General features: G+C 43.7%; 2 protein-coding genes across 3 annotated transcripts; both read right to left on the bottom strand.

Annotated features, from left to right (window-relative positions):
* Positions 1-44,756: 44,756 nt before the first annotated feature.
* Positions 44,757-47,792, bottom strand: LOC124651675 (putative disease resistance protein RGA1). Of its 2 annotated transcripts, none has more exons than XM_047190722.1 (5): positions 47,494-47,792; positions 46,128-47,240; positions 45,904-45,983; positions 44,952-45,810; positions 44,757-44,868 (listed from the first exon to the last, which is right to left on the bottom strand). In XM_047190722.1, the coding sequence occupies exons 1-3, from the start codon at positions 47,773-47,775 to the stop codon at positions 45,969-45,971; spliced, it is 1,410 nt and encodes a 469-aa protein (XP_047046678.1). In that variant the 5' UTR covers positions 47,776-47,792; the 3' UTR covers positions 44,757-44,868; positions 44,952-45,810; positions 45,904-45,968. The 2 variants fall into 2 exon arrangements, with proteins under 2 accessions (XP_047046678.1, XP_047046679.1); XM_047190723.1 differs by having other exon boundaries at positions 44,758-44,868; positions 44,947-45,810.
* Positions 47,793-61,258: 13,466 nt separating this feature from the next.
* Positions 61,259-66,793, bottom strand: LOC124651674 (disease resistance protein RGA2-like). The gene is made up of 5 exons (XM_047190721.1): positions 66,698-66,793; positions 66,201-66,543; positions 64,834-65,946; positions 61,732-63,681; positions 61,259-61,622 (listed from the first exon to the last, which is right to left on the bottom strand). The coding sequence occupies exons 2-5, from the start codon at positions 66,480-66,482 to the stop codon at positions 61,596-61,598; spliced, it is 3,372 nt and encodes a 1,123-aa protein (XP_047046677.1). The 5' UTR covers positions 66,483-66,543; positions 66,698-66,793; the 3' UTR covers positions 61,259-61,595.
* Positions 66,794-72,089: the final 5,296 nt, after the last annotated feature.

Raw genomic sequence — 72,089 nt, 5'->3', positions numbered from 1 at the left:
TGGAGCCTGAATACATCGATGATGAAGAGAGGCTATATTCGATGTTGTGCGGAATTTACGGCGGCCATGTCGGGCTAAAACCGAGATGAGTGTGACAATGAGGCTTTTGTGATTGATGATGAGGAGGTTGAGGACGAAGACCTTCCAGCTATTGAATGGGACCCTGCAAACTCTCAGATGGAAGAAGGTACCATCTTTGCATCCATGAGTGAGTGTAGAAATGCACTTGTGACATACTGCATCGAGGCGGAGCGTACATTTGAAGTTGACAAGAGCGACGAGTACGTTACGAGTGCACTTGTCCGATCGAAGATTGTCCATGGAGGATGCACGTGTCTAAAATGCGAAATAGCACGAATGTTCAAGTCAAAGTGAACCCTTTTAGGCACACATGCCTGGAATCAACCCCGAGGAAGGAAACAATCGGTAGAGCCAAGTCAAGATGGGTGGCTGAAGAAGTAAAACGGTGGGTGACGAGAAGACCATCAAGTGGGTACAAAGGAGTTGCGGAAGAAGCTCAAAGAAAAGTTCAAGATAGAGGTACCATACATGAGGGTTTTCAATGGAAAACAACATGCTATGGATTCTATTTATGGTAATTGGCGGGAAAGTTTTAAGCTTGTTGTATTCATTTAAGGGTGAAGTGGAGAAGACCAGCCCGGGTAGTATTGTAGATATTGATCACCACACCGTGGAGTACACGTTGAGGGGAATGACAATGACCAAAGAGTGCTTTAGAAGGGTTTTTGTACGCTTTGAGGCTTGTCGCCGGGGTTTTTGGAAGGTCTGCAGGCCCTATTTGGCTATTGATGCTACTTTTCTCACGGGGAGGTTTAAAGGACGGTTAGTAGCAGCTTGTGCAGTTGATGGACACAATTTTGTATTTCCAGTTGCTTATGGCGTGATAGAGGCGAGTCCGAGGAGAGGCTGGACTTGGTTTTTGCGAGAATCTGCGCCGGGCTATTGCACATCCCAATGGGTTGGTAATTCATACAGATGCTTGCAAGGGTTTAGAAGTAGCCGTGGACAATGTGTTCCCTGGAGTAGAGCATAGGGAATGCATGCGTCACCTTGCTGCAAATTTTGGGAAGAAATTCAAAGGAAAGGTGTATGCCGACAATTTATGGCCAGCATCTTTGACTTGCGAGTGTGAAGAAGCACAACTATCACATGAGGCAGTTATACAAAAATGACAAAGTGAAGGAATATTTGGAAACACACCACTCCAAGTTATGGGCCAGAAGCCAATTCAGTGAAGTGAGCAAAGTTGACTATGTGCATAATAATCTTGTAGAGTCTTTCAACTCAACGATCCGAAAACTAAAGGGTCTTTATTTGGCGGATTTGCTTGACAAGATAAGGGTAGAATACGTGCATAAATTTCTTGTTCGAGCAGGAATAGCCGAGGCAAAATTCATGGGACACATTATAATCCCTTCCGTGATGAATGAATTGAAGCGAGAAAACAAGAGGCTTGGAAATGGACATGACTCGTTGCTCGGCTACGACGGCAGAGGTATCATTTTTGGATAAAGAGAAGAGGGAATGGAGATATCCAGTGGATTTAGAAGCTAGAACTTGCGGTTGTAGGCAATGGCGAGATAAGCTGGGTTGCCATGCATTCATGCCTTGTTTTTCATCACTACTCTGTCGAGTCAAGCGGGTAACATACAATAGTATGTGCATGATTACTACTCTGTTGCAAAGTTCAAAGCCACATATGCACATGCCTTACCCGCTTTGGAGGGAAAACAACAATGGGATCCAGTGGACCCTGGTTTTAAGCTTTGCCCTCCGAGTTCGAAGAGAGCAGCAGGCTAGACCGAGGAAAAGTAGAATAAGACCTCGCGAGCGAAGGAGCTGGACTTGGACCGAGGAGACGTAAGTGCACAAGGTGTGGTGGGTCCGGTCATTTCGCTAAGCATCTTGTGATAACGCAGTAGATCCGAGCGTTCGGAGAGTGTTTTGATGTTTCAAATGATGAGCAAAATGATGATCAAAATGAGGATGCAGTGGAGGCTACAAGTGATGATCCAAGTGATGATCCAATTGATGATCCAATTGATGAGCCACAAAATGATCAAATTGATGATCCAATTGATGAGCCACAAAATGATCAAATTGATGATCCAATTGATGATCCGATTGATGAGCCACAAAATTATCAAAATGATGATCCAATTGATAATGGAAATGATGATCCAATTGATAATGGAAATGATGATCCAATTGATGATCCAATTGAGGAGAAAATTGAGGCTCCAAATGTTGGTGTCCAACCTTCTGTGGTTGTGAGTTCTACTTGGTATGTAAATCTTTCCAATACTAGTGTACATTTATCACTTGACACAATCTTACCACCCTTTGTTTTGTACAGCTCTGTTGTAGGTTCGAACAAAGTTGTGGCGGTGAGCTCGAGGTAGTTAAGGTGCCGACAACCAAGAGGAGAAGAAAAGAAGCAATGAGCACAAGGATCACCAGGAGCAAAGTAGTGGCAAGAAGCGCGAGGACCAAGAAGAAGCCGCAACGCTTTGTAGATGAATGAGTGGGAACCAACTAAAGTTCATGAATAATGTTGTATTTGTGTTTGAATGCTGTTGGAATGATTAGAGTACATGTTTGAACTATGTTTGAATGATGTTGGAGTGATGAGATTACATGTTTTGAGGAACTCATGTCAAAATGTGCTAAAAAAGAGCTCCAAAGGTAGGGTAAATGGCCTCATTTCTAAGCAAGTTTTTTTTAATCTTGTCTAAATTGGCCAAATAAGTTCACTACACATCTATTCCATGTAAGAAGAGTATGTGAGAAGGTTTTCCATTTTTTTTGATTTTTTTGAATTTTTTATGCTCATTTCAAATTTAGTCAAACCTAACTTTGACCATCATTTTATCAAGTTTGAAACATGGAATTGTAAAACTAAGCATGGATCCTTGTTATTCACTCCAAAATGAAGCTTTGGTGAGGTTTTTGAAACTTTTCATGTTCCAAACCCTAAACCTCTTGTCTTCACCCTCGAACTTGTACCCCAGTGTTCGAGATATCACATTAGACACATGGTTTTTTTGTTGAACAGCATGTAGACCATGTTTATCAACTAGAATGGGTAGTATATGACATAAGAAGTCTATGTGAGAAGGTTTTCCATTTTTTTGATTTTTTTTGAATTTTTTATGCTCATTTCAAATTTAGTCAAACCTAACTTTGACCATCATTTTATCAAGTTTGAAACATGGAATTGTAAAACTAAGCATGGATCCTTGTTATTCACTCCAAAATGAAGCTTTGGTGAGGTTTTTGAAACTTTTCATGTTCCAAACCCTAAACCTCTTGTCTTCACCCTCGAACTTGTACCCCCAGTGTTCGAGATATCACATTAGACACATGGTTTTTTTGTTGAACAGCATGTAGACCATGTTTATCAACTAGAATGGGTAGTATATGACATAAGAAGTCTATGTGAGAAGGTTTTCCATTTTTTTGATTTTTTTTTGAATTTTTTATGCTCATTTCAAATTTAGTCAAACCTAACTTTGACCATCATTTTATCAAGTTTGAAACATGGAATTGTAAAACTAAGCATGGATCCTTGTTATTCACTCCAAAATGAAGCTTTGGTGAGGTTTTCGAAACTTTTCATGTTCCAAACCCTAAACCTCTTGTCTTCACCCTCGAACTTGTACCCCGAGTGTTCGAGATATCACATTAGACACATGGTTTTTTTGTTGAACAGCATGTAGACCATGTTTATCAACTAGAATGGGTAGTATATGACATAAGAAGTCTATGTGAGAAGGTTTTCCATTTTTTTGATTTTTTTGAATTTTTTATGCTCATTTCAAATTTAGTCAAACCTAACTTTGACCATCATTTTATCAAGTTTGAAACATGGAATTGTAAAACTAAGCATGGATCCTTGTTATTCACTCCAAAATGAAGCTTTGGTGAGGTTTTTGAAACTTTTCATGTTCCAAACCCTAAACCTCTTGTCTTCACCCTCGAACTTGTACCCAGGTGTTCGAGATATCACATTAGACACATGGTTTTTTTGTTGAACAGCATGTAGACCATGTTTATCAACTAGAATGGGTAGTATATGACATAAGAAGTCTATGTGAGAAGGTTTTCCATTTTTTTGATTTTTTTGAATTTTTTATGCTCATTTCAAATTTAGTCAAACCTAACTTTGACCATCATTTTATCAAGTTTGAAACATGGAATTGTAAAACTAAGCATGGATCCTTGTTATTCACTCCAAAATGAAGCTTTGGTGAGGTTTTTGAAACTTTTCATGTTCCAAACCCTAAACCTCTTGTCTTCACCCTCGAACTTGTACCCCAGTGTTCGAGATATCACATTAGACACATGGTTTTTTTGTTGAACAGCATGTAGACCATGTTTATCAACTAGAATGGGTAGTATATGACATAAGAAGTCTATGTGAGAAGGTTTTCCATTTTTTTGATTTTTTTTTGAATTTTTTATGCTCATTTCAAATTTAGTCAAACCTAACTTTGACCATCATTTTATCAAGTTTGAAACATGGAATTGTAAAACTAAGCATGGATCCTTGTTATTCACTCCAAAATGAAGCTTTGGTGAGGTTTTCGAAACTTTTCATGTTCCAAACCCTAAACCTCTTGTCTTCACCCTCGAACTTGTACCCAGGTGTTCGAGATATCACATTAGACACATGGTTTTTTTGTTAAACAGCATGTAGACCATGTTTATCAACTAGAATGGGTAGTATATGACATAAGAAGTCTATGTGAGAAGGTTTTCCATTTTTTTGATTTTTTTTTGAATTTTTTATGCTCATTTCAAATTTAGTCAAACCTAACTTTGACCATCAGTTTATCAAGTTTGAAACATGGAATTGTAAAACTAAGCATGGATCCTTGTTATTCACTCCAAAATGAAGCTTTGGTGAGGTTTTTGAAACTTTTCATGTTCCAAACCCTAAACCTCTTGTCTTCACCCTCGAACTTGTACCCCAGTGTTCGAGATATCACATTAGACACATGGTTTTTTTGTTGAACAGCATGTAGACCATGTTTATCAACTAGAATGGGTAGTATATGACATAAGAAGTCTATGTGAGAAGGTTTTCCATTTTTTTGATTTTTTTGAATTTTTTATGCTCATTTCAAATTTAGTCAAACCTAACTTTGACCATCATTTTATCAAGTTTGAAACATGGAATTGTAAAACTAAGCATGGATCCTTGTTATTCACTCCAAAATGAAGCTTTGGTGAGGTTTTTGAAACTTTTCATGTTCCAAACCCTAAACCTCTTGTCTTCACCCTCGAACTTGTACCCCAGTGTTCGAGATATCACATTAGACACATGGTTTTTTTTGTTGAACAGCATGTAGACCATGTTTATCAACTAGAATGGGTAGTATATGACATAAGAAGTCTATGTGAGAAGGTTTTCCATTTTTTTGATTTTTTTGAATTTTTTATGCTCATTTCAAATTTAGTCAAACCTAACTTTGACCATCATTTTATCAAGTTTGAAACATGGAATTGTAAAACTAAGCATGGATCCTTGTTATTCACTCCAAAATGAAGCTTTGGTGAGGTTTTTGAAACTTTTCATGTTCCAAACCCTAAACCTCTTGTCTTCACCCTCGAACTTGTACCCCAGTGTTCGAGATATCACATTAGACACATGGTTTTTTTGTTGAACAGCATGTAGACCATGTTTATCAAATAGAATGGGTAGTATATGACATAAGAAGTCTATGTGAGAAGGTTTTCCATTTTTTTGATTTTTTTTTGAATTTTTATGCTCATTTCAAATTTAGTCAAACCTAACTTTGACCATCATTTTATCAAGTTTGAAACATGGAATTGTAAAACTAAGCATGGATCCTTGTTATTCACTCCAAAATGAAGCTTTGGTGAGGTTTTCGAAACTTTTCATGTTCCAAACCCTAAACCTCTTGTCTTCACCCTCGAACTTGTACCCCAGTGTTCGAGATATCACATTAGACACATGGTTTTTTTGTTGAACAGCATGTAGACCATGTTTATCAACTAGAATGGGTAGTATATGACATAAGAAGTCTATGTGAGAAGGTTTTTGATACGTCTCCGACGTATCGATAATTTCTTATGTTCCATGCCACATTATTGATGTTATCTACATGTTTTATGCACACTTTATGTCATATTCGTGCATTTTCTGGAACTAACCTATTAACAAGATGCCGAAGTGCCAGTTGCTGTTTTCTGCTGTTTTTGGTTTCAGAAATCCTAGTAAGGAAATATTCTCGGAATTGGACGAAATCAACGCCCAGGGGCCTATTTTTCCACGAAGCTTCCAGAAGTCCGAAGACGAGACGAAGAGGGGCCACGCGGCAGCCAGAGCATAGGGCGGCGCGGCCCCTGCCCTGGCCGTGCGGCCCTATGGTCTGGGCCCCTCGCGCCGCCTCTTGACCTACCCTTCCGCCTACTTAAAGCCTCCGTGACGAAACCCCCAGTACCGAGAGCCACGATACGGAAAACCTTCCAGAGACGCCGCCAACGCCGATCCCATCTCGGGGATCCAGGAGATCGCCTCCGGCCCCCTGCCGGAGAGGGGAATCATCTCCCGGAGGACTCTACGCCGCCATGGTCGCCTCCGGTGTGATGTGTGAGTAGTCTACCCCTGGACTATGGGTCCATAGCAGTAGCTAGATGGTTGTCTTCTCCCCATTGTGCTATCATTGTCGGATCTTGTGAGCTGCCTAACATGATCAAGATCATCTATCTGTAATTCTATATGTTGTGTTTGTTGGGATCCGATGAATAGAGAATACTTGTTATGTTGATTATCAAAGTTATATCTATGTGTTGTTTATGATCTTGCATGCTCTCCATTACTAGTAGATGCTCTGGCCAAGTAGATGCTTGTAACTCCAAGAGGGAGTATTTATGCTCGATAGTGGGTTCATGCTCGCATTGACACACGGGACGATGACGAAAAGTTCTAAGGTTGTGTTGTGCTTGTTGCCACTAGGGATAAAACATTGATGCTATGTCTAAGGATGTAGTTGTTGATTACATTACGCACCATACTTAATGCAATTGTCTGTTGCTTTGCAACTTAATACTGGAGGGGGTTCGGATGATAACCTCGAAGGTGGACTTTTTAGGCATAGATGCGGTTGGATGGCGGTCTATGTACTTTGTCGTAATGCCCAATTAAATCTCACTATACTCATCATGATATGTATGTGCATGGTCATGCCCTCTTTATTTGTCAATTGCCCAACTCGTAATTTGTTCACCCAACATGCTGTTTGTCTTATGGGAGAGACACCTCTAGTGAATTGTGGACCCCGGTCCAATTCTCTTTACTCGAAATACAATCTACTGCAATACTTGTTCTACTGTTTTCTCGCAAACAATCATCTTCCACACAATACGGTTAATCCTTTGTTACAGCAAGCCGGTGAGATTGACAACCTCACTGTTTCGTTGGGGCAAAGTACTTTGGTTGTGTTGTGCAGGTTCCACGTTGGCGCTGGAATCCCTGGTGTTGCGCCGCACTACATTCTGCCGCCATCAACCTTCAACGTGCTTCTTGACTCCTACTGGTTCGATAAACCTTGGTTTCTTACTGAGGGAAACTTGCTGCTGTACGCATCACACCTTCCACTTGGGGTTCCCAACGAGCGTGTGCTTTACGCGTCATCAAGCTAAATTTCCGGCGCCGTTGCCGGGGAGATCAAGACACGCCGCAAGGGGAGTCTCCACTTCTCAATCTCTTTACTTTGTTTTTGTCTTGCTTAGTTTTATTTACTACTTTGTTTGCTGCACTAAATCAAAATACAAAAAAATTAGTTGCTAGTTTTACTTTATTTGCTATCTTGTTTGCTATATCAAAAACACAAAAAAAATTAGTTACTTGCATTTACTTTATCTAGTTTGTTTTATTTACTGTTGCTAAAATGGCCAACGCTGAAAATACTAAGTTGTGTGACTTCACAACCACAAATAATAATGATTTCTTATGCACACCTATTGCTCCACCTGCTACTACAACGAGAATTCTTTGAAATTAAACCTCGCTTTACTCGAATCTTGTTATGCGAGAGCAATTTTCTCAGTGTTAGTTTGATGATGCTGCTGCCCATCTTAATAATTTTGTTGAACTATGTGAAATGCAAAAATATAAAGATGTAGATGGTGATATTATTAAACTAAAATTGTTCCCTTTCTCATTAAGAGGAAGAGCTAAAGATTGGTTGCTATCTTTGCCTAAGAATAGTATTGATTCATGGACTAAATGCAAGGATGCTTTTATTGGTAGATATTATCCCCTCGCTAAAATTATATCTTTGAGGAGTAGCATAATGAATTTTAAACAATTAGATACTGAACATGTTGCTCAAGCTTGGGAAAGAATGAAATCTTTGGTTAAAAATTTCCCAACCCATGGACTCGACTACTTGGATGATCATCCAAACCTTCTATGCAGGACTAAATTTTTCTTCACGGAATTTATTGGATTCAGCTGCTTGGAGGTACCTTTATGTCCATCACTCTTGGTGAAGCAACAAAGCTTCTTGATAATATGATGATCAACTACTCTGAATGGCACACGGAAAGAGCTCCACAAGGTAAGAAGGTAAATTCTGTCGAAGAAACCTCTTCCTTGAGTGATAAGATTGATGCTATTATGTCTATGCTTGTGAATGGTAGGACTAATGTTAATTCTAATAATGTTCCGTTAGCGTCATTAGTTGCTCAAAAAGAATATGTTGATGTGGATTTCATTAAAAATAACAATCACAATGATTCTAGGCCATACCCTGCTAATGGTAATTCTTATGGTAGATATGTTTCACCTAATGAAGAAAAGATGCTAGAAATTGAAAGATCCACCAAGAGCTTTATGCAATAACAATATGAGCAAAATAAATTGTTTACTAAAACTATGAATGAACAATCTACCTTGTTGAAGAATATAGGGAATCAACTTGAAAATCTGAATAGGGAGATCTCGGGGTGCAAACTAAACTTGCTAATGCTGAAACCCGAATCTCATACATGTCTGCATCACAATCCTCTTTAATTAATAAAATGGCTGCTAAACCTGAGGATTTAGATGATAAAATTACTACTACAGCAAATGCCATTCAAGTTAGAATTAATGAGAATATAAGACTAACGGCTGAACTGCGTGCTAGGTGGGATAGAGAAGAAAATGAAAAACTAGCTAAAGAGAAGAATGTAGTTAAAGTTTGGACTATTACCACCACTTGTAATGCTAATGCTACACATGTTGCTGCACCTCCTACTAATACTAATAAAAGAATTGGTGTTAGCAATGTTTCCACTTCTAATGCAAAGCGCGAGAAACTGCTCGAAATCGCTAAAGCTGCTGAAACCGCTCGTGATAAAGTCTGCTGAAATTTTTTCCAACATTGGGGATGATGATCCCATTGCTTTAGATTATAATGGTTTGAATTTTGATGATTGCCACATCTCTGAAGTTATAAAGTTCTTGCAAAAACTTGCTAAAAGTCCTAATGCTAGTGCTATAAATTTGGCTTTCACACATCATATTACAAATGCTCTCATAAAAGCTAGAGAAGAGAAACTAGAGCGTGAAGCCTCTATTCCTAAAAAGCTAGAGGATGGTTGGGAGCCCATCATTAAGATGAAGGTTAAATATTTTGATTGTAATGCTTTATGTGATCTTGGTGCAAGTATTTCGTTATGCCTAAGAAAATTTATAATATGCCCGACTTGCCACCGCTGAAAAATTGTTATTTGGATGTTAATCTTGCTGATCATTCTACAAAGAAACCTTTGGGTAAAGTTGATAATGTTCGCATTACCGTTAACAATAATCTTGTTCCCGTTGATTTTGTTGTCTTGGATATTGAATGCAATGCATCTTGTCCCATTATATTGGGAAGACCTTTTCTTCGAACTCGTTGGTGCTATCATTGATATGAAGGAAGGTAATATAAAATATCAATTTCCTCTCAAGAAAGGTATGGAACACTTTCCTAGAAAGAGAATGAAGTACCCTTTTGATTCTATTATGAGAACAAATCATGATGTTGACACTTCGTCTCTTGATAATACTTGATACACACTTTCCGCGCCTAGGCGAAAGGCGTTAAAGAAAAGCGCTTATGGGAGACAACCCATGTTTTTACCTACAGTACTTTGTTTTTATTTTGTGTCTTGGAAGTTGTTTACTACTGTAGCAACCTCTCCTTATCTTAGTTTTGTGTTTTGTTGTGCCAAGTTAAGCCGTTGATAGAAAAGTAAGTACTAGATTTGGATTACTGCGCAGTTCCAGATTTCTTTGCTGTCACGAATCTGGGTCCACCTCCCTGTAGGTAGCTCAGAAAATTAAGCCAATTTACATGCATGATCCTCAGATATGTACGCAATTTTCATTGAATTTGAGCATTTTCATTTGAGCAAGTATGGTGCCATTTTAAAATTCGTCAATACGAACTGTTCTGTTTTGACAGATTCTGCCTTTTATTTCGCATTGCCTCTTTTGCTATGTTGGATGAATTTCTTTGATCCACTAATGTCCAGTAGCATTATGCAATGTCCAGAAGTGTTAAGAATGATTGTGTCACCTCTGAATATGTTAATTTATATTGTGCACTAACCCTCTAATGAGTTGTTTCGAGTTTGGTGTGGAGGAAGTTTTCAAGGATCAAGAGAGGAGTATGATGCAACATGATTAAGGAGAGTGAAAGCTCTAAGCTTGGGGATGCCCCGGTGGTTCACCCCTGCATATATTAAGAAGACTCAAGCGTCTAAGCTTGGGTATGCCCAAGGCATCCCCTTCTTCATCAACAACATTATCAGGTTCCTCCCCTGAAACTATATTTTTATTCCATCACATCTTATGTGCTTTTTCTTGGAGCGTCGGTTTGTTTTTGTTTTTTGATTTGTTTGAATAAAATGGATCCTAGCATTCACTTTATGGGAGAGAGACACGCTCCGCTGTAGCATATGGACAAGTATGTCCTTGGTTTCTACTCATAGTATTCATGGCGAAGTTTCTCCTTCGTTAAATTGTTATATGGTTGGAATTGGAAAATGATACATGTAGTAATTGCTATTAATGTCTTGGGTAATGTGATACTTGGCAATTGTTGTGCTCATGTTTAAGCTCTTGCATCATATGCTTTGCACCCATTAATGAAGAAATACATAGAGCATGCTAAAATTTGGTTTGCATATTTGGTTTCTCTAAGGTCTAGATAATTTCTAGTATTGAGTTTGAACAACAAGGAAGACGGTGTAGAGTCTTATAATGTTTTCAATATGTCTTTTATGTGAGTTTTGCTGCACCGGTTCATCCTTGTGTTTGTTTCAAATAAGCCTTGCTAGCCTAAACCTTGTATCGAGAGGGAATACTTCTCATGCATCCAAAATACTTGAGCCAACCACTATGCCATTTGTGTCCACCATACCTACCTACTACATGGTATTTTCCGCCATTCTAAAGTAAATTGCTTGAGTGCTACCTTTAAAATTCCATCATTCACCTTTGCAATATATAGCTCATGGGACAAATAGCTTAAAAACTATTGTGGTATTGAATATGTAATTCTGCACTTTATCTCTTATTAAGTTGCTTGTTGTGCGATAACCATGTTTACTGGGGACGCCTTCAACTTTTCATTGTTGAATTTCATGTGAGTTGCTATGCATGTTCGTCTTGTCTGAAGTAAGGGCGATCTACACTGAGTTGAATGGTTTGAGCATGCATATTGTTAGAGAAGAACATTGGGCCGCTAACTAAAGCCATGATCCATGGTGGAAGTTTCAGTTTTGGACAAACATCCTCAAATCTCTAATGAGAAAAGAATTAATTGTTGTTGAATGCTTAAGCATTAAAAGAGGAGTCCATTATCTGTTGTCTATGTTGTCCCGGTATGGATGTCTAAGTTGAGAATAATCAAAAGCGAGAAATCCAAATGCGAGCTTTCTCCTTAGACCTTTGTACGAGGCGGCATAGAGGTACCCCTTTGTGATACTTGGTGAAAGCATATGTATTGCGGTGATAATCCGGTAGTCCAAGCTAATTAGGACAAGGTGCGGGCACTATTAGTACACTATGCATGAGGCTTGCAACTTATAAGATATAATTTACATGATGCATATGCTTTATTACTACCGTTGACAAAATTGTTTCATGTTTTCAAAATCAAAGCTCTAGCACAAATATAGCAATCGATGCTTTTCCTCTATGGAGGACCTTTCTTTTACTTTCAAAGTTGAGTCAGTTCACCTATTTCTCTCCACCTCAAGATGCAAACACTTGTGTGAACTGTGCATTGATTCCTACATACTTGCTTATTGCACTTATTATATTACTCTATGTTGACAATATCCATGAGATATACATGTTACAAGTTGAAAGCAACCGCTGAAACTTAATCTTCTTTTGTGTTGCTTCAATGCCTTTACTTTGAATTATTGCTTTATGAGCTAACTCTTATGCAAGACTTATTGATGCTTGTCTTGAAGTGCTATTCATGAAAAGTCTTTGCTTTATGATTCACTTGTTTACTCATGTCATATACATTGTTTTGATCGCTGCATTCACTACATATGCTTTACAAATAGTATGATCAAGATTATGATGGCATGTCACTCCGTAAATTATCCGTGTTATCGTTTTTACCTGCTCGGGACGAGCAGAACTAAGCTTGGGGATGCTGATACGTCTCCGACGTATCGATAATTTCTTATGTTCCATGCCACATTATTGATGTTATCTACATGTTTTATGCACACTTTATGTCATATTGTTATCACCAGATTTTGGCTAAATCAGGAGGTGGGCCGCGATCGAGATGGGCTTGGGAGATTACATATGGAAGAAGTATGAAGCGGCCTGGCACGGAGAATTTGGGCTAGTTAGCCCGTGTATCTTAATATAATAGATTGTATACCGGTTTAGAAGTTAGATTTTATCTCGTGCACGGTTTGGTGCACGCCCACATTAGAAAGTCCCCTGGACTATAAATATGTACCTAGGGTTTATGGAATAAACAACAACTCACGTTCAACCCCAAAAACAAACCAATCTCGGCGCATCGCCAACTCCTTCGTCTCGAGGGTTTCTATCGGGTAGCGACATGCTGCCTAGATCGCATCTTGCGATCTAGGCAGCACAAGCCCCACGTTGTTCATGCGTTGCTCGTATCGAAGCGCTTTTGATGGCGAGCAACGTAGTTATCATTAGATGTGTTAGGGTTAGCATTGTTCTTCGTTTAAGCATGCTTACGTAGTGCAACCCTTGCATATCTAGCCGTCCTCACGCCTATCCCAGGTGTGGGGGCGGCACCCCGCTTGATCATTATTTAGTAGATCTGATCCGTTACGATTGCTCCTTGTTCTACAAGGATTAGTTTAATATCTCGCAATAGTTTGGCCTTACAAAGGGGGGAGGATCCTGTGGCACGTAGGGTGGCGTTCGCAAGTCCTAAACGGGATGTTCCTAGGATCAACTTCATGTTGGTTTTCACGGCCTTGTTTAGGATCGGCTTACGAGCACCGTGCGTGGCCATCCGGCCCAACCTCGGAGTAGGATGATCCGATTATGTGGTGAAAACCCTAAATCGTCGTAGATCTCATTAGCTTCATCTTGATCAAGCAGGATCACCAAGTATTCGTACACCCCGTACGGATCATGGGTGGATCGGCTCTTTGAGCCGATTCACGGATAACCCGAGAGCCGATCGAGGCTCGTATTTAACGTTTACATGTATGCCCTGCAGGAAACTAAGCGAGGCAATCTCATCACCTTCCTGACCAGGTATAGGTCAGGTGGCACGCCCTTGCACTTCGCAACGCCGCGTGTGACCAGAAGAGCATTGCGCGCCGTCGCTCGGAGGGGTCTCAGCCAGCCGCAGCTCTAGGCTCCCCCGGCTCTACGAGTGTTGACAAGGCCGCCGCCCGCCGGTGGGTTTTGGCAGTCAACACATTCTCGGCACGCCCGGTGGGACAATCGTCTACATCAACCACATCGCCATCTACATCCGAGATGGCGGACGGCACGCCAGTCACCTACGAGGATCCGCCCGACGACCTCAAGAAGCAATACAATGAGATCAAGGCTACCCTCGAAGCCGACCTCATCGGCTCTTTTCGGAGAACCCGTTCGGTGGCATCGGATGGAAGGGGTTCTCACCGGAAGGTGCACTCGATGGGATAGACCTTTCTTCCCCGTCGGAGGAACGCACCGTGGGTCCGCGGCAGGAGATCAACTACCCGGTGGCTCACTCGCTACACCGCCACTCGAGAACTTGGTTAACGTGCCGGAGCGTGTCGCTCCGCGCGTGATCCAGGAGATCATGAGCCACCGGTACTCGCCGTCGGGACCAGCTCTCGGGACGCATCAAGGAGAATTGCCATTCCGGTCCCGTCCACCGCTGCCATTTGCGTTGGCAGCACTCGCCGAAGTGCCGACTACACCGGCATTCCTCGTCTACGAATTGGTGGCGACCCCGGTGACTACCAGTTCTTAATGGAGGCGCCTAAGGAGATCCCTCATGGGTACGCATGCATGTATGTGCCGGATTGTGGTGACCGGGCACTCACAAACCAGGCCACAACATCGGGGACTCCGGCGAAGACAGGAGGAACGTCGGCGACGGAGCGGACGTGGCTAACTAAATACGCCACACCGACGAAACTCCCGAGCCCAGCTCCCGCAGCCGGCTCGGAGCTGGAAAAGCAAACGTGGCAGGCCAAGTACGCCACCCCGGCGAATCTTCGCAGTGCAACTCCTACGGCCAGCACGGCGGATCGGATCGGTACCATACTGAGAGACCAGTTCGGCATGATGCCGAAAAGAAGGGCGGTCGGCTATTCCAAGCCGTACCCTGACGATTACGAGATGATCCCGCTGCCACCAAAATATCGGCTCCCCGACTTCTCCAAATTCAGTGGATCAGATGGCTCCAGCTCCATCGAGCACGTCAGCCGATATTTGGCTCAACTAGGACCGGCTTCGGTGTCGGATCGGCTGCGCGTGAGGCTCTTTTCACGAGTCCCTCACGGGATCGGCTTTTGGATGGTACACCTCTCTACCAGCGAACTCCATCCGAGCCTTGGAAGCAATTGGAAGAACAGTTCCATATGCAATACCATTCGAAGCTTCCGAGTCCGGCATTGCCGATCTAGCACAATTACGTCGAAGCGCGGGGAAACGGTGACAGAATACATCCAGCGCTTCAGGAATCTTAGGAACCGATGTTATTCGGTTCGTATAACCGAAAAGGAAGCGACCGAGTTGGCAGTAGCAGGCCTTGCAACACAGCTCAAGGACATGGCCTCCCAAGCGGATTATCCCTCACCGGCGCACATGGTTCAAAAACTATCGGCATATGAACAGCGCCACCCCGACCTCGTACCAAGACAAGTTCAAGCGTGCAGTAGTCATGGTCGATACGGAGGAGGATGAAGTGCCTGCGGGAGGCCAAGAGATAGCAAGTGGCTGAGTGGACTCAGGGAGGAACCCCGTGGCCTCGCAAATGGGTAAAGCCACCAGTGGCCGCCTGTGGGATTTGATTTTGACGTGACCAAGACCGAACAAATCTTCGACCTCCTGCTCAAGGAGAAACAGTTGACGGTTCCCGAAGGTCTCAAGTTCCCCACGGCGAAAGAGCTAAACGGAAAGCCGTACCGCAAATTCCACAACTCGCTTTCCCATGCCACCAACGACCGCCGGTGTGGCGTCAAGCACATCCAAGCGGCGATAGAGAAGGGGCGGCTAATTTTCAACCGAGTACGCCATGAAGGTCGACACCCAACCCTTCCCCGCCGTTAACATGGTAGGAATCACCTACCCCGAAGGTTGCCAGCCAGGCCCCTCGTTCAGCATCAACATGGTAGGGCCCGGAAACCACTCGGCAAAGATGGAGATGAGGGCAGCTGCTCTCACAGCAAGGATACAGATGAGGCCGCCCCATGCGATCGGCTCCGTCATGATGGCAAGCGCTACGTCACAGAGGGAGAGGTGAAGAATATAAGATATCAGCGACCCCTCTCTGATCACCTCCTCAACAAATATGTTAATCAGTATGGTCAACGCCGGCGACCCTATTACAGTGATAGAGGAAATCGTTTGGCTAGAGAAGCCAGAAGATATCGTCGGCAAGATCACGATGAGGAGGAGCATGAGCGCTATGCCACGGAAGCATCAAGGGAGCAAGACGACAACGCCGAGCATTGGGACTGCCCCTTCTTCGTACACTCGCCGGGATTCAGGAATGAGCCGATTGCCCACAATCGGCAATTGCCCGAATGCAATCGAAAAAGAAGGAGGCAGCCAACGTGTCCGTGTTCGAGCGCTTAGGGCCTCTCCCACCACAAAGCAAATGCGCCGAGTCACCTCGTTGGGCAGATCTTGAAGATTCGAAGACGAGGGAGAAGTGGAAGAAGACAGTACCACCGGCCAAGGTGGTGCCCCGACGGACTCGGCCGTTCCCGTAAGCGCGGTGGTTCAGCGATTGCGCGGCCCGGAGGAAGCCGAAAGGTTGTACCTGCATACGCTAAGAAAGGCACGGCCCGATCTGGCTGCAAAGGTTCAGCGAACCCTGGATGAAGAGGGTCGTCCACGGAAAATGGAGTGGCGCCCTAAACGAGAGGAAAGCCGATGATGAGACATCGGCTGGCACAAACATGGTACTCGTCTTGCCGACAGAGCGTAGCGCTCCACGACTCTACGGAGCACACAAGGTGGACGACGGCAGGCGCATCAAGTCGAGGTTGGGTTGGTTTCATCCAGCTCGACCAAGTAGCAAGACCAAACCAATGGGCAAACCAGGAGAGGCTGATCCTTGTGATCGGCCCCAAAAAATTTACGAAGGGAACTTACAAAACCTTCAACGAACAAGCAACGTGGAGGCCGATTCCAGCAATCGGCCAAAATTGTCCTCACCTACTTCTCTCGCTCGGGTTCAACATGTTATCCAACGAGCCGATACCATCAATTCTCTTGACAGAATCGGCTCTGGGGGCACCCATGTATATAAAGCACGAGGGTGTGCAACGAACCATTTCATCTTCTGTTGATGGGTATTGGAACATGGGGGGCCGATATACAAGTCGGCCGGAAAACTAAAAAAAAAAAAATTCGAAAAATTTCAGGCATAGCCGATGCAGCAGGCATCGACTTAAGAGCAGAGGGGGTAGTTCCCTCCAAGAGTCTGGAGAGCGTCAGAAACACGAAAACATTCTCACCGGAAGGTGCTTCAGCCTGCCGAAGATGATGAGCTGATCTGATCAGCAAGGCGCAAGGTTTGGACTAAAGAAGCTCGGGGGAGAGCGGCTCGTCCTGGAATTCCCTCATTCTAAAAAAGCCGATTTGTTCTAAATCAGTTGATACGGCGTTGTGAGTTAGAAACCAAGGATGATTGACGTAATCAGCTCGTCTGCTATTCTTACCTTGAAGGCCCGGGGGCAGCTCACTTTGAAGGTCTCTCGCTCCGGGAGCCGATCTCGTTGGGATCGGCCGAACTCTGCACCGCAATTTACCCGAAGAACGGTGCCTATGTTGCAAAATTATCATAGCTTGCTCGGATCGGCTGTATGGACCCTCAACGGAAGGGAGGTAATCGGCCGGTGGCCCCGCGGGGTAATTCTCTTGGACAGGGTTGGGCTCGCCCCGAAATCTCAATGGTGATGATCCATCCTTTACCCTCGCCGTGGCTAAGGCTCGGGGGGCAGCTCGCCCTCGAGGTCTAACCAACTCTGTCAAGGTGGGCCCGCTCTTCGTATCGGCTCGTTCAAAAGACGGTGTTTATTGTAGAGGGAAGCTGTCGGAGCTGAACGAGCAGAATTCGGAGAGAATAAGGAAGAGGAGACCTGACATTATTTCGAGAGGTTTGCCGCTAGGTCCAACATGTCATCTTGAATGAGATCTCGTGGATTCGCGCGAATAAGGCTTGGACTTGTGTGGCAAGGAGTTTGGGTCTAGATGGATCTATCTCAAAATCTAGTGTGGGAGGCCGGCGCGATGCCATCGGCTTGTTGGGCATGGTCTAGTGTAGCAATCGGCGGAATCGGGAGGGAAGACAATCGGCTAAATTATCATAAATGGAATCGGCAAAATCGAGTTGGAGAATTTCTTCATTGATGAGCCAGATTTCTTACGAGAGAAGAGCTGATTGCCCTCAAAAGAGAAGACCAGGGGGATACATTGCCCCGTCTGCTACTGCTAGTCCTATGCTAAGACCCTATCTAGGGGCCGCTGCTGCCCTCGTCGTCGTCGTCGCCACCGCCGGTGCTACTCCCCGCCGGCTCGTCGTCGCTGCTCCGGCCGGCCGCCGATAGGACCCTCGTCGTCTTCGTCCTCTTCGTCGGCGTCGTCGTCACCGTCGACGTCGCTGAAGTTCCCGGGCCGAAGGTGGCGGCGTTTGGCCGGCGGCTCGTCGGAGGAGCTATCTTCATCCTCCTCCTCCTCTCCCTCTTCCTTCACCTCCTCGGAGGTGGTGAAGTCCGCCCAAGAGAGACGGTCGTCTTCGCTTTCCTCCACTACTTCCTCGTCGCCAAGGAAGCGGAGGTCGCTCTCCCCATCGGTTTGGGATTTGTCATTCTCGGACCAGACGGAGGAGTCATGGTCCTCTTTGTCCCACTTCGTCGGGGCAAGGATGTCATACGCCGCTTGTGTACCCCACGAGGGCGTCGACTCTCGGATGGGAGAAGACACGTGGGAAGGATCCGACGAAGAAGAAGAGGAAGAGGAAGAGGACATGGTTGCGGGGAGGGTTTTTTGGAGCACTACTCGCGGAAGGGGTAAAGAAGAGAACTGTTCGTTGTGGCTAAATAAAAGGAGGTGGGGGTTTTAATTTCCGAGCAGTTCTCGAGGACATGGTGCCAAAACCGTCAAATCGTGCGGAGAAGTTGGGAAGGCAAGTCGTCATGATAAGGCGTGCTGCGACAGCTTCCGCTCCGCTGTGACATGACCCCTCCGAGGAAAAAACGAGTGGTTTTGAAATTATCATTATCAAAACCAGGGGGGCATGTGTTATCACCGGATTTTGGCTAAATCAGGGAGGTGGGCCGCGATCGAGATGGGCTTGGGAGATTACATATGGAAGAAGTATGAAGCGGCCTGGCACGGAGAATTTGGGCTAGTTAGCCCGTGTATCTTAATATAATAGATTGTATACCGGTTTAGAAGTTAGATTTTATCTCGTGCACGGTTTGGTGCACGCCCACATTAGAAAGTCCCCTGGACTATAAATATGTACCTAGGGTTTATGGAATAAACAACAACTCACGTTCAACCCCAAAAACAAACCAATCTCGGCGCATCGCCAACTCCTTCGTCTCGAGGGTTTCTATCGGGTAAGCGACATGCTGCCTAGATCGCATCTTGCGATCTAGGCAAGCACAAGCCCCACGTTGTTCATGCGTTGCTCGTATCGAAGCGCTTTTGATGGCGAGCAACGTAGTTATCATTAGATGTGTTAGGGTTAGCATTGTTCTTCGTTTAAGCATGCTTACGTAGTGCAACCCTTGCATATCTAGCCGTCCTCACGCCTATCCCGGTGTGGGGGCGGCACCCCGCTTGATCATTATTTAGTAGATCTGATCCGTTACGATTGCTCCTTGTTCTACAAGGATTAGTTTAATATCTCGCAATAGTTTGGCCTTACAAAGGGGGAGGATCCGTGGCACGTAGGGTGGCGTTCGCAAGTCCTAAACGGGATGTTCCTAGGATCAACTTCATGTTGGTTTTCTGGCCTTGTTTAGGATCGGCTTACGAGCACCGTGCGTGGCCATCCGGCCCAACTCGGAGTAGGATGATCCGATTATGTGGTGAAAACCCTAAATCGTCGTAGATCTCATTAGCTTCATCTTGATCAAGCAGGATCACCAAGTATTCGTACACCCCGTACGGATCATGGGTGGATCGGCTCTTTGAGCCGATTCACAGGATAACCTGAGAGCCGATCGAGGCTCGTATTTAACGTTTACATGTATGCCCTGCAGGAAACTAAGCGAGGCAATCTCATCACCTTCCCGACCAGGTATAGGTCAGGTGGCACGCCCTTGCACTTCGCAACGCCGCGTGTGACCAGAAGAGCATTGCGGGCCGTCGCTCGGAGGGGTCTCAGCCAGCCGCAGCTCTAGGCTCCCCCCGGCTCTACAGTGTTGACAAGGCCGCTGCCCGCCGGTGGGTTTTGGCAGTCAACACATATTCGTGCATTTTCTGGAACTAACCTATTAACAAGATGCCGAAGTGCCAGTTGCTGTTTTCTGCTGTTTTTGGTTTCAGAAATCCTAGTAAGGAAATATTCTCGGAATTGGACGAAATCAAAGCCCAGGGGCCTATTTTTCCACGAAGCTTCCAGAAGACCGAAGACGAAACGAAGAGGGGCCACGGGGTGGCCAAACCCTAGGGCAGCGCGGCCCCACCCCTGGCCGCGCCGGCCTATGGTTTGGGCCCCCCGTGCCGCCTCTTGACTTGCCCTTCCGCCTACTTAAAGCCTCCGTGACGAAACCCCCGCATCCGAGAGCCACGATACGGAAAACCTTCCAGAGACGCCGCCAACGCCGATCCCATCTCGAGGGATCCAGGAGATCGCCTCCGGCACCCTGCCGGAGAGGGGAATCATCTCCCGGAGGACTCTACACCGCCATGGTCGCCTCCGGAGTGATGAGTGAGTAGTCTACCCCTGGACTATGGGTCCATAGCAGTAGCTAGATGGTTGTCTTCTCCCCATTGTGCTATCATTGTCGGATCTTGTGAGCTGCCTAACATGATCAAGATCATCTATCTGTAATTCTATATGTTGCGTTTGTTGGGATCCGATGAATAGAGAATACTTGTTATGTTGATTATCAAAGTTATATCTATGTGTTGTTTATGATCTTGCATGCTCTCCGTTACTAGTAGATGCTCTGGCCAAGTAGATGCTTGTAACTCCAAGAGGGAGTATTTATGCTCGATAGTGGGTTCATGCCTGCATTGACACCTGGGACGGTGACAAAAAGTTCTAAGGTTGTGTTGTGCTGTTGCCACTAGGGATAAAACATTGATGCTATGTCTAAGGATGTAGTTGTTGATTACATTACGCACCATACTTAATGCAATTGTCTGTTGCTTTGCAACTTAATACTGGAGGGGTTCGGATGATAACCTCGAAGGTGGACTTTTAGGCATAGATGCGGTTGGATGGCGGTCTATGTACTTTGTCGTAATGCCCAATTAAATCTCACTATACTCATCATGATATGTATGTGCATGGTCATGCCCTCTTTATTTGTCAATTGCCCAACTGTAATTTGTTCACCCAACATGCTGTTTGTCTTATGGGAGAGACACCTCTAGTGAACTGTGGACCCCGGTCCAATTCTCTTTACCGAAATACAATCTCATCGCAATACTTGTTCTACTCGTTTTTCGCAAACAATCATCTTCCACACAATACGGTTAATCCTTTGTTACAGCAAGCCGTTGAGATTGACAACCTCACTGTTTCGTTGGGGCAAAGTACTTTGGTTGTGTTGTGCAGGTTCCACGTTGGCGCTGGAATCCCTGGTGTTGCGCCGCACTACATTCCGCCGCCATCAACCTTCAACGTGCTTCTTGACTCCTACTGGTTTGATAAACCTTGGTTTCTTACTGAGGGAAACTTGCTGCTGTACGCATCACACCTTCCACTTGGGGTTCCCAACGAGCGTGTGCTTTACGCGTCATCAGTTTTCCATTTTTTTGATTTTTTTTGAATTTTTTATGCTCATTTCAAATTTAGTCAAACCTAACTTTGACCATCATTTTATCAAGTTTGAAACATGGAATTGTAAAACTAAGCATGGATCCTTGTTATTCACTCCAAAATGAAGCTTTGGTGAGGTTTTTGAAACTTTTCATGTTCCAAACCCTAAACCTCTTGTCTTCGCCCTCGAACTTGTACCCCAGTGTTCGAGATATCACATTAGACACATGGTTTTTTTGTTGAACAGCATGTAGACCATGTTTATCAACTAGAATGGGTAGTATATGACATAAGAAGTCTATGTGAGAAGGTTTTCCATTTTTTTGATTTTTTTTTGAATTTTTTATGCTCATTTCAAATTTAGTCAAACCTAACTTTGACCATCATTTTATCAAGTTTGAAACATGGAATTGTAAAACTAAGCATGGATCCTTGTTATTCACTCCAAAATGAAGCTTTGGTGAGGTTTTTGAAACTTTTCATGTTCCAAACCCTAAACCTCTTGTCTTCACCCTCGAACTTGTACCCCAGTGTTCGAGATATCACATTAGACACATGGTTTTTTTGTTGAACAGCATGTAGACCATGTTTATCAACTAGAATGGGTAGTATATGACATAAGAAGTCTATGTGAGAAGGTTTTCCATTTTTTTGATTTTTTTGAATTTTTTATGCTCATTTCAAATTTAGTCAAACCTAACTTTGACCATCATTTTATCAAGTTTGAAACATGGAATTGTAAAACTAAGCATGGATCCTTGTTATTCACTCCAAAATTTAGCTTTGGTGAGGTTTTTGAAACTTTTCATGTTCAAACCCTAAACCTCTTGTCTTCACCCTCGAACTTGTACCCCAGTGTTCGAGATATCACATTAGACACATGGTTTTTTTGTTGAACAGCATGTAGACCATGTTTATCAACTAGAATGGGTAGTATATGACATAAGAAGTCTATGTGAGAAGGTTTTCCATTTTTTTGATTTTTTTTTGAATTTTTTATGCTCATTTCAAATTTAGTCAAACCTAACTTTGACCATCATTTTATCAAGTTTGAAACATGGAATTGTAAAACTAAGCATGGATCCTTGTTATTCACTCCAAAATGAAGCTTTGGTGAGGTTTTTGAAACTTTTCATGTTCCAAACCCTAAACCTCTTGTCTTCACCCTCGAACTTGTACCCCAGTGTTCGAGATATCACATTAGACACATGGTTTTTTTGTTGAACAGCATGTAGACCATGTTTATCAACTAGAATGGGTAGTATATGACATAAGAAGTTTATGTGAGAAGGTTTTCCATTTTTTTGATTTTTTTGAATTTTTTATGCTCATTTCAAATTTAGTCAAACCTAACTTTGACCATCATTTTATCAAGTTTGAAACATGGAATTGTAAAACTAAGCATGGATCCTTGTTATTCACTCCAAAATGAAGCTTTGGTGAGGTTTTTGAAACTTTTCATGTTCCAAACCCTAAACCTCTTGTCTTCACCCTCGAACTTGTACCCGAGTGTTCGAGATATCACATTAGACACATGGTTTTTTTGTTGAACAGCATGTAGACCATGTTTATCAACTAGAATGGGTAGTATATGACATAAGAAGTCTATGTGAGAAGGTTTTCCATTTTTTTGATTTTTTTGAATTTTTTATGCTCATTTCAAATTTAGTCAAACCTAACTTTGACCATCATTTTATCAAGTTTGAAACATGGAATTGTAAAACTAAGCATGGATCCTTGTTATTCACTCCAAAATGAAGCTTTGGTGAGGTTTTTGAAACTTTTCATGTTCCAAACCCTAAACCTCTTGTCTTCACCCTCGAACTTGTACCCGAGTGTTCGAGATATCACATTAGACACATGGTTTTTTTGTTGAACAGCATGTAGACCATGTTTATCAACTAGAATGGGTAGTATATGACATAAGAAGTCTATGTGAGAAGGTTTTCCATTTTTTTGATTTTTTTGAATTTTTTATGCTCATTTCAAATTTAGTCAAACCTAACTTTGACAATCATTTTATCAAGTTTGAAACATGGAATTGTAAAACTAAGCATGGATCCTTGTTATTCACTCCAAAATGAAGCTTTGGTGAGGTTTTTGAAACTTTTCATGTTCCAAACCCTAAACCTCTTGTCTTCACCCTCGAACTTGTACCCCGAGTGTTCGAGATATCACATTAGACACATGGTTTTTTTGTTGAACAACATGTAGACCATGTTTATCAACTAGAATGGGTAGTATATGACATAAGAAGTCTATGTGAGAAGGTTTTCCATTTTTTGATTTTTTTTGAATTTTTTATGCTCATTTCAAATTTAGTCAAACCTAACTTTGACCATCATTTTATCAAGTTTGAAACATGGAATTGTAAAAATAAGCATGGATCCTTGTTATTCACTCCAAAATGAAGCTTTGGTGAGGTTTTTGAAACTTTTCATGTTCCAAACCCTAAACCTCTTGTCTTCACCCTCGAACTTGTACCCCAGGTGTTCGAGATATCACATTAGACACATGGTTTTTTTGTTGAACAGCATGTAGACCATGTTTATCAACTAGAATGGGTAGTATATGACATAAGAAGTCTATGTGAGAAGGTTTTCCATTTTTTTGATTTTTTTTTGAATTTTTTATGCTCATTTCAAATTTAGTCAAACCTAACTTTGACCATCATTTTATCAAGTTTGAAACATGGAATTGTAAAACTAAGCATGGATCCTTGTTATTCACTCCAAAATGAAGCTTTGGTGAGGTTTTTGAAACTTTTCATGTTCCAAACCCTAAACCTCTTGTCTTCACCCTCGAACTTGTACCCCAGGTGTTCGAGATATCACATTAGACACATGGTTTTTTTGTTGAACAGCATGTAGACCATGTTTATCAACTAGAATGGGTAGTATATGACATAAGAAGTCTATGTGAGAAGGTTTTCCATTTTTTTGATTTTTTTTGAATTTTTAATGCTCATTTCAAATTTAGTCAAACCTAACTTTGACCATCATTTTATCAAGTTTGAAACATGGAATTGTAAAACTAAGCATGGATCCTTGTTATTCACTCCAAAATGAAGCTTTGGTGAGGTTTTTGAAACTTTTCATGTTCCAAACCCTAAACCTCTTGTCTTCACCCTCGAACTTGTACCCAGGTGTTCGAGATATCACATTAGACACATGGTTTTTTTTGTTGAACAGCATGTAGACCATGTTTATCAACTAGAATGGGTAGTATATGACATAAGAAGTCTATGTGAGAAGGTTTTCCATTTTTTTGATTTTTTTGAATTTTTTATGCTCATTTCAAATTTAGTCAAAGCCTAACTTTGACCCAGCTAACCCTGTTCTTCTAGAAGGAAACCGGACCGATCCGTGGGTTGCTCTGTTTTGCATTGTGGACCGTTCACTGCGGTAACGCCAGCCGTCCGATCTAGCCTTCTAGAACGTTTCGGGGCCGATCCGTGGACACCCTCATTCTTCAACATGATTGGTTCCTTTCTCTTTTCTGCGGTGGGCTATAAAAACACTGAAATCTCCGTTGGTCCGTTGGGCCGTCCCGCGTGTCTAGGCCTGCGATGCATGCGCCATGCAGGCGCCACGCCAACAACCCTTTCCACGTACTCGCCGACGCCTTTTAATGCATCGACACAGCGTCTCAGCGTTGCCATCGTCTCAGCTCTCGCAGCGATGCAACCGCATCAGTTTTGCCATCGTCTCAGGCCGTCCCATCGTCGATCGCGTCAAAACCAATAATTATTTTTGGAAGACGGCTAGACACGCGTTAATTCATGGGTCTCTTTATGAGCCAACCTCTTTATAAGGGGCCTCTCTTCCTCTCCCACACACCAACCGAGCGAGCCTCTCTTCCTCTCCATCTCCAAAGCACCACGCACTCAAGCGAGCCTCTCTGCCTCTCCGAAGATGCAGTACACGGGACCGACCTTCCGCCGTCCGCGCACCAGGCCGGAGCTACTCTATCCGGCGGACGTCCTCGTCGACAACACGCTCCGTGTGTGGGCAAAGTCGAGGTGGAGGACCGAGATCGAGCTCACTCGAGAGTTCCTCGACGAGGGCTTCTCCCACCTCCCACCGGGCTCGCCCGTCATGTACTACGTCAATGAGTCTCGTGAAGGCGTCGCTCTCAAGCTGCTCACGGTCACCTTCGCCAACCGATTTGATGCGTACGCCCTCCTCCGTGAGGTCTTCTGGTGCGGCTGCGAGTCAATCTTCTTCACCACCTACAACGTCTTCACCGATTGCGATGCCATCTTCTTCTCCGGGAAACCTATGCACTGCCTCCCGTACTACAAGTGAAGACGCTGGTGAAGACGGTGGTGCGGCGCGAGTGCTTGCGGCAGGTGGTGCGGCCAAGATGTGTTCTCGTCAAGCTCGTCATGTTTTTTTAGCTTTACGTTTTCATTTTCTATGTGGTTCCGTGTCGAGTCGTGTCAAGTCGTGTGTCACTGAACTTATCTATCTAGGGTACCCATCTATCTATCTATCTATCTAGGGTACCCATCTATCTATCTAAGTTATTTCCGTGTAATGGTGGAACTAAGCATCTTATGTATCGAATTTATCTAAGTTATTTTGCGTGATGATCTGGCTACCAATATTTTCATCTCATATATCTTAGTTTTCTATGATTTCGATGTAATATATCAAGGGTGTATGAATTATGAAATCACAAACATGGATCCAAGTATGAACTTTGATGTAATATAAGTAGGGTACCCATATAAGTATGAAACAAAAAATCACAAACTCCGTGTAATGGTGGAACTAAGCATCTTATGTATCGAATTTATCTAAGTTATTTTGCGTGATGATCTGGCTACCAATATTTGCATCTCATATATCTTAGTTTTCTATGATTTCGATGTAATATATCAAGGGTGTATGAATTATGAAATCACAAACATGGATCCAAGTATGAACTTTGATGTAATATAAGTAGGGTACCCATATAAGTATGAAACAAAAAATCACAAACACGCAATGCTTGAAATCGGATAAATGCACCCTTTTTCCCTCGCAAAAATAGAAAGATGCACCTTTTTTTGTTTGATTATTTTTCCAACCTAAACCACAAACACGTAATGCTTGAAATAACAAAGACGCACCCTTTTTTTGGTTAAGCAGCGTGCATAAACACAAAGAACAAACATATGCGTCCTTACACCATAAACCAAGTCACGAACTAGAACTAACTATAGCTAGATTTCTTCCTTTTGCTTTTCAATATCTGTCCATCCACCCCACTTGGTTACCAGAGCAATCCTTCACGCTACCAAACAAAGCGGTCTTGGGTTCGAGTCCTAGCCGCACCCTTTTTTGTTATTTCATTTTTCACCGTTTTTTAAACACCCTTCTCATCTGCCCAAAGCCAAATCTTTGCCACTATCGAATTTTGATCAGATTTATTTATTTCAAGCTTGCAAATTCAAGCTTACAAGTTCATACAATTTGAAGCTTACAAATTCATCACAAATTCATGCCTTTCCATACAATGTCAACATTAAACCTAGTGCGATGACAATACCACCTACAAATGCACAAATGTAATTCCAAATTTTTGATTGATCTTCGAGCTCTCTAATCTTCTGGTTCATCCACCTTAGCTCAAAAGCTACCTCTCTGTCAATGCGTGCTCCGCCCTGCGTCTCTTCTGCACTAGCTATCGCAGCGACCCGTGTCGTCTGTGGCAAGATGGGCAACCATTCTTCATGCTCATCTAGCAGCTGATTCATCAGCGTCTGGAGCAAAACATCGACCCAAACGAAGAAGCATTTTATCTGCAAGCACACGAAAGAGATCAACCACATTGAGCACAAACTATGCACAAAATACTGAAATTTCCACTATTCTTACCCTTTCTCGCTGCTGCACACGTAGAACGGACGATTGGTGTTCTTCGGTGTGCGCGAAATCCTCCGATCAACGGGCGCCCGACACCGCGGACGAGAGGAGGATCGGCATCTCCATGCGCACCGGAAGCTCGAACCGAGAGGTGGCACGGGAGCTAGAAGAAGACATGGATAGAGGTGGCGCGGGATCCGAACCGTGAGGTGCTTCGGCGGACGGCTGCGCCCTCCGCGGCTCCCGCCGTCGGCGGCGCTCCCCGTCAACAAGGCCCTCTCGGTCGCCCGCGCCGCACCTCGCGAGGGGCCGTCTCCAACCCCGTCGATTTCTTCTCACCGCTGCGAGCTCCGCCGCGCGATCAGGGATTTTAAATGGGGTTGAGCTCCAACGGTTGCCTTGTGGGTCCCACGTGAAACGGCCAGCAACGGTCCTCTTTTCAAATGCGTCCCCGCCTGGTCCCACCTGAAACAGCCGGTCCTCTTTGCAAATGCGTCTCCGCCTGGTCCCACCTGAAACAGCCGAGTCAAGGACGTTGACCTGAATGAAACGGCATACTCACGGAACGAGTCGTTGCACACAGACTAGTGGCAAAACTGAGCACCATTCTGCTCTAGTGGCAAAACTGAGTGTTGCGCGGGGTGTAGTGGCAAACCAATAATTAACCCTTTGGAAAATTGCCTTCTGAACCTCATCCTCAGTATAAGGTGCGGTTAGCAGGCCATTCTCTTCAATAGAAACTTGGGGTGTATCATCCGTTAAGTCCTCGTTAAGAGAGAAGGAGCTTTCCTTCGGAGGACCAAACAGGTCTTTATAGTAATTAGTAATGTAAGATTTAAGTTGCTCATGACCTTCAATCACCCCTTCATCTTGAATAAGAGAGTGAATACGCTTTTTCCGATGTCTTCCATTGGCTAGACCATGGAAATATCGCGTATTAGAGTCACCCTCTAAAATGAATTGGGCTTTGGATCGTTGATACCATTTGAGTTCCTCTTCGCGGAGAAGACTCGCCATCTGCGCATTGGATTGATTCTTAAGTTCAATCTCTGGCGTGGACAGCGGTCTCACTTCCGCTACTGCCTCTAGTTAATCGATCACTTTCGATAGTCGAGCCTTCTCTTTTTTCAGAATACCAACCATATGGGCAGCCCAACTAGAGAGATGTTTGCGCATTGCCCGTATCTTATTATTCCATCTCAATATTGGAGAGCTACCCCGACTGGTCTTTCCCAAACCTTCTTAACCATCTCGTGAAATGCATCTCGGTGTAACCAGCCAAGTTCAAATTTGAACGTCCTCTTACAAACAGGACGGGGATTCCCAGTGGTTAGGAGGATAGGAGCATGGTCAGACAATTTTTCAATACGTTCTAGAGCACGGACGGACACCATAGGGTATTTATGTTCCCATTCAGTATCCATCAAAACGCGATCTAGTTTCTCGTATGTGGGTTCAGACAAGCTGTTGGCCCAAGTAAACTGTCTACCTGACATGAACACCTCTCTTAAGTCCAAGCTATCAATGACAGCATTAAACAAAAAAGGCCAATGTCCATCGAAAAGGCCTTTGCTTTTCTCATGAGGAAATCTTAGCAAATTGAAGTCCCCTCCAATTAAAATCGGATACGGGTTATCTTTTGCGAGATTTACCAACTCACGTAAAAAGTCAGCCTTAAAAGCGTCCTGAGCAGCACCATACACAGCAACCAGACTCCAAATGAAACCGTCCGCTTTGTTCTGAATATCGAGTTTAATATAATACTCTCCATCAGAACTAGCTAAAATAGTCATGGTGTCCATACGGACGCCAAGCAAAATGCCCCCGGACCTACCACGAGGCGGACGGGAGAACCACTGAAAGTTAATCCCGCCTGACAAATGGTCGAGGAAACTCTGTGAGAATTTTTGCCTACCCGTCTCAGATATAGCAATAAAATCTAAATCAAAATCTCTACAACCATCAGCAATGTGAGAATAAGTCACCAAGACCTCTGCTATTCCGAAACATGCCATTGATACGTCCATTTTGCATCACTATTTTATACCATAATTTACTGTTATTCATTGATATATTTCATATTTAGAGATGATACTTATGTTATTTCACCTATTTTGCATGTTTCATGATTATTGGAGAATCACTCACCGGAGTCAGGATTCTGCTGGAAAAAGCACCGTCAGAATGCAATATTTCTGAGGACCAACAATTGACGGAAATTACACCGAAGATCTTATTTTTCCAGAAGATTGAGATAGCCAAAAGGAGGAGCCGAGGAGGGCCGCCATGGCCCCCCCATAGGCCGGCGCGGGCCCTGGCCTGGCCGCACCGCCTTGTGGGGAGGGGGCCCACAGCCCCCTTCGGCCGCCTCTCCTTCGTGTACTTCTTCTACCCGAAAACCTAAGGTGATGGGGAATAATCGCGAGGAGACACAGCCGCCTCTGCGGGGCGGAAAACACCAGAGAGAAAAGAGCTCTCCGGCAGGCTGAAATCCGCCTGGGAAATTCCCTCCCGGAGGGGGAAATCGACGCCATCGTCACCGTCATCGAGCAGGACTTCATTGGGATCATCATCACCATCATCTGCACCATCATCACCGTCATCTACACCGCTGCACCTCGTCACCGCTGTAACATCTAGGGTTGAATCTTCATTGTTTGATAGGGGAAACTCTCCCGGTATTGATTACTCCTTGTTATTGATGCTATTGAGTGAAACCATTAAACCAAGGTTTATGTTCAGATTGTTATTCATCATCATATCACCTCTGATCATGTTCCATATGATGTCTCGTGAGTAGTTCGTTTAGTTCTTGAGGACATGGGTGAAGTCTAAATGTTAGTAGTGAACTATGTTGAGTAATATTCAATGGTTTGATATTTAAGTTGTGGTGTTATTCTTCTAGTGGTGTCATGTGAACGTCGACTACATGATACTTCACCTTTATGGGCCTAGGGGAATACATCTTGTATTCGTTTGCTAATTGTGGGGTTGCCGGAGTGACAGCAACCTGAACCCCCGTTGGTATATCGATGTAGGAGGGATAGTGATACGTCTCCGATGTATCGATAATTTCTTATGTTCCATGCCACATTATTGATGTTATCTACATGTTTTATGCACACTTTATGTCATATTCGTGCATTTTCTGGAACTAACCTATTAACAAGATGCCGAAGTGCCGATTCTTTGTTTTCTGCTGTTTTTGGTTTCAGAAATCCTAGTAAGGAAATATTCTCGGAATTGGACGAAATCAAAGCCCAGGGGCCTATTTTTCCACGAAGCTTCCAGAAGACCGAAGACGAAACGAAGAGGGGCCACGGGGTGGCCAAACCCTAGGGCGGCGCGGCCCCACCCCTGGCCGCGCCGGCCTGTGGTTTGGGCCCCCCGTGCCGCCTCTTGACTTGCCCTTCCGCCTACTTAAAGCCTCCGTGACGAAACCCCCAGTACCGAGAGCCACGATACGGAAAACCTTCCAGAGACGCCGCCAACGCCGATCCCATCTCGGGGGATCCGGGAGATCGCCTCCGGCACCTTGCCGGAGAGGGAATCATCTCCCGGAGGACTCTACACCGCCATGGTCGCCTCCGGAGTGATGAGTGAGTAGTCTACCCCTGGACTATGGGTCCATAGCGGTAGCTAGATGGTTGTCTTCTCCCCATTGTGCTATCATTGTCGGATCTTGTGAGCTGCCTAACATGATCAAGATCATCTATACTGTAATTCTATATGTTGCGTTTGTTGGGATCCGATGAATAGAGAATACTTATTATGTTGATTATCAAAGTTATATCTACGTGTTGTTTATGATCTTGCATGCTTTCCGTTACTAGTAGATGCTCGGCCAAGTAGATGCTTGTAACTCCAAGAGGGAGTATTTATGCTCGATAGTGGGTTCATGCTGCATTGACACAGGACGGTGACGAGAAAGTTCTAAGGTTGTGTTGTCTTGTTGCCACTAGGGATAAAACATTGATGCTATGTCTAAGGATGTAGTTGTTGATTACATTACGCACCATACTTAATGCAATTGTACTGTTGCTTTGCAACTTAATGCTTGGAAGGGGTTCGGATGATAACTCTGAAGGTGGACTTTTTAGGCATAGATGCGGTTGGATGGCGGTCTATGTACTTTGTCGTAATGCCCAATTAAATCTCACTATACTCATCATGATATGTATGTGCATGGTCATGCCCTCTCTATTTGTCAATTGCCCAAGCTGTAATTTGTTCACCCAACATGCTATTTGTCTTATGGGAGAGACACCTCTAGTGAGCTGTGGACCCCGGTCCAATTCTCTTTCTTGAAATACAATCTACTGCAATACTTGTTTCTTGTTTTCTCGCAAACAATCATCTTCCACACAATACGGTTAATCCTTTGTTACGGCAAGCCGGTGAGATTGACAACCTCAGCTTGTTTCGTTGGGGCAAAGTACTTTGGTTGTGTTGTGCGGGTTCCACGTTGGCGCCGGAATCCACGGTGTTGCGCCGCACTACATCCCGCCGCCATCAACCTTCAACGTGCTTCTTGACTCCTCCTGGTCCGATTAAACCTTGGTTTCTTGCGAGGAAACTTGCCGCTGTGCGCATCACACCTTCCTCTTGGGGTTCCCAACGGACGTGCCAACCACACGCATCAAGCAAATTTACGGCGCCGTTGCCGGGGAGATCAAGACACGGCTGCAAGGGAGTCTCCACTTCTCAATCTCTTTACTTTGTTTTTGTCTTGCTTAGTTTTATTTACTACTTTGTTTGCTGCACTAAATCAAAATACAAAAAAATTAGTTGCTAGTTTTACTTTATTTGCTATCTTGTTTGCTATATCGAAAACACAAAAAAATTAGTTACTTGCATTTACTTTATCTAGTTTGCTTTATTTACTGTTGCTAAAATGGCCAACCCTGAAAATACTAAGTTGTGTGACTTCACAACCACAAATAATAATGATTTCTTATGCACACCTATTGCTCCACCTGCTACTACGGCAGAATTCTTTGAAATTAAACACTGCTTTCTTGAATCTTGTTATGCGAGAGCAATTTCTACGGTGTTAGTTACGATGATGCTGCTTTGCCCATCTTAATAATTTTGTTGAACTATGTGAAATGCAAAAGTATAAGGATGTAGATGGTGATATTATTAAACTAAAATTGTTCCCTTTCTCATTAAGAGGAAGAGCTAAAGATTGGTTGCTATCTCTGCCTAAGAATAGTATTAATTCATGGACTAAATGCAAGGATGCTTTTATTGGTAGATATTATCCCCCTGCTAAAATCATATCTTTGAGGAGTAGCATAATGAATTTTAAACAATTAGATACTGAACATGTTGCTCAAGCTTGGGAAAGAATGAAATCTTTGGTTAAAAATTGCCCAACCCATGGAGTGACTACTTGGATGATCATCCAAACCTTCTATGCGGGACTAAATTTTTCTTCACGGAATTTATTGGATTCAGCTGCTGGAGGTACCTTTATGTCCATCACTCTTGGTGAAGCAACAAAGCTTCTTGATAATATGATGATCAACTACTCTGAATGGCACACGGAAAGAGCTCCACAAGGTAAGAAGGTAAATTCTGTCGAAGAAACCTCTTCCTTGAATGATAAGATTGATGCTATTATGTCTATGCTTGTGAATGATAGGACTAATATTGATCCTAATAATGTTCCATTAGCTTCATTGGTTGCACAAGAAGAACATGTTGATGTAAACTTCATTAAAAATAATAATTTCAACAACAATGCTTACCGGAACAATTCTAGTAACAACTATAGGCCATATCCTTATAATAATGGCAACGGCTATGGTAATTCTTATGGGAATTCTTACAACAATAATAGGAATTCACCCCTGGACTTGAAGCCATGCTTAAAGAATTTATTAGTACACAAACTGCTTTTAACAAATGCTGTTGAAGAAAAGCTTGGGAAAATTGATATACTTGCTTCTAAAGTCGATAGTCTTGCTTGCTGATGTTGATCTTTTGAAATCAAAAGTTTTGCCTAATGAGAATCATCATAATAAAATTGTTACTACAGCAAATGCCATCCAAGTTAGAATTAATGAGAATATAAGATTAATGGCTGAACTGCGTGCTAGGTGGGATAGAGAAGAAAATAAAAAACTAGCTAAAGAGAAGAATGTAGCTAAAGTTTGGACTATTACCATAACTAGTAATGCTAATGCTACACATGTTGCTGCACCTCCTACTAATACTAATAAAAGAATTGGTGTTAGCAATGTTTCCACTTCTAATGCAAAGCGCGAAAGCTGCTGAAAGCTTGCTAAAGCTGCTGAAACTGCCTATGATAAAGTCTGCTGAAATTTTTTCCAACATTGGGGATGATGATCCCATTGCTTTAGATTATAATGGTTTGAATTTTGATGATTGCCACATCTCTGAAGTTATAAAGTTCTTGCAAAAACTTGCTAAAAGTCCTAATGCTAGTGCTATAAATTTGGCTTTCACACATCATATTACAAATGCTCTCATAAAAGCTAGAGAAGAGAAACTAGAGCGTGAAGCCTCTATTCCTAAAAAGCTAGAGGATGGTTGGGAGCCCATCATTAAGATGAAGGTTAAATATTTTGATTGTAATGCTTTATGTGATCTTGGTGCAAGTATTTACGTTATGCCTAAGAAAATTTATAATATGCTTGACTTGCCACCGCTGAAAAATTGTTATTTGGATGTTAATCTTGCTGATTATTCTACAAAGAAACCTTTGGGTAAAGTTGATAATGTTCGCATTACCGTTAACAATAATCTTGTTCCCGTTGATTTTGTTGTCTTGGATATTGAATGCAATGCATCTTGTCCCATTATATTGGGAAGACCTTTTCTTCGAACTGTTGGTGCTATCATTGATATGAAGGAAGGTAATATAAAATATCAATTTCCTCTCAAGAAAGGTATGGAACACTTTCCTAGAAAGAGAATGAAGTACCCTTTTGATTCTATTATGAGAACAAATCATGATGTTGACACTTCGTCTCTTGATAATACTTGATACACACTTTCTGCGCCTAGCTGAAAGGCGTTAAAGAAGCGCTTATGGGAGACAACCCATGTTTTTACCTACAGTACTTTGTTTTTATTTTGTGTCTTGGAAGTTGTTTACTACTGTAGCAACCTCTCCTTATCTTAGTTTTGTGTTTTGTTGTGCCAAGTTAAGCCGTTGATAGAAAAGTAAGTACTAGATTTGGATTACTGCGCAGTTCCAGATTTCTTTGCTGTCACGAATCTGGGTCCACCTCCCTGTAGGTAGCTCAGAAAATTAAGCCAATTTACGTGCATGATCCTCAGATATGTACGCAATTTTCATTCAATTTGAGCATTTTCATTTGAGCAAGTATGGTGCTATTTTAAAATTCGTCAATACGAACTGTTCTGTTTTGACAGATTCTGCCTTTTATTTCGCATTGCCTCTTTTGCTATGTTGGATGAATTTCTTTGATCCACTAATGTCCAGTAGCATTATGCAATGTCCAGAAGTGTTAAGAATGATTGTGTCACCTCTGAATATGTTAATTTATATTGTGCACTAACCCTCTAATGAGTTGTTTCGAGTTTGGTGTGGAGGAAGTTTTCAAGGATCAAGAGAGGAGTATGATGCAACATGATTAAGGAGAGTGAAAGCTCTAAGCTTGGGGATGCCCCGGTGGTTCACCCCTGCATATATTAAGAAGACTCAAGCGTCTAAGCTTGGGTATGCCCAAGGCATCCCCTTCTTCATCAACAACATTATCAGGTTCCTCCCCTGAAACTATATTTTTATTCCATCACATCTTATGTGCTTTTTCTTGGAGCGTCGGTTTGTTTTTGTTTTTTGTTTTGTTTGAATAAAATAGATCCTAGCATTCACTTTATGGGAGAGAGACACGCTCCGCTGTAGCATATGGACAAGTATGTCCTTGGTTTCTACTCATAGTATTCATGGCGAAGTTTCTCCTTCGTTAAATTGTTATATGGTTGGAATTGGAAAATGATACATGTAGTAATTGCTATTAATGTCTTGGGTAATGTGATACTTGGCAATTGTTGTGCTCATGTTTAAGCTCTTGCATCATATGCTTTGCACCCATTAATGAAGAAATACATAGAGCATGCTAAAATTTGGTTTGCATATTTGGTTTCTCTAAGGTCTAGATAATTTCTAGTATTGAGTTTGAACAACAAGGAAGACGGTGTAGAGTCTTATAATGTTTTCAATATGTCTTTTATGTGAGTTTTGCTGCACCGGTTCATCCTTGTGTTTGTTTCAAATAAGCCTTGCTAGCCTAAACCTTGTATCGAGAGGGAATACTTCTCATGCATCCAAAATACTTGAGCCAACCACTATGCCATTTGTGTCCACCATACCTACCTACTACATGGTATTTTCCCGCCATTCTAAAGTAAATTGCTTGAGTGCTACCTTTAAAATTCCATCATTCACCTTTGCAATATATAGCTCATGGGACAAATAGCTTAAAAACTATTGTGGTATTGAATATGTAATTATGCACTTTATCTCTTATTAAGTTGCTTGTTGTGCGATAACCATGTTTACTGGGGACGCCATCAACTTTCATTGTTGAATTTCATGTGAGTTGCTATGCATGTTCGTCTTGTCTGAAGTAAGGGCGATCTACACTGAGTTGAATGGTTTGAGCATGCATATTGTTAGAGAAGAACATTGGGCCGCTAACTAAAGCCATGATCCATGGTGGAAGTTTCAGTTTTGGACAAACATCCTCAAATCTCTAATGAGAAAAGAATTAATTGTTGTTGAATGCTTAAAGCATTAAAAGAGGAGTCCATTATCTGTTGTCTATGTTGTCCCGGTATGGATGTCTAAGTTGAGAATAATCAAAAGCGAGAAATCCAAATGCGAGCTTTCTCCTTAGACCTTTGTACAGGCGGCATAGAGGTACCCCTTTGTGATACTTGGTGAAAGCATATGTATTGCGGTGATAATCCAGGTAGTCCAAGCTAATTAGGACAAGGTGCGGGCACTATTAGTACACTATGCATGAGGCTTGCAACTTATAAGATATAATTTACATGATGCATATGCTTTATTACTACCGTTGACAAAATTGTTTCATGTTTTCAAAATCAAAGCTCTAGCACAAATATAGCAATCGATGCTTTTCCTCTATGGAGGACCTTTCTTTTACTTTCAATGTTGAGTCAGTTCACCTATTTCTCTCCACCTCAAGAAGTAAACACTTGTGTGAACTGTGCATTGATTCCTACATACTTGCTTATTGCACTTATTATATTACTCTATGTTGACAATATCCATGAGATATACATGTTACAAGTTGAAAGCAACCGCTGAAACTTAATCTTCTTTTGTGTTGCTTCAATGCCTTTACTTTGAATTATTGCTTTATGAGTTAACTCTTATGCAAGACTTATTGATGCTTGTCTTGAAGTGCTATTCATGAAAAGTCTTTGCTTTATGATTCACTTGTTTACTCATGTCATATACATTGTTTTGATCGCTGCATTCACTACATATGCTTTACAAATAGTATGATCAAGATTATGATGGCATGTCACTCCGGAAATTATCTTTGTTATCGTTTTACACTGCTCGGGACGAGCGAGAACTAAGCTTGGGGATGCTGATACGTCTCCGACGTATCGATAATTTCTTGTGTTCCATGCCACATTATTGATGTTATCTACATGTTTTATGCACACTTTATGTCATATTCGTGCATTTTACGGAACTAACCTATTAACAAGATGCCGAAGTGCCGATTCTTGTTTTCTGCTGTTTTTGGTTTCAGAAATCCTAGTAAAGAAATATTCTCGGAATTGGACGAAATCAAAGCCCGAGGGCCTATTTTCTCCACGAAGCTTCCGGAAGACCGAAGACGAAACGAAGTGGGGCCACGGGGTGGCCAAACCCTAGGGCGGCGCGGCCCCACCTTGGCCGCGCCGGCCTGTCATCTGGGCCCCCGTGCCGCCTCTCGACTTGCCCTTCCGCCTACTTAAAGCCTCCGTGACGAAACCCCCGGTACCGAGAGCCACGATACGGAAAACCTTCCGGAGACGCCGCCGCCGCCGATCCCATCTCGAGGGATCCGGGAGATCGCCTCCGGCACCCTGCCGGAGAGGGGAATCATCTCCCGGAGGACTCTACACCGCCATGGTCGCCTCCGGAGTGATGAGTGAGTAGTCTACCCCTGGACTATGGGTCCATAGCAGTAGCTAGATGGTTGTCTTCTCCCCATTGTGCTATCATTGTCGGATCTTGTGAGCTGCCTAACATGATCAAGATCATCTATATGTAATTCTATATGTTGCGTTTGTTGGGATCCGATGAATAGAGAATACTTGTTATGTTGATTATCAAAGTTATATCTTACGTGTTGTTTATGATCTTGCATGCTTTCCGTTACTAGTAGATGCTCTGGCCAAGTAGATGCTTGTAACTCCAAGAGGGAGTACTTATGCTCGATAGTGGGTTCATGCCTGCATTGACACACGGACGGTGACGAGAAAGTTCTAAGGTTGTGTTGTCTTGTTGCCACTAGGGATAAAACATTAGTGCTATGTTCAAGGATGTAGTCACTAGTTACATTACGCACCATACTTAATGCAATTGTCTCGTTGCTTTGCAACTTAATACTGGAGGGGTTCGGATGATAACTCTGAAGGTGGACTTTTTAGGCATAGATGCGGTTGGATGGCGGTCTATGTACTTTGTCGTAATGCCCAATTAAATCTCACTATACTCTTCATGATATGTATGTGCATTGTCATGCTCTCTTTATTTGTCAATTGCCCAACTGTAATTTGTTCACCCAACATGCTTGTTCGTCTTATGGGAGAGACACCTCTAGTGAGCTGTGGACCCCGGTCCAATTCTCTTTACTTGAAATACAATCTCTTGCAATACTTGTTTTTACTGTTTTCTCTGCAAACAATCATCTTCCACACAATACGGTTAATCCTTTGTTACAGCAAGCCGGTGAGATTGACAACCTCATCTGTTTCGTTGGGGCAAAGTACTTTGGTTGTGTTGTGCAGGTTCCACGTTGGCGCCGGAATCTCCGGTGTTGCGCCGCACTACATCCCGCCGCCATCAACCTTCAACGTGCTTCTTGGCTCCTCCTGGTTCGATAAACCTTGGTTTCTTTCTGAGGGAAAACTTGCTGCTGTGCTCATCATACCTTCCTCTTGGGGTTGCCCAACGAACGTGTGAAATACACGCCATCAGCCCTCGAGCGATATGCTGCCAAAGGTCAATACTTGACCTCTGAGGACCCGCCGCCGCCACGGCAGAGTCAATCTTACCACGTACCAGCTCCCCAAAGCCCGGTACCCCGAGCCACCACGTCTGAAAGAAGAACCGTGGGGAACGCACAAGACCCTTCTCCCCATTATCCAAGATCAAAGGGCAGTGGTCAGAACCAATCCTCGTGACAGCCGTAAGCGACGCAAGGGGGAAGACCACCTCCCAAGAAGGCGAGACAAACACTCTGTCCAGCACCGACCGGATCGGTGCGGCCTGGTTGTTAGTCCACGTAAAACGGGCCCCCGCCCGACAAATTTCCCTCAGGGAAAGGCTAGCCAGCACGTCATTAAACCGGCGCACCCTTGGCCAGTTGACCGCCCCATTACTCTTATCCTCCGCCCTACGGACTAGATTGAAGTCCCCTGCTACCACAATGGTAGCAGACAGTTGGCAACTTCCGTCTCGAGTTCGCCCAAGAACTCAGACGTCCGCGAGTGATCCGCCGGGCCGTACACCAGCATGAAGCGCCATTTAAGGTTGTTGTTCCGCTGTAGGATGTCAGCGCTAATAAAGAAGGAGCCCTTCCTCCAGAATCCAACCTCAAAGAATTCATCCCTGAATCCAAGAAGGAGCCCTCCCGAGTGCCCCGTAGCCGGCACCCAGTTCCAGTTGAATTGACCCCCGTGTTCAAGCCAACGTAGTTCCTGTGCCGAAAAATCCTGTTTGATCGTCTCCTGTAGCCCAATAATGTCCACCTGGTCCGTTTTGAAAATGTCCTTCAGCTGGGTCCGCCTCCCCGGTGCCCCCCAGCCTCGGATGTTTTGAATAAGGAACCTCATGATGTTCCCCGACGCTTACTCGAGCCTTTCCTGACCGTGAGCGAGGACTTCTTCCTCCTACGCTTGGGAGCCCGAGTGGTGTCGCCCTTCGCCCCACTCAAAGCCTGCTCCCCCACCGTCATCAGGTGCGTCCCCCGCACCCGGTCAGCCCCCTCCTCGTCAGATGCCTCAGACCCCGCTTCTCTCTCCCCGAGAGGTAGCCCCGTCCCCGGGTCGGGGTCCGCAGCATCGAGGGCACCCTGCCGCTCAAGCCCATTGGCCGGGAGGTTCTCCTCCGACCCCTTGCGGGCCTCCGCCTCCAACCTCAGCCGTCGTGTCGTGGCCGCTAGGGCCGCCTGTACTTTCTCTTTGGCCCGCACAATGGAAAGCGCCTCCCCGGGGCATCCCATACTAGGCGAAAACACGATACAACTATCCTTGACAACGGAAGATAGGTGAGAATCGGGAAGGATGTCCAAGATGGCGAAATCCGTACCTTTGTCGACGCCCTTGTTGTTGTTGATGACCGTCTCCAGGTTCTTGTCCGCCACGAGCTGCTGCGCCTTCTCCAACATCGTCGAGGCCACCGCCCCCTTCCCGTGCCTTGAGCTCTTGCGGACAGCCGCGGCCGTCTTGGTCGCCGTCCTCCTTGCGTAGGGGATCGCCGCCGATCGTGGGCCACGCGCCACCGGCGTCGTCGCACACGCCTCCCGCACCAGGTCCTTGACCACCAGCTGCCCCTCGCCGCCACCAGCGACGGCCTCAGTGGCTCCCAGCATCGCCACCTCCTCCTCCGTGCTACCAGGGCACATGTCACGCCTCGCCACCTTCGCCGGTGGACCCAGCGGCTCCGGGCTGTCCACGGACCAGGAGGAGATGGGGTTCGTAACCGTGGAGAGCGAAGAGCCCTCCAAGCCTGCCCGGCCGGCATTCTCATTTCTTCCATCCACTGTTGAAAATTATGCTAATTGTGAGGGGGATAATAATTGATAAGTATAGTGCAGTTCGGTGAATTTTGTCTTAGGCTATGTGGGATAACATGCGTGCTATTGCTCCATAAGCTATGAACTTATATGTTGCAACCACAACAAAATCTCAAGCTTATTGTATAGCAGTGATAGATTGAAATAGTTCAAAATGGTTTTATTTATTGCTATGTCATAAACCATGTCTCAGTTTTATACACTCAAGTATGTGGCTTATGATGTATGTCAGGCTTATGTTTTCCTTCTAGGGTAGAAATTTTTGATCACTAGTCAACTTATGTGAATTGGCACATGTGAAACAGTGGTATAATACTTTGTTAAGGTTCGTCCAATTTGGATTGAGTATGCACCTTGAATTAGATGATAAGGTCAGTTCAACCAATAAGTGAAACTAGGAACCAGTTTATAAGAATGCATTGTGAAAGGTTGGCTGATTTGAGGATTTTTGTGGTTGGGATCTATTACGAATGGAGATGATGAATGACGCCTGGGCAACCAGTTCAAAGCGTAGTGAAGTGCTGAGGGTCAAGCAAAGTAATGTTATTTGTCAAACTTACTTTGTTACAAATTATTAATACAAATTGAATAGCTGCGACAAAACAAATTATAAGATAATTAGACGTTAAAATGATAACTTATAGCTCTATGTACCTTCTCTATCGGCAAAATTTTCTGTTATGTGATGCTTAAAAAGGGTCATTGTTGCGGACTTAGATCCACAACGGGGTAACTACCGTGCAGAAGATAACCAGATGGTGTGGCTGCGAGGGATCGGGTAGACATAGGCTGAGAAGAGAGAATAACTAGGGAGAGATTAGATTGATTGTTCTTGCTTAGATACATGACCTTTGTTGATAAACCTTTGTTGTGATCTGCAAGTATTATTGTAAAGGATGATCTGCAAAAAAGAGAGTAAATACTGTAGATGATAAATTTAGAATGGTTCCATTGAATCAAGGTCTTCCTTTCCTTTTGAACTCGTATGTGCTGGAGAATGCTGTGTCACGGTGTGTTGATTATCATTTTCCCTGCTACTGCAGCTTTCCCCCTTGTGAAATATTATTAAAAGTAAACGTTATGTATCTGGCACCTTTACTGCAGCCTTCTCCCCTTGGCATATAGTAGAGGCGCCAGATACATCACCAAGCTCGTAGCACAAGTTGCCATGAGGATTGAGAAACAAGGTGGCCGCTTACCCTGCCTGCCACGGGCAGTGTGTGGGCGAGACCGTTGCCACTTTGCCAGCCACGCCCACAAAACCCCCTGTAGCTATATCTCCGCTCTGGTAGCTGACATTGTGTGATGCAAGAAGTGTTGCCAACCATATTGTAAATTGTTGTGAACAAGCGCAGAAATTTAGTTGTGTGATACAAGAAGTTAAACTGTTATTGCAAGGCATCTTCCTGGTAGCTACTGTGTGTCTGCGTTTGTCTTTCCCTAGATCTGCTAGCAAATTGTGAACTCCTTTAGCAATGTTGCGACAAAAGAGAGCTGCTGCTGCTGTTTCGTTACAGTTGACTCAGGGTCTCCACAATGTTACATGTATAGGCGATACTACTCAACCCGTAAGCAGTAGCGTGATCTACACCAGAAACCATGTATACTTTCAATTCCGACACTAACAATAACAACAGAGTGGTGAACAGTAGAGGGACAACAGCAAAAGAGTGGCTAAATAGAGATTAAGGAGACTAACAGCTACAACCCTGGCACTAAAACAATCAGTGTTGTTCTTCACGACAAACAAGTGTCCAGTTACAACTCTGGCACTAAAACAATCAGCGTTGTTCTTCACGACAGAGAAGTTCATAGAATCCGTAACTACCAGCGCCGTTGGAGCTCTCTGCGTGGTATTTATTCATATGGATGCTTGATTTTTCCGCTGCCTCTTTCTTCTCTCCCGCATGGCCGCCTTCTCTTCGTTCGTAGCAAGGGCCACACCATGGGATATCAACCTCAACTCGCCCCCATCAGGAGCGAAAGTATTCAGTGTGGAGTTTCTACAAAATTAAATATAAAATGAAGGAATTCAGTACAATCATTAGCTACAATTCGAGTTCATAATTTCCATTTGGGCATTAAAGAAGAATTATGATGCGATGGACATGTAAATTATAACGTTTCTTGAAGGAAAAAAAAAGTCCTCCATGAAACGAAGAACAGAAATGGAAGATGTGGTACTACAGTACATAGCATGGAAAACGTTCTCCGTGAAATAAAATAGGAGCAATAAATATATGATAAACAGTATGGCAGGGCATGTACCTTTTGTTGTATGTGAGCAAGCTTCCTCCGGTTCTCCTCTACGTTACACCACTTAATTAACTCAGGGTTGTCGTCTATTTCCAATTCTTGGAGGTTTGTGAGCAGTTGTATGCTGTCTGGCAGAGTCATGATGGCACGGCAGGCCCACATTATAAGTTTCCTGAGCGACACGAGTTCTCCTATCCATGGTGGCAGCTGTCTCAAGCTAGGACAGTAGGACAGTGTTAATGATCGTAGCTTTGTTAGTTGCCTCATGCTATCGGGCAATTCCTCTAGCTTCACGTGGTTCCATACATCCAGTACCTGAAGGGAATGGAGGGCCCCCCATATATCTGGAGAGATCGTCAAATTGATGTTACTGCATTCAACAAGTCTTAACACCCTGAGGGAGAGTAGGTGGTGAAGAAAACCCCACTGATGAAGAGGCATGTCGCTATCTCCAGCTGTTACTGTCAGACAATCAATATGTGGCATGCTCTCCCGCTGTGGTAGGAGCACATTATCGCTATTCATTATAGACCAAGATGCGGCTCTTGGAAGGTGTGGTCTTATCCTCAACTTGGGGCAATCATGTATGCACACTCTTTCAAGCGCATTCACACTATCCTCACCACAACTCAAGTATGATGTGTCCCATTCTTCCAGGCTTTCCATTTTAACGAGCACAATCTTTCGGAGGTTTGGTAGTTGGCAAAGGGGCGGTACACTCTTGCAGTTTGGCAAATCGTACATTGTCAGCTCGACAAGATTAGGGAGATGGTTGCTCATACTCATTAGCCAGTGTGGAAAGCCAACACTGCAGTAGCCCTTTATTTTAAATCTCTGCAAAGTGGTTGGTGGCACTAGCTCCGTCAGCAACTCCATGTCATCCACGGATCTATCTGCACCCTTGGTCCACGATAATGACAATTCTTGGATGTTCTGTTTCTCACTCAGATTTATACTGTGTGCCTCTTCTGGGGACTTCACATTTTCAAGCCGTGAGATGCTCAGCTCAGCAGCACTTGCATGCTCAATCAGATGGATGTTACTGCTAGTGTCACCTGCGTACACAGACAAGTTCCGCATAGTGGCACCTGAGTACTCAAAATGAATGTTGTCTACACACTCTGGAAGCCTAATGATTTGGCGGCACCCCTTGAGCAGCAGCTTGGTCAGGTGGCTTGCGCTATCTGGTATTGTAAGAGGATAATCATTTTCAGACAAATCCAGCTGCTTCATATTGGGAAGGGTGCATATACTGTCTATGAAACTTCCAGTTTGATTCCTTGAGTTGTCAAATATATATTCCAAGCACCTTGATAGATATAAATATCGGAGTTCAGTGAGATTGACTATGGTGCCTGGCAACCCTCTGAGATTTTCACATTCTGATAACCCCAAATGTTGGAGTTTGGTTAGGCCACCCAAAACTTTGGGTATTCCTGAAACATCATAGCAGCCTGACAAATCCAGATGTACCAATGCTCTGATCTCCCCAAATGACAATGGAAGTTCTTTTAGGTTCCTACAACCTGATAAGTCAAGATGCATCAGACCTTTCATTTTCCCAATCGACTCTGGCAATACTCTGAGACTGCTGGAAGAAATTCTAAGATAATTCAACTTTGAGAGCATACCGATACCCCTGGGATTAATTGGAACCTCGCCACATGAAAAGCTAAGATACCTCAACTGCTTCAATTCACCAATAGAATCTGTCAAATCATGCCTATAGCATAAATCCAAGACACGAACGTGCTTAGCTGGTGAAAAGCCAAGGCACGGACTCTCCGAAACTATGTCTGCAAAATGCAGTGCCCTTATCTTTGCAGGTGAAATTGTGGTTGACTTCAATGGCTTCGTACAATATTTCAGCCATGCATAGCGGCAATTGGGGCCTTCCAAGTTATATTCGTCAACCATGACCGATTTTGCGAGGTCATGCACCAAGTCATGCATAGTGAACCGTGTAGCATCTTTACTTCCTTCGAAAGGGTCGCCGTTCTGCAGGAAGAACATAAAATAGTGTAAGAGTTATGGTTTTTCCCTATTAGCAATTGGAGAGAATAAACAAGTGAATACCTAACTGGATGCTATTCTTCGTCTGCAATTCAAAGACTATAACTCTGCTGAGTTTTCCTCTTATTTATTGCAGTTTTACTGTTTTCGCACTTCTACACTTTCTTTCATAATCTTCAACTATTTTTTCGTCTGATCATTGTCATTTTCAGCTAATGCTTTTCCATAATGTAAAAACAAAGGTCTAATAACAAGTAAAATCAAAGACATGAACACTAAATTTTTAAGTGTATTTTGTACAAACTCGAACATTGCAATAAAAGATTACTCAAGAGTTCAAATTATTGATATTCTTATAAACATATGCCAATTAAAATAAGAAAAAGCTCCTACATAGAACTGTAACATCTGGTCTCTAGACTACTATCATATTGCAATTAAAATGTGGAATACAGTCAGGAACAGTAGTATACGGGTAGTATGGTCCATCATCCATTGATGATGTGGTGCGGCAAATTAATGAGTGTGAGCAATAAACTGTCTCTCTCCATAAGAAATGTAAAACATTTAAAGTGGCTCAAGACAGCAGCTTGCAGCGATTTGGAATTAATAAGACATTTAAGCTGCTAAAAAATCATTAACAACATACACTTAATGTAAGGATTAGAGCTTAGCAAAACAACCGCAATGAAAAATATTCGATTACCGCAGGTACACAAAACTAACTGTAACAAACTAATTGTAAATGAAATAATAATACAAAACACCCAACTGTTCCTCAAGCAAAAAATTAAAATAATAACAAATTAATTGTAAATGAAAGGAAGATGAGTTGGAATCGCAAAGCCAGAGTCAGTGAATGAGGCTCTACAAGATGCACCGCTACAGTAGTAGGTCCCGTCTCTTTTGCATCATGAAATGCTTATCCTATGAGTAAAAAATAATGGTATGCAAATTTAAGAACTACAAACCTCAAGGAATCAAAGAGGAAATTTCAAGGGTTTAGTATTCCGCACTAACATTTTAAATATTTGTACTCTTTCCATAGAAACGTGATCAAAGATTGCAATGAGACATGTACATTTTTATATATCAGTCATCTGAAAAGGAAAGTAGTAAAGTGGTTACTCCAACATAATGCATGGAAAGGTTTCGCAGAAAAATACTCTCAGTATCTCAATAGAAAAATCATTATTTGAATAAAATAAGACGAGAATCAGTTGTGTAGCAGTTGTGTAACTCACCTTTGAATGTTGAAAAAATGACATCTCCAGAAGCTTCGTGATATAAATCTCGCCGAGCTCCAAGGTAGAGAATGTACTAGATGACTCAATGAATCCAAGAGCAATCCATTGATGAATTAGATCATAACTAATCATGTTGTGGCCTTTTGGAAAGATTGCACAATAAGCAAAGCATAACTTCAAGTGTGGAGGCATGAAGTTGTAGCTTAGCAACAAGGATGCAAGCACTTCATGTGTAGACAATGTTTCTTTGGACGCAGACAGATTCCAGATGTGGTTGGATCTGATGGAATCCCATACATCGTATGTCTTGGATTTCAACATGTGTCCAAGTGACTGAGCAGCTAAAGGCACACCTCCACACTTTTTTGCAATTTCCTTTCCAATTGGCTCCAAGCGCTCTTTGTCCTGCCTTGTTTCAAACATACTTTTCACTTTTAGTATATCCCAGCACATTTGATCTAACAAGGCAGGTAATTCGAATGGATTAACAGTACCAACTTCCTGTGCAATGCTTTTTTCGCGTGTTGTAACCACAACCAGCACCTTGCTCCCCTCACCCTGCTTCAGCATAGCCTTCAATTCTTGTAGGTGGGAAGGATTGCTCTCCCACAGGTCATCCAAAATGATCAGGATCCTCTTACCAGTAAACAACTCTCGAAGACGAGTATGAATACTATGCAAATCATCAGATATTGGCTTCTCCTGTGATAGTTGTGATATTATGGTGTTGCCAATCTTTTTCAGTTCAAATTTCTGGGACACATAGACCCACACCTTAGAGTATTCTTTGAACTCTGAATCATTGAAAACTAATCTCGCCAAGGTGGTTTTTCCAATGCCTCCAATGCCACATATTGGAAGGATGGTGGTCCCTTGAGTGGTGCTCCCAGATATACAAGCCACGATTTCCAATTTTTCATTGGTCCGTCCGATGATTTCTGCTTCCTCCACATACCCGGCTGTCTCCCGGATATCAGGAACTTGCTTCTCCTCGCTGCGAGTTTCTGGTAGAACACGATAATTGTTACGGTCATCTGCTATCTTTTGTAGGCGCTTTTGCATCTTCTTCATCTTACGTGGCATCTTAATTTTATTCATCGTAGCTTCCCACTGCAACCGGCACAATTTGATTTGTAAGCACCATGGAATTGTCACTATAAAAAAGTTTTCATATCTAGTTCAATATGTAAATCAATCCAGTTCTACCAGTTCATATCTTAGAAAAGAGAAACCCAGTTCATTGTTTGTTTCCGTTATCTAGTAGTATAATGGAGTCAACACAGTTTGAACAAAAAAAAATCTTGGGCAACAGCAGCATTCGGATCCAGTTTAATTGCAACGAAATGGTTAGAATCTTTCATACCAGGTCAGTGTCAGCTTCGAAGTCATCAAGCATGTCGGAGATGTCGTACATGGCGACCTTAAGCCGCTTCAGCCACAGAACCGCCGAGTTATCCGTGACAGACCGCGTCTCGGCGTCACTGAGCACGGCCTCCACCGACTCCAGCGTCATCTTCATCTTCTCGAGATCCTTCTTCATGTTCCAGTGCAGCTTGATCTCGCCTCCGATGGCGGAACTGATCTGTTTAATCACCAACTTGATGACGGCAGAGGCGACCATACCCCCGACTGCCACCATCGCCATGGCTCGTGTTTGTCGGGTTGGGATTTGTTATATACTGAAGCTCCAGTCCCTGTTAATCGACCATGATTACGCACCAAAGCATTAGAATCATGGCACGTCGAATCGATACCACGAGCTTGAGCATTTGCAGGAATGCAGGTAGACTTGCAGAGCTACCAATGTCGCGGGCTTGCGAGGAAGAAAGTAGATAGTAAGAGGTGTACCTGTAGCCGGGTACTCCACAGATCCGGGCAGGTTGATGCCGGCTGCGGCGGGATCCGGTGCGGCGGAGGTGGCCGGACGGAGGCGAGATCCGGTGCGGCGGAGGCGGCCGGCTGGAAGGAGACGTTGAGACTGAGACTGAGACTGAGCGTCTGAGCCAAGTCAAGTGGGCTGAGCAGATGTGAAGTCACCGTCGAACCAGATAGGAAACTCCGTAGCTATTTCACAACCACGTTGTTTTGACACCACAAGTACGGGTACTCCGACATGTTCGATTGACATCAAAGGAGGATTCTGTTATAACTGACAGACTCTTTTCACCCAGATCGGAAGACTAATTCGTCAGTTTCGCTGGTTAGTGGTTACTCCAATGCTTCATTATCTGCCCGTTGATGTCTTCAGAGATGTGCCCGTTGAAACTCTTTGCAAATCTATCAGGCACGCTCTACAACAAAAACAACTGTTGTGTCTGATGTTTCTTCGTTTCAAGTGGACATAACAATGGCATACGTTCAGATCCATGCTTGACTTTACAAACTGAATACGGGCAACGAGAAAAGCTTAGGGGCTCAAGGTCATCCATTTCTACTACAGATTCAGTAAAAGAAAAAGAAAAAAAGGTACTCCGTACTTTGTTTTGCGAATCCATATAGATTCATGTCATCCAAACTGACAAACTGAAATACAAGGCCAGATCAATGGAGGGCAGAAGGAAATGGGAGTTGGGGGAGATTAAGTAGCCATGCTTTCCTTTTTTTTTTTTTGAGAACTCAGCAACTTTATTGATTAAACTAAATCAATACAAAGTTTGTCACGGATAAACTCCGGAGCAACACCACGGAAGAAACAACTACCAAACGTATCTGCTCTCCGAGCAAGAGTATGTGCTGAATTATTACACGAACGACTAATATGACGAAATGTCGCAGACGACATAGCCGAGGCGATGGTCTTGATGTCCTTCACCACCACACCAACCAGGGATCTATCTTGGGCTGTAGAACTGATCCGCTGGATGATAGATAGGCAATCAGAGAGCAAGATGATTCTGTCCAAACCTTCTTCACGGGCGAGGGAGACTGCACTTCGAAGAGCGAGTGCTTCAGCAAGTTCAGGCACCGTGATCGCATCAAGTAACTAGCTGCTAGCAGCCAGAAAATTTCCGTTGTGGCTTCTGATCACGATACCGACCCCCATCCTAGAGGAAGACGAGAACACAGCTGCATCGACGTTGATGATTGTCGACCCGTCCTGCGGCGGAGACCAGCTTGGTGCAGAAGACCTGGACTCACGCCTATGGACCGGCTGTGGTTTAAACAGATGCAGCAGAATCATGTTGATATATGCCTTGATTTGTTCGGCTAGACTGTACGGGTGCTTCCTTGGTTCATCGTTGCGAACAGCGTTCCTCACATCCCATAAGTGCCAAACCGTAACAGCTAAGGTGACCGCCATACGGTCATCCGACCTCTCCATAAAACTCATGAGCCAAATCTTCGTGTTGATAAACTGGCTCCGACACAGCCGGAGAGGGAAAGCCATTTTGACCTGACGCCAAACTTCCCGCGCGTAGGGGCAAAACAACAGTGTGTGCTCCACTCTTTCTTCACGATTGCAGAAAAGGCATGCATCTGAAGCAGGAATATGGCGCCGACGAAGCTGGTGCCCACTAGGTAAGCAGTCATGAGCAAACCGCCAGAGCGAGATTTTCATCTTCCCTGGAGCTTTAATCTTCCACAGCTTCTGCCAAAACCTCGACTCCTCAGTCGAATCAAGCATTAAACCTCGTCCAGAAAGGCTTCTTTGGTTGACAAATTTCTGGCTCCGGACGAGATTATATGCAGATTTCACTGTGTACACGCCAAGCTTGGCGTGAGGCCAGTAGGCGAAGTCCGCACCCCGAAACCTGCTGAGGGGGACTCCAAGGATTCTTATGGCGATATCATCTGGGAAAAAAGACCTCACTGCTTCGTTATCCCATGTACCCGTATCTTCATCCATAAGGAAATCCACAGTAGCATTTGGCGGCAAAGGGACTAGTGTTGACACCCTGTCTGGAGGATACTCCGGTATCCAATTATCAGTGAGGATCCTAGTGGATCGACCATCCCCAATACCCCACCGTATGCCTTGTTGAACCAGCTCTTTGCCAGCCAAAATTCCTTTCCAAGTTGCCGACGATGATCGCGGTCTAGGCGCGTCCCAGAAGTCGCAGTTTGGAAAATAGCGCCCCTTCAACACCCGGGCACAGAGAGAATCAGGTTCCGTGAGTAAACGCCACGCCTGTTTCCCCAGCATTGCTTGATTGAAAAGCAGCAGATCCCGAAAGCCCATGCCGCCAAGGGACTTCGGCGTTGACAACCATTCCCAAGACCGCCAATGCATTTTCTTCTGACCATCCTCAAAGCCCCACCAGAAATCAGCGATCGCCTTCCGCAATGCCGAGCAAGTAGCTATGGGGATCAAGAAACAACTCATAATATATGTAGGTATGGCTTGGATGACAGTTTTAAGCAAGGCTTCCTTTGCTGGCCGGGAGAGCGGCCTATCAGACCAAATATTCATCCGTTTCCAAACTCTGTGAGGGAGGAAAGCAAAGTTACCGATCGGCGCACGTCCAACCTCCGTAGGCATGCCCAAATATTTCTCTTGCAGGGCCTCATTGTGTACACCCAATCTGTCCATGACTACAGACTTGATGGTAGCATCACATCTGCTGCCAAAAAAGATAGTCGACTTATCCAGGTTGATCTTCTGCCCAGATCCTTCACAGTAGAGCTTCAGAGTAGAGTGAAGGGCTTCAACACTGTTATGATCGCTTCGGGCAAAGAACAGACTGTCGTCTGCAAAGAGTAGGTGTGAGATAGCAGGGCCATTACGTCCATTGCGGATACCCTGTAGTTCTCCATTTCCTTCTCTCAATTTTAACAAGCAAGACAAGCCCTCCGTGTATAACAGAAATAAATACGGGCTTATGGGATCACCTTGCCTAATGCCACGTGAGGGAACCACTGGCTTAGTTAAATCCCCATTAACCTTGACAGCATATCTCACCATGGTAACACATCTCATAACTAAAGTAATCCAGTTTGTGGCAAAGCCGAGCTTCACCAAACAGCCGTGAAGATAACTCCACTCTACTCTGTCGTACGCCTTTATTATGGCGATTTTCAGCGCAAAGAAAGGCTTATTGACCCGCTGCTTCCGAATAGTGTGAAGACATTCGTAGGCAACTATGGCATTGTCCGTAATTAACCTGCCAGGCACAAAAGCACTCTGATTCTCAGATATGATGAAGGGCAGAATCAATTTCAGCCGGTTTGCTAGCACCTTCGATGCAATTTTGTACAGCACATTGCACAGGCTTATGGGGCGAAATTTTTTGAGGTTGTCTGGATTGGTTACCTTCAGAAATAAGGACAATGATCGAATCACAAAGTCCCTCCGGAATAGAATCACCTCCCAAGAAGCCACGCACTGCATTGCAGATTTCCACCTTAAAGAATTCCCAATGATTTTGTTAGAAAAGAGCGGGAAACCCATCAGGACCAGGTGCTTTAGTCGAGCCCATTTGGAACAAAGCTGTTCGGATCTCTTCATCAGAGTATGGCTTGCAGAGGTCAACATTCATCTGTGCAGTTACTTTCTCAGGAATTGCTTCCAGGATCGCCTCTGTACCAAAACACGGTTCCGACGAAAATAGAGAAGTATAAAAGTCCTCCACCTTCCTCTTGATTTCACCAATATCAGTGCACCTAGAGCCATCTTCACGAGACAGGGATTTGATCTTGTTGGTCCGTCGTCGTGCAGATGCCCGTGCATGAAAGAAAGCAGTATTACGGTCTCCTTCCTTAAGCCACTCGATCCGAGAACGCTGTCGAGCCATCACCTCCTCCCGCTCGAACAGCTCGCACAGCTCAATCTCAATGGCTCTGGCCTCGGTAGCTGTATTGTCCCATGGCGCCAGCCGAAGATCTCTCAGCCGTCGTTCTAGTTTCTGGATCTTCTTCCGAACCGAGCCAAAAGTATCTCTGCTCCATTGGGCCAACGAAGTTGCCACTCCATGCTTTCCTTGAAGAAGTACCTGTTCTCGTCAGACATGTGGCTCCAATAGCAATGCTCTTGAGATCAGAGAGATAGGCTAGGCTAAGCAACAAGTGTCGAAAAGGTTGCTTCCTTCATACTGTATCGTATGCCGCTGCTGCCCCGGCGAGACCCAGGCCACCTCCTCCGTATCCTCTCCGCCCCACCCGATCCGACCTCCAAAGCGTGCGCTGCCGCTGCACGTGGACGAGAGCCGTTCCACCCTCCGAGAGCCGACTCGGCCGCTTCCCGCCGCCATGAGCATCTCCGCTGCTTCGCCGCGGCATTCCTCTAACTCGCTCACAGAAGGCCCTGCGACGCGCTGCTGTTCCATTCCCCTGTCTCGCTACGGTTTTCGGTGATTGCTCCGGCTGTGTGCCGCTCGCCGTCTTCCTGAAGGTGATGCCCTGTACGTGCTCGACCAAATGGTTCAATGTCTGTTTCCCCCCTCTTTTTAATCTTATTATTCTGGAAAACCTTGATCCAGGTCACAAGTTCCTGAGTAGTTCCTCCGCAACCTGCCGCTGTCATCGATGCCAACAAGCATATAAAAATTCGAGTGCCATTGATCTCAATTTTTGTAAGTTTGCACGCATTTCACTTATTATTAGCCTAGCTTTGATTTATTCCTCAGCAGCTCGTGCAAATAGAAAGTTGAGTAGTTATTTATTGTGAAACCCATGAGAAGAGGAATCTGTGTGGATTGCCATTTAGCTTGACCCTCTCAGATTCAGGAAGATAATTGATGTTTAGGCACTATGCAACGTTATGGGCATTCTCATTTCTTCCATCCACTGTTGAAAATTATGCTAATTGTGAGGGGGATAATAATTGATAAGTATAGTGCAGTTTGGTGAATTTTGTCTTAGGCTATGTGGGATAACATGCGTGCTATTGCTCCATAAGCTATGAACTTATATGTTGCAACCACAACAAAATCTCAAGCTTATTGTATAGCAGCGATATATTGAAATAGTTCAAAATGGTTTTATTTATTGCTATGTCATAAACCATATCTCAGTTTTATACACTTAAGTATGTGGATTATGATGTATGTCAGGCTTATGTTTTCCTTCTAGGAAAGAATTTTTTGATCACTGGTAGTTTATGTGATTTGGCACATGTGAAACAGTGGTATAATATTTTGTAAAAGTTTGTCCAATTTTTTTTTTATTTTGAAACTTTCACCGGCGGGGACTGGATCCCCCCAGCTGATTTTTTTAATTCATTTCAAATGTTTAGGTAGCAGAGTTGCATGCGGATAGGTGGTTACGCCATAGCATGGTGTCCTCCTTTTGCGCTTGAATTTTAAAGCGATACAACCAGAGTGATAGATCAGAGATTACATTGGAGAGGGTTGTTTGAGTTGTGATTACTTCGTCTCTGAATACTAGAACGTTCCTGGTGTCCCGTATCTTCCACAGGATTGTCAAGGCAATTGATGTCCAGACTGAGTGTGGTAGACTTGAGTTCATTGGTTTGCTCCATATGTTTCTGAATTGTGTCAGTTGAGGAGTGAGTTTAGCTCTTTGCCATACCAGTTTTGCTGAGGGGCATGAGAGAGGAGGTGTTCTCTGTCTTCGATGGCGTTCGGGCATCTTGGGCAGTAGGGAGTGTCAAGAATCAACTTGTGGTGCAGGTTATCCCTCGTGTTTAGCCTGTTAAGGTGTAGCAGCCATCAAAAAACTTTGGCATGGCCTGGCACCCTGGAGTCCATAGCCTTGTTGTGCTGTCGTTGCAGTGATCATCATGCAGAGACAGATAGGCAGCCTTGGCCGAGAACTGAGTGACGTCCAGTATGCGGCGGTCGTCCTCATCCTGGGTTAACTGAATTTCCAGCAACAATGACAGCAGAGAGGCAAGCTCGACAGCTGCGGCGTCAGTTAGTCTGTTCGCATGAAATCACTGATGAAAGCATATGGTGATTGGTGGTGTGAAAAGATTGCTGGGAACACCTGTGCTAGGGGCTCATGCAGTAGCCATCTGTCAAGCCAAAAGAAGGTAGCTAAACCATTTCCTACTTTGCACTGTGTGATGTCTCTGAGAGTGGCTAAGTTTTTGTGGATTGTTTTTCCTAGGAATGTGCTGTTGAGGCCTTGGCTAAGTGGGAATGGTGATAGTGATGTTACCCATGGTTTCCAGGGAGTGTTGTTTTGGTGCAGAGTTTTGAAGTAAAATTGCAGTAGCAGACAACATTTTTTTTTCGAGAAAACGCAAAGGACCTTTGCGCTTCATTTCATTGAAAAGAAAGAGTTGTAATTACAAGTCTCCTAGGAGACGGTGATACAGGGAAGGGGATGGTTTGCCTAGTGCACATCCCAACTGGTTGGAAGGACGGCCCTCAGTCCTAGAGCTCCTGCCCTTGCCCAGAGACAAGCTTCTTCGTTGATGTTGGCGAGCAGCGTTTGCGTCGATGGCTGAGCCTTGTCAAACACGCAGTCATTTTTGTGCTTCCAGAGCATCCATGGTATGAGCAAGGAGGCTGATGCGAACCCTTTCCGAAGCGGCTTTGGGAGTGCAGGCTTGACCTTTGCCATCCAGTCACTGAGCGAAGCGTCCTCGGCGCCAGGGATCCTACATGTCATCCTAAGCCAGGAGAGCACCTCATGCCAAACTTGCTTGGCAAACGGGCACTCCAGCAGCAGATGATGCATGGTCTCGGGCAGCTGGTCGCAGAGCAGGCATCTGGGGTGGTGGTGCAGCCCTCTTCGTGCAAGCCTTTCCGCGGTCCAGCAGCAATCTTGGAGGGCCAGCCAGAGGAAGAATTTGACCTTCTGGGGCGCCCAGGTGCGCCAGATGAATTTGGCCGCAGGGCACGCCGTGGACCCGTGGAAAGTGGCCATGTAGGAGGATTTGGCTGAATATACTCCCGAGGCAGTCCACTTCCGGTTGAGTCGGTCCGGCTCACCGCTGAGCATCGTGCCCTCGATCCTTCGCCAAAGGAGCAGGTATTCACCGATCTCTTGGATACCCAGGTTGCCGTGTATGTCTGTAGCCCAAGCGTTTCCCTGCAGCCCATCGGCGACGGTGCGGGACTTGCGGCGTCTCTTTGGTATGCACTTGAACAGCGATGGCGCAATCTCACGCACCGAGCGGCCCTCAATCCATCGGTCATCCCAGAACTTGGCGTCGCGGCCATTGCCGAGGATCATAGTCGTGGAAGCGAAGAACAGGGCTTGTTCTTGGTCGGAGAATTGGAGCTCCAGGCCATGCCAGACACGCCGGTCGTCCGTTCTGCTCAGCCATAGCCAGCGTAAGCGCAGGGACATGCTGGTTCTTTCCAGGCCGTGGACCCCCAGGCCACCGTAGGCGATGGGACAGGCGACGCGCTGCCAATTGACATGGCAGTGCCCGCCGTTGGCGGCCGCGCGTCCCGACCAGAGAAAGCCTCGCTCAATCTTGACGATGAGCTTAAGGATCTTCTTGGATGGAGCCAGGACAAGCAGCTGGTGAATAGGGATCACACCAAGGACGGATTTCACCAAGGCGAGGCGGCCAGCCTTGCCCATGAGGCCGGCCTTCCAGGTGGGTAACCTGCTTGCCACCTTGTCCACCATCGGCTGCAGTTGTCCACTCGTGGGCTTGCGGATGGTGAGCGGAATGCCTAGGTAGGTGATGGGCAGCTCGGCGACAGGGCAGTCCAGCAGGGCGATGGCCGGCGCCGCCTCCTCCGGGGTGCAGCGTATGAGGGTGGCCGTGCTCTTGCCGTAATTGACGTGCAGCCCCGACGCGCGGCCAAAGAGCTCGAGCATGGCCTTGACGGCCTCGATATCCTCCCGAAGCGGGTGGCAGAACAGGATGACGTCGTCGGCGTAGAGCGATATCGATGGTAGCACGCGGCGTGGGTGTAGCTGGCGTAGCACTCCGAGCTCGGTGGCGTGGCGGAATAGTCGTCCGAGGGTGTCAACGGCGAGGACGAACAGCTGTGGGGACAGCGGGTCTCCCTGGCGTAAGCCGCGGCGGTGCCAGATTGGCGGACCAGGGTCGCCGGAGTGGCTGGCCGTGCTCCTAGCCTCGCATTCAGTTTGGGAGTGCAAACTTTGTCCCATGCAGCAAGGCATTGGGCCCCAGAGCACGTGTCTTTTCCTATCCTACCCATAAAAAGGCCCTTCTTTTCTTGTCGATCTTTTGAATTATGAGGATAGGTATTAGAAGAGAGGCCATGAAATAAGTGGGCAGGCTGTCTAGAACAGCTGAGAGTAGGATTAGTTACCACCCTTTGGATAGTAGAGCCGCACGCCAACCTGCTAGGTATGTGTCAATGCGGTCTAGTAGAGTCTGGAAGACCGATGATGGGAGTTTGATTGGGGATAATGGTAGACCTAGGTATGTCTGTGGGAAAGAGTGAACTTGTGTGCCAAGGTTTGCTGCAATTGTTTGGGCTATTTCTTCAGTAACATAAATAGGGATGAATGTTATTTTGGTGAAGTTGATCTGGAGTCCGGTGGCAAGCGCAAAGTGATCTAGGAGTTGTCTCATTTTTTGGGCTGCGGGAGGGGATGCTCGAGCTAGAATAATGGTATCATCGGCGTATTGTAGGATTGCTGGTGGCAAGCCGTCTCTGATAGGGTGGAGCAGCTCATTGTGACAAAAAGCTATCCGGGCTAACTGCTGCATGATGTCAGAGAAAATGATATACCGATAGGGAGAGATTAGGCCACCCTGCCTTAATCCATTGTTACATTGGATCCGTGGGCCAGGTACTCCATTTAGTAGAATTGCAGTTTTTCTAGTTTGTAGGATGTTTTCAATCCAGTTACAGAATTAGTTCAGGGAATCCTACAAACTAGAAATTGCAGTTTTTCTAGTTTGTAGGATGTTTTCAATCCAGTTACACGTAGGAGTTGCAGTAGGTCAGTAACTCTGTCCAGGAAACAGAGTCAAAAGCTTTCCTAAAGTCTAACTTGATCATCATTGTGGGAGCTTTTCTTTTATGACAGCAGTTTAGTAGGTCTGCAGTGTAAGCAAAATTTTCTGAGATGGATCTTCCTTTAACGAACCCAGTTTGGTCACCATGGATTAGTTCTGGGATGTGGTGTTGCAGCCTGTTTGCCAGGACTTTGGCTATTGCTTTGATTGGACAATTTTGTAGAAATATAGGTCTGAATGCATCCGGGGTTATTGCAGAGTCGGTTTTGGGGAGTAGAATGAGATGAGCTCTGTTTATGCTTGTGGTGTCGGCTGTTTGTTAAAAGAAATTTTGGAAGAGGTTTATCATCTTTGGTTTGATTTTATGACAGCATTTTCTGTAGAAGCCCGGGCCAAAGCCATCTGGTCTCAGGCTGGCCTCCTTTTTCATTTGGAAGAAAACATCAGTAATTTCATTTTCAGTTAGAGGGTCAGCCAGGGAGGATAGACCTGGGGTAGTGTGAGGGTAGATTGTGTGTAGTGAGAAGTTCCAAGTTGGGTTAAAGTTGTGTCCAAGCAACTGTTTGTAGTAATTTGTTAGGATTTCCGTTTTATGCTCATGTGAAGTGAAAACGGATCCATTTATTTCTAGTTTTGCAATTTTGTTTTTCATGTACGTGTTGCTGGGGACCACATGAAAGTATTTAGAGTTTTCATCACCATCTATGGCAAATTTTATTTTACTTCTTTGTTTCCAGAAGGCTACTCTTTCTCTTATGGCACGTTGCAAGACTTTGATGACGAGACGTCTGAGATTGAATTCAAGTTGGATAGTGTTCTTGATTCTTCAATGTGGCCAAGGAAGGAGATTACCAGTTTTGCAAAAAAAATCTGTCTTTTTGGGATGTTAGTGATTGTCTCCATCGCGTGATGGCCTGCCTTGAGGCTCAGAGGGCGGCAACTAGGTTGGATGCTGCGTTTGAATTAGTTTGAGCCGCAACCCATGCGTTCTGAATAATTGGGCCGCAGTGTGGGTGTTCAGCCCACGCATTTTCAAAATGAAGTGGCGGGACTCGGGATGAGAGTGGAGATATAAACTATTAGCGGAACGTGATCAGATACAAAGTGTGTTAACGATGAGACCGGCGGCTTTGGGAATATTTGATTTCAAGCCGTGTTTACAAAAGCGCGATCAATTCTTTGTAGCGTGGGTTCCTTCCTATTACTCGACCATGTGTAGAGCCTATCGGTAAGAGGAAGCTCAGTTAGGGCCAGATTATTAATTGCCTCATTAAAAGCATCTGCCTCATCTTGATGGAAGGATGATTTGTTTTTGTTAGCAGAGAAACACATTAAGTTGAAGTCTCCAGGGGTCATCCAAGGCATGTCGTCTTAGTTGTGAGAGTTCCTACTGATCCGTTGGAGCATAGATGTTTGTGATTGTGAGGGGCTGGTTATTTGAGATGGATCAGATCATGGAGGAAATTGTAAAGTTGTGAATTGTTGAGTTTTCCAGATTGAAGTGATCGGAGGATGCTGCATTTAGGATTCCTCCTGCAGATCCATTGGCCGGTTTATAGTAAAAAGATTGTAGGTGACATGGTAGAAAACTTTTGGCTTTAAGAGATGTGATTTCACTTAGTTTGGTTTCTTGCATGAGTATGGGATCTATGGCGATTAGTTCAACTAAGACATCGCCGCATTTCATTTTTTGCCCTAGGCCACGAAGATTCCAAGAGCAGAAAAAATACTTCAGATTAATCATAAAGACACTCTTGTGCACCCTTACAAAGAATGATAAACAAGCATAGGTGAATGAGTGTTCTAACTAGCGATTTAGGTAGAAGGAAATAAGCATAGAGATAGTAGGCCACACTGACATGCATATGCTGTCAATGGCGGGAGGTGAGCTTTGTGGGTGTGGTCGCCCACCTTGAGCGTGTGTCGTGATGCATTGTAACTCATTGCACCACGGCAGGCACCGTTGGCACAAAGAGTCCAGCCGCCTCCTCGTCAGTGGCGCCACACATCATGGCAACGGCAGCCATGGCTGCCGTGTCTGTTGCGGGCATGTCTGGGTCGTCGACGAGGCCAGTGGCGCCGAGCGCCGCCGAGAGCCAGGCCGTAGCAGCAGACAGATCAAAGTGTGCGGCCTTTTTCTTGACGGCCTTCTCGAGCATGCTGATGAAGTTAGACTCTTCCTTAGTGGCAAGGCGCTGGCTTCGTCACAGCTTTGCCGCAACGTCGTTGGCACGGCGCGTTCGCGCCTTACGGTTCACAAGCGTGGAACGTGTCGGGGTCGTGCACGAAGGTCTCTGTTGGAGATGGGGGGTGCATGGGGGTGAGGTGAAATTAGATGATAGGGTAAGTTCAGGCTATAAGTGAAAATAGGAACCATGTGTTTGTCTAATCAATTATACTCTTCCTTTTTGGTTTGTGTACAACGAACAGGATGAATTTGCCTTAGTTTGTAATGGTTCCCAATTCTTGCACACTGGGCTTCTAATATTTAAATTTTCTATAATGTGCAAGCAACACCCTTTCTAACTAGCTCTCCACATACAGTAGTAGTTTATAACAATGTATTATGAAAGTTTGGCTGATTTAAGGATTTTCGTGGTTGGGATCTATTAGGAAACAACGAGGATGAATGATGCTTGAGCAACCAGTTTAAAACACAGTGAAGTGCTGGCGATCAAGCAAAGTAATGTTATTTTGTCAAACTTATTTTACTACAAATTGAATAGCTGTGACAAAACAAATGATCAGTTAATTAGACGTCACAATGATAGCTTTAACTCTATGTACCTTCTATATTGGCAAAGTTTTCTGTTTTGTGATACTTAAAAAGGGTCAGAGTTTTAGTGTATTTATTTCCAGTGTCAGGCACTCTCATATATTCAGCCCACCTAGTCACAGATCCTAGGAAAACTCTTGTAACTTTTATCACTATGGGGTGTTGTTTGTTAAATATGACAATCCTTGACAAATTCCAAGAATGCAGCCTTTCTTTTCCATGATGTTCTTTCACCACTGCCTAGTCTTGAACACTTAGTCCTACAGGCCACAGCTTAACTTACTGTTGAGTATGGATGCTTCGAATTTTGCGTCCTGCTTGCAAATGCAATGATTTCTGTTCCTTAACATGCATCGAAACTGTGCAAGTAAAAATACTGATCTATATAAACATCGCCTGTGTTTTGGTACTGCTGTTGTTCTGTATGATTTTCATGTTTAACTTACCTGGAATGTAACCTTATTCTGCAGGCAACAAAAGCGGCAGTTGTGGTCCTTCGCAGCAAGGACACATCTCTTCTGAAATGAATTTATTGGAAGATCTTCTGGCTTAAGTTCCTTTTTTCAGCATTTTACCTAGTTATAAGAAACTCCCCACTCCTGGTGCTAGTTTTTGTGTTTCGCAGACAAACGGGCATTCTACTTGATTTCTGTACAAATAACATCTTGTTAATCAGCACATATCATTCCAGTCTGACATAATAACAGTGCCTGAACACTGACCGGTTTCATTGTATGGCTTTTGTGTGCAAAAAAGTGTGTTTTACTTTTTTTTTCTATCATCGGAATCATGGTTTTTTCGCACATTAGTGCACATTCTGAGTGAGTTTGTAACTGAGAATCAAGTTAAATTGATGAATCCTCATGGAGTCAAGGTTCCTTTCCTTCTAAACTCATACGTACTGTGTCACCGTGTGTTGATTATCAATTTCCCTGCAGCTTTCCCCCTCGTGAAATACTAGTAAGTGTGAGCTCTACAAACAAGGCAATAGCCAACTCAAATGCAACCGATTCAGCATACTCTTCTTCAGGTGAACATAGATAAAGGGAACTTACAGTAGAGGTGCCAGTCACATCACTATAGTTTGTAGCACGAGGAACAAGGTGCACTTCCTACAACCTTACTTAGCACGGATATCAAACAGATCCGGTTCAGGGCAACAGGTTGAAGAGGCGTGTCTCTTCTTGTGCAGGACATGCAGGGCAAAGAGGCCGTTGGGACGGGTGAAGTCGCCGCAAGCGACGCCCACAAAAACTCCAAAAACCCTGTACTAGTTGTTGCTGTTCCGTTGCAGTTGCACGGGGTCGTGTATCCGCAATAATGCTGAACCCATCAGCAGTTGCATGCATTTCACCAGGAACCATGGACAGAATATACTAGTATGGTACATTATATTGTCGTGTAAGCCAGACATTATATTCTGTAGCCGCTCCGCCAATCGTCCGTCGTCCTGGCCGGCCCCCTTCTTCAGAGTTCCAAATTTTTTTTTTCTGAGAACAGAGGAGAAGCTCAAGACTGCAGACTGAACACACGCCCTTCAAATGCCAAGTTAAATGCTTGGGCAGGAAGCATCATGCAGATTTCATTTCAATTTTGACAATAACAAAACAACGGCAGAGTGGCGAAACAGAGGAGAGGCAATAGCAACAGAGTGGCGAAATAAAGTTAAGGTGGACAAACAAGAAGCGTTGTTCTTCTCCATGAGAGAACACAAGTGTTTATAGAATCGGTAACTACCTTGGCCGTTGGAGCTCCCTGCGTGGTATTTATTCAATATGAATGTTCGGTCTTCGCGCCGTAACTTTCTTCTCTCCCGCATGGGCGCCTTTCTCTCTGTTCGCAGCAAGGGTCAGATGAGGGGACAGCAACCGCAACCTGTCCCCATCATTAGCTAGTCCGTCCAGTTTAATTTGATATTCTACAAAATTAAATATAAAATGAAGGAAGTTAGTATAACCATTAGCTAGGATTCCATGCAAAAAATACGAGTAATAAATATATGATAAACAGTATGGTAGGGCACGTACCTTAAGCTTCCTCTGGTTCTCCACTGCGTTACACCACTTCTTTAATTCAGGGCTGCAGAAAGATATTGTCAGTTCTTGGAGGTTTGTGAGCTCTTGTATGCTCTCTGGTAGAGTCATGATGGCATTGCAGGATGTTATTTTCAGTTCCTTGAGCGACAGCAGTTCTCCTAGCCATTGTGGCAGTTGTCTGAAGCTAGGACAATTTGACAGTGTTAATGATTCTAGCTTTGTGAGTTGCCTCATGTTATTGGGCAATTTCTCCAGGCTCTTGTGGTCCCATATTGTCAGTTCCTGAAGGGAGTGGAGGGCCCCAGATATCTCCGGTGAGATCATCAAATTAGTGCAACCCATGAGTATTAACTGCCTGAGGAAGAGTAGGCGGTAAAGAAAACCCCATTGATAAAGAGGCATGTCGCTGTCTCCAGCTGTCAGGCAATCAATATGTGACACCCTCTCCCGCTGTGGTAGGAGCACATTATCACTTTTCCTTATAGACCAAGATGCTGCTCTAGGAAGGTGTGGTCTTATCCTCAATTTAGGGCAATCATATATGTACACTTTTTCAAGCTCATTCACACTCAAGTATGAAGTGTCCCATTCTTCCAGGCTTTTCATACTGGCGAGCCTAATCTCTCGGAGGTTTGGTAGTTGGCCAAGGGGCGGTAGACTCTTGCAGTTTCGCATATACTGCATCGTCATCTTGACAAGATTAGGGAGATGATTGCTAGTACTCATTAGCCAGTATGGAAAGCCAACACCACAGTAACCGTCTATTCTAAACGTCTTCAAAGTGGTTGGTGGCACTAGCTCCGTCAGCAACTCCATGTCATCCACAGATCTATTTGCACCGTTGGTCCACGATAACGTCAATTCTAGAATGGTCTGTTTCTTACTCAGATTTATACTGTGTGCCTCTTCTGGGGACTTCACATTTTCAAGCTGCCAGATGTTCAGCTCAGCAGGACTTGTCTGCTCAAGCAAATAGATGTTACTGCTAGTGTCACCTGCATACACAGAAAAGTACTGAGCCCTGGCACTTCTTGAGTACTTAATGTTATCTACGCACTCTGGAAAACTAATAATTTGGTAGCACTCAGTGAGCACCAGCTTGGCCAAGAGGCTTGCACTATCTGGTATTATAAGAGGATACCGATTCTCAGACAAATCCAGATGATTCATATTGGGAAGGGTGCATATACGGTCAACGAAACTCCCAGTATGATCCCTTGAGTTGTCAAACATATATTGCAAGCAATTTGATAGCCTTAAATATCGGAGTTCAGTGAGATTGACGATGGCATCAGGCAGCCCTCTGATATATTTACATTCTGATAAATCCAAATGTTGGAGTTTGGTTAGGCCACACAAAGCTTTGGGTATTCCTAAAACATCACAGCAGCCTGACAAATTCAGATATACCAACTCTCTAATTTTCCCGAATGACAATGGGAGTTCTTTTAAGTTTCTACAACCTGATAAGTCAAGATGCATCAGACCTTTCATTTCACCAATCGACTCTGGCAATACTGTGAGATCCGAAGAAGAGATTCTAAGATAATTCAACTTCGACAGCATACCGATACCCTTGGGATTAATTCGAGCATCCCAACATGAAAAGCTAAGATACCTCAACTGCTTCAGTTGACCAATAGAATCTGTCAAATTATGAATATCATTTGTCCAGAAATCTAAGACACGGATGTGCTTAGCTGGTGAAAATGCATCAATGTTCGAAAGTTTGTCTGCAAAATGCAGTGACCTTATCTTTGCAAGTGAATTTGTGGATGACTTCAATGGCTTACTACTACAATCTGTCAGCCATGCATAGCGGCAGTTGGGGCCCTCCAAGTTATATTCGTCAGCCATGACCGATCTTGCGAGGTCATGCACCAGGTCATGCATAGTGAACCGTGTACCATCTCGTCTTTTTTCCCAGTAGTGGCCGTTCTGCTGGAATAACATAAAGTAGTGTAAGCCTTACAGTTTTCCCTATTAGCAACTGGAGAGAATAAAACAAGTGAATTGCTAACTGGATGTTATTCTTCATCCGAAATTTAAAGGCTACAACTCTATTGACTTTTTCATCTGATTTATTGCATTTTTACCTTTTTCCCTACGTCTACAGTTTCTTTTGTGATCTTCAGCTATTTTTCATCTAATCATTGTCAGTTTGATCTAATGCTTTTCCAGAGTATAAAACAAAGGTCCAATAACAAGTCAAATCAAAGACATGAACACTAATTTTTTAGGTGTATTTTGTACAGTCACGACCATTGCTGTAAAAAATGACTCAAGAGTTAATCTTAAATTATTGATATTCTTATTAACATACAACAATTAAAATAAGGAAAAATCTACATATAACCGTAACATCTTGTCTCTAGACTACTAACATATTCCAATTAAAATATGGAATACAATGGGGAACAGTAGTATACCAGTAATAGGGTCCATCACCACTTGATGATAAGGTATGGCAAATTAATGAGACTGAGTAACAAACTGTCACTCCATAAGATATTAAAAACTTTAAAAGTTTAAAAAACCATTAACAACATACACTTAATGTAAGGATTCGAGTTTAGCAAACCAACCGCGATGAAACAGATTCGACTACTGCAGATACACAAAACTCAAAATCGCCCAAGTGTTCCTCGAGATAACAAATAAAATTATAACAAACTAATTATAAACAAAACTCTGCATTGGGAGGATGACTTGGAATCGCAAAGGCAGAGTCAGAGTCAATGAGGCTCGATCGATATGATGCAATGCTACATTGTAGGGCCAATATTTTTTGCATCATGCAATATTCATCCTATGAGTAAAAAAAATAATGACATGTGAAGTCAAGAACTACAAACCGCAAGTAATCAAAGAGAAAATTTCAAGGGTTTAGTATTTTTCATGTAAATTTTTAAATATTTTTACTCTTTCCATACAAAAATGATCAGTCATTTGAAAAGGAAAGTAATAAAGTGGCTACTCCAACATAATGCATGGAAAGGTTTCGCGGAGAAATAATATCAGCAACTCTATAAAAAAATCATTATTTGAATAAAATAAGACAAGGATTATTTGTGTACGAATTGTGTGACTTACCTTTGAATGTTGAAGAAATGACATCTCCAGAAGCTCCCTAATAAAACTCTCACCGAGCTGCCAGGTAGAGAATGTACTGGATGACTCCATGAAACCAAGAGCAATCCATTGATGAATTAGACTATCACTAATTATGTGGTGTCCTTTTGGAAAGATTGCGCAATAAGCAAAGCATAACTTCAAGTGTGGAGGCATGAAGTTGTAGCTTAACAACAAGGATGCAAGCACTTCATGTGTTGACGATGTTTCTTTAGACGGAGATAGATTCCAGATATGGTTGGATCTGATGGCATCCCATACATCATATGTTTTGGATTTCAACATGTGTCCAAGTGATTGAGCAGCTAAAGCCACACCTCCACACTTCTTTGCAATTTCCTTCCCAATAGGCTCCAAGTGCTCTCTGTCTTGCCTTGTTTCAAACTTACTTTTCACTTTTAATATATCCCAGCACATTTGATCTGACAAGGGAGGTAATTCGAATGGATCAACAGTGCCAATTTCTTTTGCAATGCGTTTTTCGCGTGTGGTAACCACAACTAGCACCTTAGTCGCCTCACCATGCTTCAGCATAGCCTTCAATTCTTGTAGCTGAGAAGGATCCCTCTCCCATAGGTCATCCAAGATGATCAGGATCCTCTTACCAGTAAACAGCTCTCGAAGACGAGTATGAATACTATGCAAATCATCAGGTATCGGGCTCCCCGGTGATAGTTGTGATATTATGATGTTGCCAATCTTTTTCAGTTCAAATTTCTGGGACACATATACCCACACCTGAGAGTATTGTTTGAACTCAGAATCATTGAAAACTAATCTTGCCAAGGTGGTTTTTCCAATGCCTCCAATGCCACATATGGGAAGGATGGTGGTCCCTTGAGTGGTGCTCCCAGATATACGAGCTAAGATTTCCAGTTTTTCATCAGTCCTTCCAATGATTTCTGCTTCCTCCACATTCCCTGCTGTCTCCCGGATATCAGGAACTTGCTTCACCTCGCTGCGAGTTTCTGGTAGAACACGATAATTGTTACGGTCATCTGCTATCTTTTGTAGCCGCTTTTGCATCTTCTTCATCTTACGTGGCATCTTAATCTTATTCATCGTAGCTGCCCACTGCAACCGGCACAATTTGATTTGTAAGCACCATGGAATTGTCACTATAAAGAAAGTTTTCAGATCTAGTTCATTATGTAAATCAGTTCAGTTCCGCCAGTTCATATCTTAGAAAAGGGAAACCCAATTCATTGTTTTTTCCGTTATCTAGTAGTAGTATAATGGAGTCAACACAGTTTGAACAAAAAAATCTTAGGTAACAGCAGCATTCAGATCCAGTTTGATGGCAACGAAATGGTTAGAATCTTTCATACCAGGTCGGTGTCAGCTTCGAAGTCATCAAGCATGTCAGAGATGTCGTACATGGCGTCCTTGAGCCGCTTCAGCCACAGAAGCGCCGAGTTATCCGTGACAGACCGCGTCTCAGCGTCGCTGAGCACAGCCTCTACCGACTCCAGCGTCATCTTCATCTTCTCGAGATCCTTCTTCATGTTCCAGTGCAACTTGATCTCGCTTCCGATGGCGGAACCGATCTGTTTAATCACCAGCTTGATGACGGCAGAGGCGAGCATACCTCCGACTGCCGCTACCGCCATGGCTCGTGGCCGTCGACTTGGGACTTGCTATATATTGATTGAAGCTCGAGTCCCTATTAATCTGCCATGATTACGTACCAAAACATCAGAATCGTGGCCACAAGCTCGCAAATAGCCGTGTCTATTAAACATCAATTTGCAAGATTGCAGGCAGAGCTGCAGCGCAACCAAAGTCGCGCGCTTGCAAGAAAGAAGGTAGATAGTAAGAGAGGTACCTGATGCCGGCAGCTGCGGGATCCGGTGCGCGCGAGGAGACCTGAAGACTCGAGAGGAAAGTGTCTGCTTAGCTTTGACGCTATGCTTTCCAGACGTCTTCCTTTTAGCTATTGTATTATAGTTCGTTGTTTAGTTTGTATACTGTAAGGCCGGCCTAAACTAACACTTTTCTTAATTTTCAGCTAGATGAAAACACAATTGGCTTCAAGTCAGATCTTTGGCCGTTCATTTGTCCTCCGGCGCGAATCTTGGCGCAGCCCCGCTCGTCCCGCTCGTCCCGCTCGTCTGGTTCGGTCGGTTTTTTCAGTTTTGGTTTTTCTGGTTTTTTCTGTTTGAATTTCGTGGTCTGTGCCTTCTTGTCCGTAGCGTGCTTTAGCGTGTGTCAACTTTTCCTCTTCCTCTGTCTCGTTCTCGTCGGTGGAGGAGAAATTTCCCCACACCGTCGCCGATTAGATCTCGGCGGAGGGGCTGGCTCCCGGAGCTCCCCACCGTCGCTCACCTACGCCCTTTGCTCCCGAAGCTCTCCGCCGTCGGCCAGCGCCGCTCTCCCCCGTAGCTGAACGTCGTCGTCGTCCTCAAGATCTTCTCCAACCCCGGCTGTTCCCCGCGTCTAGGATCCCTAGCTCCGCGCCCAGGTGAGCGGCGTTTCTCTCTAGCGCGTGAAGGGTAGGAGAGCGTTTTGGGGGCGGAGTGTACTCGTTCCTCACATCGGCGGAAGCATGGGTCCGCTTCGTCACCGAGGACGTGGGTTGGTCCATGGCGATTCCAGTGAGCGTCGATGGGCTCGCCCACGTTGTCGGAGCCGTCGGTTCCGGCGGGATGGGTACGGTTTCTCCCTGTATCGGCTCATTTCTTATTTTGTGGATGTCCTTCATAATCCCTAAGTCAGTTGGTTTTGATTTGTCACTGTGATTCAGTTCGTGTTCGTCTGATTGGAGTGATTTTTTAGTTGTGTTCGTCTAGTTGGTTATCTGTATAGAGCTAGTAGTATATGTGAACCCTACCATTATTTTGGTAAACTGCAACTCAGTGGTCTAATGAATCTATTGATGCTTTTTAGTTAGCCATTGTTCACACTTTCTTAGCATGTCCCTTGTTATTCAAGGGTTTTGTAATGAATGATTTCAGTTTTTACTGCAAATATCCTGCATTGTTTGACTAGTTCTGTCTCTGCGCAGCTAGTTAGAATTTTTTGCAAGCTCCTAGGAATTGTTTTCCATTTTTGCACTGCTCTACTGTATACAACATTTCTCTGTGTTTGTAGTGTGCCATTCATTCACCCAAGCAAGTGCCCAACATGGTTTTTCATGTGATTTTGTGATCTGTCCATTTTCTCAGTTCATTTTTGATTCAAGTCCATCACAATTGCACATTTTCTTTGTAATTTAAAATATTTTCTACGTGTATTAATTTGGGTATCATGTGTCAGTCTAGTCCCATTTTGGTTAATCACTGCAATTGATAAGGACTTTTTAGTCTAATAGAATTGTTCATTGATCTTTGTAGGCATCGTGTTGATCCTCTTTGTGGCGATGTTTCTCATTTTGGCTTATCAAATGCGGATAGCCATTATGACATAAGCTCAAGTTCTGATGAACTAGTAGTTAATACTCTCCTTTTTTCTCTGCATTTTTACCTTGCTTGTTTCATTTATTTACTTGAAGACTTTTGCAATTTTATAGGATACTCGCCATCCCTAGAAGGAAAAGAATATTGGATGATGCTTTGTTTAAGTTTTTCAGCAAAGAGGTATCGTTTTTGTTTTCTCGTTGGATAATTGGTTTGCATGTGTCTATTTTCACTTCTTTCTTTTTTAAATTCAGATGATTTTCTGTAGTTATTTTCTTATTTCTTCCTCTTTATTATAGGCTGTTAAATCTTTGAAGAGAGATTTCTCAAATTTCTGTAGAAGTTCTGATGTATGGAGACAGGTCTGGTAGTTTCTTCAGTTTTTAGTGTCTATGAAACCATGTTTTCTTGTTTGATTACTTGACACTTGTTCATTTCCTCATTTTTTTTAGAAGAAAAGGTCAAAGGTTTCTGGGATTGACAAGTCCTCCTTTACAGTCTATTCAAGCAAGTATTTCTTTGAGGTGTTGCATCGGCTTACTCCGCAGCGTAAGTCTCGTTATCGAGAACTTGGGTTTCAGCTTGCTTGCTTGTTTTTTCAAAGACACACATTCCTTCTTCGTTCATCCGGTGGCTTGCATGTCATGTTGACACTGATTGTTCACAGATTATTGTTGATCACAAGATAATGAACATTTCAAAACATTCTATTCATTTCGTTCTTGGCTTGTCGAATTCTGGCGGTGTCATTGTTGAGAACAGTGATGGTGGAGTGGATTTCATTGCTTCCTTGTTTGATTTATCAGAAGTTCCTCACATTACTTTCTTTGGCGACAAGCTAAAGTCTGGTGATCCCCTATCCGATCAGCAGATTTTTGTGTGTTTCATGCAAATTGCAATTTCCTCGTTTCCTTTGTCCATCTCGCCAACGGTTGTTTAGACACCAAATACATATGTCGGCTAGGTGATCCTAAACGAGCCAGCAGTTTTGATTTGTGCCGCCTAGTTTATAATCATCTTATACTTGGGGTTTCAAACTACTTGAAGTTCATAAAATCAACAGGAAGGAAACCCAAATCATTTGAGTTCTGTGCATACGCTCTTGCAGTAAGTTTGTTTTTCCTAATTGCCAAATTCTTTCTTTTTCATTTTTTTTCTTTTGTGTTTTTATCCGCTTTTGTTGTGCCTTTTTTAAAACCTTTTTTCGAATTCTTCTTGTAGGTATATTACCTGGATTGTCTTGATTTCGGTGTCCACATTGTCGGTAGTGGAGTTCCTAGGTCAGTTTCATGGTGTGGTGACATGATCAAAGAGTATTCGGAGCTGGATCGTGCAAGTAGAAGTGGTTTTGGGTTGAGGCGTATGAGAAATGATCTTCCTAGCTGCTACTTAAACGTAATTTTCTTATTATGGTTTTTTGTCCTTTGTTATTTTTTCTATGGAAATGTGTGTGTTTATAATACTTTTTATTATGTTTTTCGATATATAGAGAGTTCATATGAGTAGCAATTCTCGCATGAAGGGAGGTGCAGAGTTAGAATCTATGTTGGCGCAAGAAAAGCAAACTTTGCACAAGCAATTTGGGATGATTTTGTCTAGCAAGGTGAGATCCTTTTTCTTTTTTTTTAAGCTCGTGTCTCCGGTGCATAAGCAGAAGCTGCTCTTTTTCTTCTGTCTACAGTGCTTTGTTTAATGTTTCTTTTTTTTTATCTGGCAGACAATTGATGGTATCATTGATATTATTCAGTGCTATAATTCTTCTGAGATTGGCATCACCAACAAGTTGGCACATGATGTTCTGCAATTCTTGTCAAATGCTCGCCCTTTGTATAGGAGTATCAATTCAACTTTGACAGATGTTCACTGTTTGGGTACTGTGTTCTCTGAGTTTTGATCATTTTCTTTGAGTTTGTGTATATATGTTTATATCCACTTCTTTTTATTTTTTGGTACAGACACTCCAGTGGCCATTCCACGTGATGCAGGTGTTAAAAATTCGAATATAACAAAGTTATAATTCATTGGATTTTTTCATGGAAGAAACATCTAGTTATTGTTATTATTTATTTTGCTTTCGAGTAAGCAAAAGCCCTACATCACTAGATCAAATCACTAGAAACATCTAGTTATTGTTATTGTTATAATTCTTCTGAGATCAGCTCTATAATGTTATGACTTTTTCTCTTTTCACTTCTGTGTTTGTTTTTGTAAATGAATTTTCAGCTCCGTAAATGCATCCCGTAGCTAAAGTCAAGTCAAGACTAAGTTTACATGTACCTGATAATGCTGATACCATTTTTTGTCAATCTGATCTGATATCTCCAATTGACCGTATGAATTTGTCACCCTGTCCTGGTGGCAAGGTTAGTTTTCATGCTGTTAAGTGTTTATTTATTTTGCTTTCTTTTCACTACTATTTTTTCTTCTTTTTGCTTTTTCCGATTGTTCTATATGTTGCAGGAAGGTACCAAGGTAGAAGGGATTCCTTTAGTTAATAAACGTGCAGCTAACAAATTGAAAGGAAGCAAGCAAGCTCCAATCCCTGTCGTTGATACTACGCCGAAGGCCGAATTGGTATTTTTTTTATAGTTTCTAATACTTATTTGATCCATTATTATTTCTTTTTCACTGTTCCGGTCTTTTTTAATCTCTGAAATTTGTCTCGTTTTTCTCATTTTCTCGCACTTGTTGAAACTATAGCCGGATAATTCACCTCGAAGTTTCTATCACCGGTGCTATCAACTTCAAGGACCGTCAAAGTGAACTAGCTAAGGAAGCCGATGCAGCTTACAATAGGAGTGTGCACCAAAAACATTGTGAGGATAGGAATTCGGCTAGAAATCCAAGAACCACTTTGCCGTATCTCGCCGATGGTGTCGAGGTAGTAGATCTCGATAATTTCATTCCTAAAAGGAAATCTTCTCGTCAATGGTCTTATCATTCTCCAGCCAAAGAATACTTTAGTATTTCCTTTAGCAGAGAATTCACGCTTCCCCGTGTCAGACGATGATATCATGCACTACTCTGCTATTGTCGAATTGTCTTACACTGACCGCATTCAGAAGTATGTATTTACTTTCTTATTTTTTCTGATTCTATACTTTTGCTTTTGCATATGATTTTTCTCTTTCTCCTTTTTATAAATGGTTTTACTTATTTTTTCAATGCAGTGAACTATGCCCTCATATACCATGGAGTTCACCGTAGCTATGTATCTCTTGGACGTACGCTAATGCCCGATGGTCACGTCGACAACTTCCCGATTCCTTGTTTTTGCCGAAAGCTATTTGAAGATAACCATCCTTCAAAATCTGGGAGGCACTATTTCTTTTCATACATTGGGGTATGTAATTTCCTATGGTTTTTCCACATGTGTTTACTGGTTATTCTTCATTTCTTTTTCACTTGGTTTGCTCGTATTCTTAGCTCTTCCTTTTCATGGCAGGAAAGCATTTTGCTATTATCATCCGAAATGCAGAGAGCATGGTCCGCACTTCATTTCTTGGTGCTGCTAGCGCGAGTAAAGGGAAACGGCTTGATTTCTCTGACCGAGTATGTTTTTAGTTGGTTTATCAAATGTTCTGTCTAATTTATTTATATTTCATTGCTGGCCTTATTCATGTTGTTTTGTCCACATGACTGTTGCAGTTATTTTTTCCAATATGCCATTTGGATCATTGGTTTTCGTTTGTGGTTGATTTCAAGTTCAAGCTTTTTGCGTTTATTGATTCTTTCTACGGTCCGCATTCTGATTACCAGCGTTCGCCTCGTGGTCCTCTAGTAAGTAATTCTTGATTCCATGTTTTTTTCATCTTGTTCATA

Source organism: Lolium rigidum, chromosome 5 (genome assembly GCF_022539505.1).
Source record: "Lolium rigidum isolate FL_2022 chromosome 5, APGP_CSIRO_Lrig_0.1, whole genome shotgun sequence".
NCBI classification, from domain to species: domain Eukaryota; kingdom Viridiplantae; phylum Streptophyta; class Magnoliopsida; order Poales; family Poaceae; genus Lolium; species Lolium rigidum.
This window is presented reverse-complemented; position numbering and strand designations above follow the sequence as displayed.

Coding starts and splice junctions, on each gene's coding strand:
- LOC124651674 (XM_047190721.1), bottom strand. CDS start 66,482: ATGGCGGTAGCGGCAGTCGGAGGTATGCTCGCCTCTGCCGTCATCAAG. Junction 65,947..66,200: donor TCGAAGCTGACACCGACCTG/GTATGAAAGATT, acceptor TGCCGGTTGCAG/TGGGCAGCTACGATGAATAA. Junction 63,682..64,833: donor CATTTCTTCAACATTCAAAG/GTAAGTCACACA, acceptor ATGTTATTCCAG/CAGAACGGCCACTACTGGGA.
- LOC124651675 (XM_047190722.1), bottom strand. CDS start 47,775: ATGGCGATGGTGGCAGTCGGGGGTATGGTCGCCTCTGCCGTCATCAAG. Junction 47,241..47,493: donor TCGAAGCTGACACTGACCTG/GTATGAAAGATT, acceptor TGCCGGTTGCAG/TGGGAAGCTACGATGAATAA.